Consider the following 70336-nt stretch of genomic DNA (forward strand, 5'->3'; position numbering starts at 1 on the left):
GCCAGGTGCACTGGTTTGTGTCAAGAACTGCAATGCTGCTGGGTTTCACGCTCAACAGTTTCCCTTGTGTATCAACAATGGTCCACCACCCATAGGACATCCAGCCAACTTGCAGGCCAGCCAAGTTCTTCCCCACCGATCTAGACAAACCATTTCTTTATGGACCTCGCTTTGTGCATGGGGGCATTGTCATGGTGAAACAGGAAAGGGCCTTCCCCAAACTATTGCCACAAAGTTGGAAGCACAGAATCGTCTAGAATGTCATTGTATGCTGTAGTATTAAGATTTCCCTTCACTGGAGCTAAGGGACCTAGCCCGAACCATGAAAAACAGCCCCAGACCATTATTCCTTCTCCACCAAACTTAACAGTTGGCACTATTCATTGTTGCAGGTAGCGTTCTCCAGACATCCGCCAAACTCAGATTCGTCCATCAGACTGCCAGATGGTGAAGAGTGATCCCTCCAGAGAACGCATTTCCACTGCTCCAAAGTCCAATGGCGGTGAGCTTTACACCACTGCAGCTGACGCTTGGCTTTGGGAATCTTAGACTTGTTGGTAGAGCACGGTGTTTGCAACGCCAGCATGGTGTGTGCAACGCCATGGTTGTGGGTTCAATTCCCACGGGGGGCCAGTACAAAAAATAAAAAATAAAAATGCAGGAAATGTATGCATTCACTACTGTAAGTTGCTCTGGATAAGAGCGTCTGCTAAATGACTAAAATGTAAAAAAAATGAAGCTCCCGACGAACAGTTCTTGTGCTGACGTTGCTTCCAGAGGCAGTTTGGAAGTCGGTTGAGAGTGTTGCAACTGAGGACAGACTAATTTTACGCGCTACAGCACTCGGCGGTCCCGTTCTGTGAGCTTGTGTGGCCTACCACTTTGCTAGTGAGCCATTGTTGCTCCTAGATGTTTCCACTTCACAATAACAGCACTTACAGTTGACAGGGGCAGCTCTAGCAGGGCAGAAATGTTACAAACTGACTTGTTGGAAAGGTGGCAACCTATGATGGTGCCATGTTGAAGGTCGCTGAGCTCTTCAGTAAGGCCATTCTACTGCCAATGTTTGTATATGGAGTTTGCATGGCTGCGTGCTAGATTTTATACACCTATCAGCAACGGGTGTGGCTGAAATATCAGAATCCGGAAAGTATTCAGACCCCTTGGCTTTTTCCACATGTTGTTACCTTACAGCCTTATTCTAAATTGGATTAAATAAATGTTCCTCATCAATCTGCACACAATACCCCATTATTACAAAGCGAAACCAGGTTTTTTGATTTTTTTGCAAATGTATTGAAAATAAAAAACAGAAATACCTTACTTACATAAGTATTCAGACCCTTTACTCAGTACTTTGTTGAAGCATCTTTGGCAGCAATTACAGCCTCGAGTCTTCTTGGGTATGATGCTACAAGTTTGGCACACCTGTATTTGGGGAGTTACTCCCATTCTTCTCTGCAGATTCTCTCAAGCTCTGTCAGGTTTGATGGGGAGCGTCGCTGCACAGCTAATTTCAGGTCTCTCCAGAGATGTTCGACTGGGTACAAGTCCGGGCTCTGGCTGGGCCAATCAAGTTAATTCAGAGACTTGTCCCGAAGCCACTCCTGCGTTGTCCTGTTGGAAGGTGAACCTTCGCCCCAGTCTGAGGTCCTTAGCAGGTTTTCATCAAGGAGCTCTCTGTACTTTGCTCCATTCATCTTTCCCTCGATCCTGACTAGTGTCCGAGTCCCTGCCGTGTACCCAAAAGTTTGGACACACCTACTCATTCAAGAGTTTTTATTTTTACTATTTTCTACATTGTAGAATAATAGTGAAGACATCAAAACTATGAAATAACATTTGGAATCAGGTAGTAACCCAAAAATATATACATATGGGATTCTTCAAAGTAGCCACCCTTTGCCATAACAGCTTTGCACTCTCTTGACATTCAACCAGTTTCATGAGGGATGCTTTTCCAAGTCTTGAAGGAGTTCCCACATATGCTGAGCACTTGTTGGCTGCTTTTCCTTCACTCTGCAGTCCAACTCATCCCAAACGATCTCAATTGTGTAGCACACCAGCTAGGGGAATCCATCATCACAGACAGCCCTGAAATAGGTTGTCTACTTACTACCATGTATGAATCAATAGGCAGGAGGTGTGCTTGTTCATCAGTTTTCCCAAGGCCCGGGTAATCAATCCTGGTGCATCAGAGCTGGTAGCATCCACATCCACCCACTGTCCTCAGCAAGCCCCGCTGCTCTGCATTCCACTAGCTGTGCTGGACGCCCTCACAGAGATAATGGGTGACATCAGTCATAAGGACCACTTTCCATGTATTGTAGCGTACTCTACAGTCAGACTTTCACGTGCAGGAAAGGACAAGTAAGGACACTGGCTTACAGGGAGTCTATAGAACATATTGTCTCTCTGTTTTGAAATGTATTCTGTTGTTCAGTCAAGAGAATAAAAAGCATGCACATCCTCAGTTGGGAAACTTTACAAGTGTGCTCATATTCTCAGGTTTCAAAATGGCAGCCATCTACCTGTTATGACACTCATGGGCTGAAGTTCAACAAGTTACATTAACCAAAACAAGCTTGGCATTAAAAACAAATCATATGGTTGGAATTTAGAAAAGTTTATTAATTTGACTCATTTTGGCCATGACATAATGAGAAACTACCATCATAAAAAACACCAGTATGTGGAGCCTTGTCTATGCCAAGTGGGCTTGATATAAAAACAAACACTCAAGTATGACATACATTGATCTCTGGGGGGGAAAAAGCTAAATAGCAGCAAATCACAATACAATGAGTTGTCAGAAGAGTGGTGGATCCACGTGTACATAAACATCTGTCTCTATTAATAATGAGGTCTGACTAGCCCCTTGTATGGTACCAACGTGTTAGGACTGTTTGGCAGCATGGCGTTGTTTGGAGGCTTTATAAAAAACAATGGAATTCCAAATCGACTGTGTGCCATACCACCAAGTTCAGATGCTAAATGGCTGAACGCTAATTAGTGACACTAAAACAATAGTGTTAATATTTGGTGCAACAGAAAATATTTTAGGATTTATGTCCTCTAAAAAATAAAAAGCTCATGCCATACATTGAAGTCCCAATTCGTTGAGGTTTTAATAATAAACAGTTTGCCGTCAAAAATATCAGCAGAAATGTCCAAGTTTATTTAAGGCAAGCCTAAACATTTTACAGCAAATGGGTACAAAAAAACTCCTCAAACAAGATGTCTGAAGGTGAAGCAGGGTTTTAATTTTTTTAATAATAAATATAGATTTTCTCAATTCAATAATTATACTGGGCTATCATAGAAAATGTGTGTATAGGGCACTGGTGGACCACATGGCATCCAAAATGTCCTCCCCAAACTGCGAAGGGATCGACAGAGAAGCATTAAAGACACCCTTCACTTTATCGTCAATCCTCCAGTTAACAGAATTATGTCTGGGAGGAGGAGGAGGACAGTATCAACTTATCTGACTATGGTGTGACAGACAGAAGGACAGAGCGACTGCTCTGAGTAGACTACTGCCCCTAGAGTCACCCAGTGGGAACACAGGTCTATCCAGTCTGGGTCTCCTCTATCCTGGTCTGTGAACACTGCCAGTCTGGTACATGAGGGGCAGCCATAAGAGACAGTCCCCAGTGGGCCACCCAAAACCATGCTGGAGGAGGAGTTAGCTGGGTTGCTGAAAGGGTCAGCACTGTTTGTTCATGTCCCTGTGGAAATTCCATGCTCCTCAGTCTTCCAGCCCTGGGTGTATGTGTGTGTTGGTCTCAGAGGATCTGTTCAGTGCTGGAGGCAGAGATATCCAGGAGTCTCCAGGCTGCGTAGGGGTTGAGCTCCTCTTGGTCTCGACACAGGGCCCACACGTACATCATCCTCAGCACCTTGTCCTGTGGGCCAAACAGACAAAGGTATTGGCAAGTTGAAAATTAAGTCACTTTTCAATGCTTTTGAGCAGGTGTCCAAAGTGTACAACCCTCCCTGCTAGCCTGTCCAGCTTATCCTCTCAGTGAGAGACAAGGGGGAAAAAACGTTGTGTCATCAACAATAGAACAAATAAAACGCCCAGCCTCCCTAAATCCCCTGGCAGTGCCTTGCGGTAGACTGAGGGAGTGCCAGTTTCTTGCGGCTGAGTGGATGCCCTCACATTATGCCGAGCCCCCCCCCCCCTCCAATCCAAAGACACCCTGAGGTACCCTCACTGGCCTATCAGACAGATTTACAGCTCAGGAGGCTTTCATGTGGAGTCTGGCTGACAGTCAGCCGAGCATCAATAGACTAGTCTGGCTTCCTCTCTTTCGCTCCTTCGAAAGACAAAGGGAGGAAGCCACTTTAGACTATAAGAGATGCACCCCCAGGTCTGAAACATTGCCATGTCTGATTAGCCAAGCTCAGAGACAAACAGAGCCCTGTTTGAATACTTTTACAATTGATCCTCATTTCCAGAGTAGAGATGGAGGGTGTATTCTACTCACAGGGTCTCCCTCTATGACGTCTCCTTTAGTGTTGCGGATCACCATGACCAGCTGGGCCTGGAAGGTGATGATCAGCACCGGGCCCTGCTCCATCATCTTCCCCATGGCCAGCTGAACACACACACACACACACACAATTAAAATACACTATTAGAAAAGCAAATTCCACAAACAAATATAAGGATGAGACTGTTACATGTGAGTTACAGGGTAACTCACATCAATGTTGTCTATGTCCAGGATCTTAGAGTGGAACTGCAGGCCCATAGCCTTGGCCTGTTGAATGGGGTGGGCCAGCTGGCTGTAAGTCTACACATAAGACAGAGAGGTGTGGGTTAAGAACAGCAAGGGCAGGGGGAAAAAAATGACTGAAAATCTCAACATCACTATTGCAGGTCTACATTTACATTACTTCAAAAATAATCAATTCATCTTCAGCCGGCGTCCAAATGAATAGTCAATAAAATGGTCAATAAAAAAAGTGCTTACTGCTTCGTAACACCAGTCCTTCAGAACCTCCAGCTCCCCTCGGATCATAGCCTGCAGACAGAAAGACAGAGAGGTACTGCAGAGAGAGGTCAGAGTAGGGTGATATCCACACCTCAAGAGGCACTGCAGACATAGACAAAAAAACTAAACAATAAAATGTATCATCTGGACAGCAGGGAAAGAAGTGCTCCATTGATTTTACAATTTGTCTGGATATTCATCAGATTTAAGTGAGACTGAGACTAATGTTTCATGTAATGTTCAAGATCGCAGATCATAAAGTGTATAGTGTCTCTAACTGCAGTGACATAACTGTTACATGGAAGGTTCTCTCCCCCAAGTGTCTTCAGCTCAAAACGAGAAACCCGTTTTCATACGGTATGCCTTCAACACAATCTGTACCGCCCCAATGTCAGGGAGGAGGGATCTTTACCTCCAGGACGTTGGGTATGATGTCCAATTCACACTGCTTGAGGAAGACATCTTTGTCGAATGACGGATCCACCTTCAAAATCTCTGTCAGCACCTCAGACATCTCGGTCTTGGAGAAGAGCCCACCTGACCAGACATACACACACACAACTTTAAAGCAAGAACAAAGACCGAGCCCACCAACCCCATACGTGATTGGGGTTAGGGTTGGTGGCATGGAGAAGTTAGAAGGTTACCTAGGAGGTCGGTCATTTTATCTGTGACGGCACGAGACGCTCTGACGAGGGCATTCTCGCTCTCGTCATATTTCATCTTCATTTCGAAGAACCCTGGGAAGAGAGCGCAAATGGTGAGTCATCTCATTTAATTGCAGTGCATCAACGTCAAACAAAGAGTAACAGGCTGGGGGAAGATGTTACCCCAAGGTCAGGGCATTGAGTTGTATTGTATGGATCAAACACAGGGACTGAGCTGTGTGTCGCTGTACAGTATCGCTTTGATATGTGATTGATTACTTACTGTACTTCGCTTGCACATTCTCTGATAACACACGCAGTACCAACATACCCAGATTGGATTCCATTATGCATTTACAGTGTCAGGCAAGTTGTGATGTGACAATAAGAAACTTGATACAATTTATTTCTATTGACTTTGCACAATGTCCTTACTGTAAATCATAGCTCCTTTTCACAAGTCAGGAACAGGATTTATAGTCAGTGCAGTTTCCTTAGGTAATGCTTAATTGCTTGCTCCCTGTATAAGACTACGGTAAAAACCCAAAACAGGAACAGTCGTTCTCAAGGCGCCTAGTAAAAAAAAAAATTAAAAGAAAAAGACACTGCTCCCCAGTCTCTCATACCCGACCCCTAGGAAGTCCCTGGGCTCCCATTACCTGCTGCTCGTTAGTGAGGGCCCATTAGCACCAAGGTTTTAATAGGAGCAGGACACTGTTCACCAGTCTGATACAGCAGTCAATCAGCTAGCAGAGGGATCCCCATCTACTCTAGGTTTGGATCCCTTACAATGTGCACCCTCAAGACTATGATTTTGGAGACCGGAACGTTTCTGACTGCCAACCATGACGACAGTTCCAATTTGGAAATGTTCAAGGTAAAGTCAAAAGTTAAGGACAATGGGCACTTAGTAAAGATAAACGCACCACGCCCAGCAGAGTAACAAGCACTAAGCCACTGATCGGTAGTTTACACTTAGCCCCATCTACTGGACAAACGTTTTACAGCAGTAGACATACCATTCTTTGACGTAGAAATAATGTAATATTTTAGAGTAATAACTCGGTCTTCATCATATAAATATCATCATCTTCCTACATTATGATTCGGAAAGGGTGATACTGAGACTGCAATGACTACGGCAGGCATCAGAAAGGTTAACAAACTGATAGTGAGTGAGACAGGCTGTCCTTACTGTTAAAAACCATGTTGTTATCCTTGAAGTCCTTCCACTGTGCGTACCATTTGGAGTCCTTGTGCAGCACCACCCCCATGGCCTCCCTAGAAAACAGATCACTGCTCAGTGCTCACGGCCATGCCACTACACACACACACACACACACACTTGTCTAGACTAGAACTGATTTTCACCCTTACTGTGAATCCAAATTATACTTGCAAGTGCAATTTGGGCACTGATAAATATTGTGTGATATTGAGCTTGTCGGAGAGACAAATTTTGAGTAAAAAAGATAATTCTGCTCAAATAAAAATCTAGAGCTCTACCGAAACAGAAGGAGAGTGGGAGAATGTCAGCACGTACTCATTGGCCTCGAAGACCTTGTTCTCATTTTCTGCAGCCTTAGATGAAAAGTCACTCCTCTTCCGTAGTCTTTTGGGGGCCCGGTAGGGCCCACTCTGATTAAGGTCATCAATCTCCTTCTTCACACTCTCTATACCCTGTATGTGCACATACAGCAGGCTTTAGGGAAATGCATGGGCTGTTGTGATGAGCTCCCTCAGCAATGGGTCGTTTCTGTACATTCCCTCCTGATCATTTCACTTGCTTAGTTTATGCAGTGACAACCCCAAACAAATGGAGCAAGTGACTTCTATAATGCAGTGAACATGACCGAACCGAGTATTTGACTTTGAAGTGCTGAATTGGTCCTTTTGGACCTAGGAGAACCTATCCAGTTCTCACCTGAGATATTGCCCTGAAGGCACCGGTCTTTCCCAGTTTCTCTCCACTCTTGGACACAGACTCCGCAGACGTCTTGGCTGTCTTCGCTGCTTCCTCCACACCCTCCTTGATCTTCCTCCCTATATCTGTACGACTGACCTCTTCCAGACCCTAAAAACAAAACAGACACTAACTTTTTGTCTGAGACACTCACACACAGTTTCTGTTGACATGCCGAAGGCATAGACCTACATACAGTGCATTCTGAAAGTATTCAGACCCCTTAACTTTCTCCACATTTTGCTACATTACAGCCTTATTCTAAAATGGATAAAATAGTTTCCTCCCCCTCAATCTACACACAATACCTCATAATGACAAAGCAAAACCAGGTTTTTAGAGATTTTTGCAAATGTATAAAAAACTAAAATATCATATTTACATAAGTATTCAGACCCTTTACTCAGTACTTTGAAACAACTTTGGCAGCGAAATCAGCCTTGTGTATGACGATACAAGCTTGGCACACCTGTATTTAGGTAGTTTCTCCCATTATTCTCTGCAGATCCTCTCAAGCGCTGTCAGTTTGGATGGGGAGTGTCGTTGCGAAGGTATTTTCAGGTCTTTCCAGAGATGTTCGATCGGGTTCAAGTCCGGGCTCTGGACTTAAGGACATTCAGAGACTTTTTCCGAAGACTCTTCTGCATTGTCTTGTTGGAAGATGAATCTTCACCCCAGTCTGAGGTCCTGAGCGCTCTGTACTTTACTTGGTTCATCTTTCCCTTGATCCTGACTGCCGCTGAAAAACAAACCCCACAGCATGATGCTGCCACCCCCATGGTTCATGTGACGCTTGGCATTCAGGCCAAAGAGTTCAATCTTGGTTTCATCAGACCAGATAACCTTGTTTCTCATGGTCAGAGTCTTTAAGTACCTTTTGGCAAAACTCCAAGCGGGCTGTCATGTGAGTCTTACTGACAGGCGGCCAGCTCTAGGAAGAGTCTTGGTGGTTCTAAAATTCTTCCATTTAAGAATGATGGAGGCCACTGTTTTCTTGGGGACCTTCAATGCTGCAGACATTTTTTTGGTAATCTTCCCCAGATCTGTGCCTCGACACAATCCTGTGTCGGAGCTCTACGGACAATTCCTTCAACCTCATGGCTTGGTTTTTGCTCTGACATGCACTGTCAACTGTGGGACTTTATAAAGACAGGTGTGTGCCTTTCCAAATCAATGAATTGATTTTACCACAGGTGGACACCAATTAAGTTGTAGAAACATCTCAAGGATGATCAATGGAAACAAATGCACCTGAGCTCAATTTTGAGTGTCATAGCAAAGGGCCTGAATACTTATGTAAATAAGGTATCTGTTTTTATTTTTAATACATTTGCAAACATTTCTAAAACCCTATTTTCGCTTTGTCATTCTGGGGTAAAACGAGGAAAAAATAATTTCATCAATTTTAGAATAAGGCCGTAACGTAACAAAATGTGGAAAAAGTCAAGGGGTCTGAATACTTTCCGATGGCACTATGTAATTCATGTCAATGTTTCCATTTAATTGACAACATGCAACTCTACATTTACCATGCTCAAGTTTAGTCATCAAGGCTGATGAGTAACTAAACAGCAATCCATGTACCTCTTTCACAGTCTCTGAGAAGGTCCCTAACTTCTTCTTCAGAACTTCAGACGTCTTCACAGTTTCAGACTCTATGGTTTGCTAAGGAAGTAAAATAGTGAAGTAAAGAAATCAAGCAATTATTCAATCCAACCTGCCTAACAACATCCTTTGTCCAATGTGACAATGACACAACACGTGACATGCGCTTCAAATGATTTGCTGGGCCACAAATGTCCACCTGAAGATAAAGGAATAAAGCTGGTCAATGGATGGGAGCACTTACATATTTCCTCCGAGCTTGCTTCAGAGCTTCTGATTCCTCCAACTTTTTGGCTTCCTCACGAAACTTCTTGATGTTCTCCTTCATTTCCTTGTTCTTGCTGAGCTCCTGCTTGAGGTTGTCCAAGAACCCCCCAAAGAAGCCCTTTCGGCCACCTCCCCTGTCTGATGCATATCGTACCTAGAGCAAGATATGGGCATTGCATGGGTTGGAGAAAAGGGAACACACACATACACACACACACACACACACACACACACACACACACACACACACACAAAAGTATGTGGACACCCCATTGAGATTTGTGGATTCAGCTACTTCAGCCACACCGGTTGCTGACAGGTGTATACAATCAAGCACACAGCCATGCAATCTCCAGAGATACATTGCCAGTAGAAGGTCCTTACTGAAGAGCTCAGTGACTTTCAATGTGGCACCGTCATTGGATGCCACTTCTCCAACAAGTCTGTTTGTCAAATTCCTGGCCTGGTCAACTATAAGTGCTGTTATTGTGAAGTGGAAACGTCTAGGAGCAACAACAGCTCAGACGCGAAGTGGTAGCCCACACAAGCACACAGAACAGGACTGTTGAGTACTGAAGCGGTCCATACAGAAATGGTTTGTCGAGATCGGTGTGGAAGAACTTGACTGGCCTGCACAGAGCCCTGACCTCAATCCTATCGAACACCTTTGGGATAAATTGGAACACTGACTGCAAACCAGGCCTAATCACCCAACATCAGTGCCCGACCACACTAATGCTCTTGTAGCTGAATGGAAGCAAGTCCCCGCAGCAATGTTACAACATCTAGTGGAAAGCCTTCCCAGAAGAGTGGAGGATATTATAGCAGCAAAGGGGGGACCAACTCCATATTCATGACCATGATTTTGGAATGTGATGTATGACGAGCAGGTGTACATACTTTTGGTCGTGTATTTCTGCATAGGAATCAAAGAATTTTGGTTATCTGACTACTTCTGCATTCAACAACAGTACATTGTTGGAGAAAACAAGTTGGCTAAAGCAGAAATGGGATTTACACAGCCTGCACTTTGAATGTTAAAAATAAGAACTCTGAAATATAAAACTGAAGGGAAGTAGGGTACAATTCAAATTGTCTACTAGTACGCAATTAATGATTATCACAAGCGAACAGTCACTATTACCTGTAAAGAACTTGTGAGAGACCCACATATCCTGTATACATGAGGTCTGTTGTGTAGGAGCAAATACGAAGGACTGGAGACAAGCAAACTTCTTCTGACACAGAGCTGGAGAGAGAAATACACAATTAGAAATAATCATTATAAAATTGTGTTCTGGCCACATTATGATTGGCAGAGAAGCTTTGTTACACCTACACTTTAAGTGCCCAAGAGAATTGATGTTGCCACCTCAGAGATTATGATTGCAAAAATGTTGAAGACAACATAGCCTTTATTGCTTGTGAAATTAACAGATTCCTCCTACTAGCTACAATTGTTAACTTTGGCCTATGCATTGTTTTATTTCATTTTCAAAAATTACTTTGAGGGTTAAAAAAACCTTCAGTCTTGTCACATTCAATTGTTGCACATGTAAACGATATCCATGTCATCTGTCTATGCTATTGAAATAAGTGTGCAAAAGTGTAAATGATGCATATTCGAAATGTGCATACAGAGAGCCGCAAACTACTGCTTGGTACACATTTTATACGGTTATGAATCAAGGGCCAAACACCGGCATGACACACGATTCCATTCAGAGAAGTCTTGCTGCTAAGTTAGTCTGAATCGGCGTTAAAACGTATTGCAGTGGAGAAGACGGTTCGAGTATATAGGCATTCCATCGCTATTTTCAATAATAGATTACGTTAATTATTTCTGGTTAAAAGACAATGTGGGAAAATATGTTTTAATGACAACTAACCTGATAACACTGACACAAGGAGGCCGCCATCTTGGTTGCATTGCCTGTGACCTTTCCCGCTGATGACCTTCTGACGTATATGTGGAGGAGCCTGAAGAAGGTTGGACATTTTCGCCTTAAGCGAAAAATAAATAGTTCGGCTCGGATGAAAGCACAAACTTTGTCACATAGGCAGATACATGCATCATGATTAAAAATATATTATTTTCAAAAATAGCAAAAATCCAGCCCAGGAGAGGTGTTAGCAGTAGCGACAACTGTGGCTCGGACAAGGATAGAACAATGTGTTAGTTATAAGAATCTTTGGTTTTGTATAAAAGTAACCAAACAGACGCCGACAGCAACACGTAGAAATAAGTAATGCCTGATAAGTACTGTATCACTGCCGCTTTAGGCTCTGGCCCATATGCTGAATGAGAAAGAAAATAAGCGGTTGTTAAAAAAAACTCGAAACCATACAAGATGGGTGAAAATTTGAACACTGCAGCGACAGGCTCGAGGTCAAGTTAGCTAGATATTTATCCAACATTAGCAAGCTAACTAGCAAACATTTCCGCAATACCATTGCTTTTACTTTCAGTGAAAGAACATATGGGATTCTCCCCGAACTCACAAGCTTCCCTCTTCGAGAAGGTATTGTACAAAAAGAACCGGCAGACTACATTTCGAGCATCACACGAGGGATTTCTAATCTCCTGACCCCCAAAGCATTTGAACTGACATTCATTGAGGAAAGTAGTTAGCTGCCATCACATGTTGCTATGATAAACAAATGGCTTCTCCATTCTATAGTTTACACCCACACAAGCTTAGCAACTTCTTGCTTAGCCAAATGATCGTTCTTCAGATAGCTAGCCAGTTATGATTGTTTCTGTGTTGAAGGATATGGATGCATCAGATGACATCCGCTCACCTATTGCAGAGAACTACCTCAGGCCTAGTGTGAGTCACAGCGGGGACAACAGTAAATGAGCCTGACGTGCAGGTTGAAAAGTGAGAAAGCTCTGCAGTTCCAGCCACATTTCGCCTAGAAGAGAAGCTTGGAGAAATTGTCAGACCTTCCAGCGTGAGTTGTTTCGTGTTACTGGGCTTCTAATTTATATATTCTATAGTGCTTTATGTTTATACCCAGTGACAAGTTGCGTTTGCATATTTATTTTGCACAAATAAGCGGCAGGTGACTGCACCGATCAGCTGGCACCTGTTTTTTCCTCCCTTCCGTTACTTTGTCCGATGTCCCAAAATGTTTCGACTACTTTACTAATGCCACTGGCAAAGACCTCCATGGTGACGTGCTTGATTATCACCCAGTGGCAGGGTCTTGAAATAGATACAAGTGTTTCATTTCATACATGCAGTACACATGTTGACTAGAATAGTGAAACAAACCTCTACTCCATTGGGATTCCACGCTACGATAGTACATTTGATTGGCAAGGAAGAGACGGAAAACAAAATTCCATTGATATTTATTATCAAAACACCTCAGAACAAAAGGCAATGAAGTGAAGCATTAAGTAAAATAAAGAAATACAATTTGGTCACTAAAAAAAAAAATGCACGGATGGGCAATAACTAAAATTACACATTTGCACTGTTACAGATGTCCAACAAACCAAGAAATATGCAAATATCAGGGTCAAAATGACAAGCTGTGGACGATTATGCGTTTCTATCAATTCTGACGTCGATCTCTCTTCCATTCAGCCTATAGCCATTCATGGTGCGACAGGCTCTCTCGGCAGTCTCCGGGTTGTCGAAGCGAACCACGCCACAGCCCTTGGACTTGCCATTCTCTGTCTTGATGTCAGCATATTGGACCATACCTGCAGAAGAAAGCACCTACGGGTTAAAATCATTTGGCTGAAGTTCCAATTGAATCTTGTTTTTCAATTCTGTTAAATTACATTTAAGATAATTACGTCAACATTGCAATAGACTTGACTCCCTAGAACTCAACCAGAGGGGAATGCGTCAGAAAATCTCTTGGTTGCAGATTTAACATACTAACTACAACAGCAAATGTTGCAAGAGCTGTAATATCTAGTTACCCTTAAAGTAACAATTCATATTTTTTTTTAAATTGTTGTACCACAGCTTTTAGGGACTTCTGACTCGAGTTTAAAGGACTAACACTAGGGACTACAGATCTTTTGGGTGCAAGAAAGTCCTTACGTACAGTACCAGTCAAATTGACCAACTCATTCAAGGTCTTTTTAATTTTTTACATTGTAGAATAGAAGACATCAAATCTATGAAAACATATGGAATCATGTAGTAATCCAAAAAGCATCAAACAAATCAAAATACATTTTAGATTCTTCAAAGTAGCCACCCTTTGCACATGCCTGGCATTCTCTCAACCAGCATCACCATGTGCTGCTACCGTGTTGTCGTCTTAGGTCTCTTTATGTAGTGTTGTCCTATATTTTTAATCCCCCGTCCCCGCAGGAGGCCTTTTGGTAGGCCTTCATTCTAAATAAGATTTTGTGTGTGCAAAGCTTTCATCAAGGCACAGGGTGGCTACTTTGAAGAATCTCAAATATATTTTGATTTGCTTAACACTTTGTTACTACATGATTCCATGTGTTATTTAAATAGCTGATGTCTTCACTATTATTCTACAATGTAAAAATAAAGAAAAACCCTTGAATGAGTAGGTCTGTCCAAACTTTTGACTAGTACTGTATGTGGAACTCCTTCAAGACTGTTGGAAAAGTATTCCAGGTGAAGCTGGTTGAGACAATGCAAAGCTGTCATCAAGGCAAAGGGTGGCTACAAGCATTTAGGTTTAGGGTTGTAGTTCATGGTTACTACATGATTCCATGCGTTAGTTGTCTTCACTATTATTGTACAATGTAGAAAATAGTAAAAAGGCCTCCTTAGTGGCGCAGTGGTCTAAGGCACTACATCGCAGTGCTAGCTGTGCCACTAGAGATTCTGGGTTCGAGTCCAGGATCTGTCGAAGCCGGCAGTGACCGGGAGACCCATGGGGAGGCGCATAATTGGTCGCCAGGTGTACGGCGTTTCCTCTGGCACATTGGTGCGGCTGGCTTCCGGGTTAAGTGGGCATTGTGTCAAGAACCAGTGTGGCTTGGTTGGGTTTCGGGGACGCACGGCTCTCAACCTTCGCCAGGAGTTGCAGTGATGAGACAAGTGGATACCACAAATTTAAGAGAAAAAAAATGTTAAGATTATGTTCTTACCGCATGTATTGAAGGTATCCTTCAGCACCTTCCAGGTGAAGTCATAGGGCAGCTACAAGAGAAGAGTCAAATCGATCAGTTGAAGTTTACAATGGTGACTGTCAAATACTAGTTCAATATGCTGAATATACTTTAACCACAACAAATCGGGACACTTATTTCTCGAGACACTTACATTCCGGACAAAGATCTGACAGCCCTTCCTGGCGTTGGCTCCGGCTCCTCCAAAGCCGTTTCCGCCAAAGCCCCCACGTTCCATCTCAGCAGGCCGGTCATACTGGCCTCCAACACCGGCAGCGCCCATGTGGTCCATGGCGGAGCCCATGCGGTCAAGCCCGGTGGTCGGGAAGCGGTCCATGCCAGCAGAACCCATGCGGTCAAAGTTGGTTCCCATCCTCTCCATGCCGGTGTTCATGCGGTCCGCCATGCCCATGGGGGAGGCGAAGTCCAGGCCGGCGGACATGCGGTCTAAACTGGATGGGCCTAGGCAGTCAAACCCAGCTGGGCCCAGGCGGTCCATGCTGGAGCTCATACGATCCAGGCCAGAACCAAGTCTGTCCATACTGGGACCCAGCCGGTCCAGCCCAGAGCCCATACGGTCAAAGCCAGAGCCCCCCAGCCTGTCCAGATCAGACACACGGTCCATCCTCTCCATCCCACCCAGACGGTCCATTCCACCACCCAGGCGATCCATGCCAGAGCTCATGCGGTCCATGCCCAGTGAGCTACCTGTAAGTCGAGGGAAAAAAGAAATCACAGAAAAGAAAAGACAATGACAGGTGAGGCAGAGTTTAGGTCCTGTGAGAAATCAGCTCCAGGCGTGTTTAACACATCAGCAAGAAATTTTGCAAATCCTTAAAGTACTAACCCATTCCTCTATCAAAGGACTCTCCAAAATTATTGCGAGACATGCCCATTTCATTTCGACCACACTCCCGGTCAAAAGCACCACCAATCCCATGGTCCATATCTGACAACACAAGAGATGAAACTATTAGAAGAACAGCCAAACGTGAATGTTCCACGTCAGAGTGAAATTCATTTCCTTACCATTCATACGTCCCATTCCTGATGGTCCAAAGCGCTCCATGTTGTTCATTCCTCCACCAAAGTTATCCATGCCTTGGGAAAAAAATCCGAACAAAATGTCATCTTTAACACTCAAACGTATTAGGAAAAAACGATGCAAACGATTTGATAAACTGTATTCATTCAATGCAGTACAAAACATACAAACCTCCCATTCTACCCATGCCACCACCGAAGCCCATGCCATCCATGCCTATAAACCAAACAATCAGTGAGTGACTGAATGAAGTCAAATTAAAGTTCAATGTGAAGGAGGATCACAAAGACAGCCCCTTACCCCCAGGTCCCATGTTGCCCATTCCTCCACCACCACCTCTGTTCAGTGCGGTGGCGTCAATGGGTTGGCCACCAGGCCCCAGTCCCTGCCCAATGCCACTCAGGCCACCTGAGGGAAAAGCAATGTATGACTGAGAGAAACAAATACTACCAGCCCTTCTATTGAAGATCCTATGGAAGCTAGCCTTGAAGATACTCAACATTTTGGACAGATTAGTTTCTGTTTTTCATTGACTTTGGGGGGTGGTGACACATTGTACATACGGGGTAGTGCTGGGGGTCTCTCCGGTGGTGCAAAGTCTCCTTTTGGCAAGGACTTCTCATCCTGAAATATTTAACACAAGCATTGCTTAAAATGTGTACAGTTTGTACACTTACTGAAATTAACAAATGTTAGTCTCTAGAATGTTGCTTACCAGCTTGACATGCATGACCCGATTGAACAGTAGTTGACCGTTGAACATGCTGACGGCTTGGACAGCTTCAATAGGCATGTCAAAGGTGACAGTGCCCATGCCCCTGCTATTCCCATCCTTGTCCTCCAAGATGTCAGTACGCACCACCACTCCTGCCATGCCAAACACCTCCTTCAGCTTCTTCCAGCCAACCTTGTAGTCCAGCTGGAAACAACATTGCATTGACAATGGGGATGCACGATATATCGGTGAGCATATCGGAATCTGCCGATATTAGCTAAAAATGCCAACATCGGCCCGATGTCTAGTTTAACGCCGATGTGCAAAGCCGATGTGCAAAACCGATGTCAAAGCTGACGTGCATACCTATAACGTAGGTAGATTATGTAATGGCGCCAAGAAAAATACAGCGCTACACAGAACAAATGCAGAAACATACTAAGCGCACACTTCCAACAACTAAACAAGTTCAAGTCGAGCAGTCATTTGAAAGAGTAACAACATTTCTGCGAGACAGCTCAAAGGCGAAATCAATTAACGGCAAGATAATGGAATTCATTGCCCTTGACAATCAACCGTTCTCTGTCGTAGATGTTGTTGGCTTTCGCCGACTGGTCGAACACCTCGAGCCCCGGCTGTACCAAGTAGGTGCTATTTTTCAGATGCTTCCCTACCGGAGTTACACAGTATTGTTGAAACGCACATCTCTGAGCTACTTGCTATGGGCGTCACTGCTATTAGCTTCACGACTGACATTTGGACCAGCGATGTCAGCCCCATGAGCATTATGAGTCTGACAGCACAGTGGGTTGACCAGGACTTCATACTGATGAAATCCGTATTGCATGCTCAAGAATGTGCTGGTTCTCATTCCACTGCTGCCATTTCAATGGCATTTGAGAAAATGTTTGAAAGAAACATGAACACACCCCTAGCTCCATTCGAACAACTGACTGGAGAAATAAGCTCATCAACTGCGTCTGCAGCTGACGTGATACCCTCTGTCACGGCATTGAAACGCCTGCTCAACAAAAATGCCAACAGACCGTCAGGTTAACTTGGAAAAGTACTCTACTATAGGCTGTGAACAAGCGATTCGGGAGCATTCTCTGAGACAGTGTGCACCCGAGGAAGAGAGGCCACGGACAGACAGAGCTGAAACTTCGCTGCTTGACATGCATGATGAAATCCTGGTTGAGACTGAACAAATGAACAATGAAACAGCACAACGAGTGAAAGAAATAGGTTTTGATTATGTTTTACTGGTAATGGGGACATGCGTAAATACCAACAAATTAACTTTTTGGCAGTGCGTGTGTGTTTGAACTATTTAACTTTACTAGAATGCTTAAAAGGCAGCTAAAATTTTAAATATCAGTATCTTTTTTTGGGCAAGGAAAATATAGGATATCGGTATCGGCCAAAAATGTCATATCGGTGCCTCCCTTAATTGACAAGGTTAAAATACTTGCAATGACATATACTGCAATATAACTTCAACTGATATTTTTTTAAACTATGTATATTGGCATACTGGACTACAATCCGCAACTTACGTTAGCTACGAAGACCGTGCTTCCGATCTTGCCAGCCTGCAGCCCGTGGATGATCTCATTGGGGATGTTAGAGTTGTTCATGAGGCTGGGGGGGATGTTGACCATGGGTGGGCCGCCCGGTCCTGGGCCCATGCAGTCCATGTTCATCCGCTCCATATTCATGCGATCCATCCCCATCCCCATGTTCATTCCACCATGGCCGCCTGGGGGGCCACCACCACCTCCACCACCCTGGGCCCTGTGTGAATCCCTCTGGGCAATCACACCATCTGGGTCCTGGGGAAATAGGATTAGAGAAACATTGGCAACATTACCAAACAGGAAATACAAGCCTATTGATAGATTTGTTTTATTTCTGGTGTGAAGTGTCAGTAGCTTAAAAACAATATTGCTTACCTCTTTAACCTTCAGGGGCCGACCATTCAGGTTGTGCTTGTTGACCTTCTCCACAGCCTTCTTCATCAGCTCCTCAGTCCTGAACTCAACAATCCTGTTGAGACAAACCATGATGACTATCATGAAATTAAAACTTTGAGGCATCTATTAGAATAAAGACTGAAGAAAATACTTACGCACAACCCTTTGTTGATTGAAGACCGCACAACAGCATCATTGAAGTAGAAAAACAACATTTGAGTTAGTAATCAGTCGTGGCAATGTAGAGAACAATGACTTCATGCATATTCAATAACAATGTTAAACACATTCTACTCACTTGTATGGCCTTAGCCTAGAACAGTCAGCTACTCTTTCAAAATGAGCTGGTCACCAGACAATATAACAAAATGCAGAAGTCTGGTGAATCTAAACCCTTAAAACATTGTCCACATCAAAAGCAGAAGTCCCACAGACAAAATGGACTCTTGAAGGAAATATCTGTACCACAAAAACAATTCAATGGACTCAAATCTATTGCATGTTACAACCTCTTGGGGGCTGGGCCCCACTTTAGTCCCAGATGAACAAATCTGCAGCAAAATGGACTTTCCAAACTACTGGAACCTGAATTCCCAATACGCCGCCAACCCATGAGATGACTTCATTCAGTGCCAGACTGCAACATGTTCTGTTCAGAGTCACCCACTTGACACGCTTTCATCAAAACTCCATGTCTGAAAATCCCCACAGTTAAAGGAAACTCAAGCTGACAAACACAGGTTTGTCTATTGCACTTACCCTTGATTTGCCTTCTCCATCCATTAAGTGTTCCACGTACGTTACCTCACCCACTACAAATCAGATTCCAGACGACACACACCAAGGGAGAGAAGCCGAGAGAACAATGGGGGTTTAGAGCAGACACACAAGCGGTTGGTGACCGTGAGCTCGGCCTGCTACTCCAGAGCCTCCCCCGAAGCACCTCAATAGCACAATTCTGGTACAGATCTACAAAAAGCTCTTAATGGATCTTAAAATGGCTTCTTAGCCTGTCCTTGCCGAGTCCCGAAACACAAAGACCAATAGAATGAAAAGAACAATAGTCAAATAGCTACCAGCCCTGTTATCGGATGGATTGTCATCATGGACAAACCCTTTTCTAAATATAAACTTGACAGAATGAAAGTTTGCGAAGCCTTTTGAAACCACGAGTCCACCCTTCCAAAATCCATGTTCCTTGTTAAATGTATTTAGAACCACTGACTGATACAACGGTTCTACCGCACCTTTGAATGAATACACACAAAAAACTAAAAATTGTACCAACTCAGCTATCTCCAATGTCTGAAGAACATGGAATGACATTTTTGGAAAGTTGTACATACATTGGACCTGGAGGCACAAGTGGCCAACTTTGTAACTAACAGAGGGACAACCATTGCTAATTCGAGCAAATGAGTCAGCACCATAAATGGACATGAACCAATCCTCAGCTGAAACAAGAACAGGCGTAAGAAGATGCTTCATTTTGTAGACCTGTACCCCAAGAAATCGCAAACACACATCCGTGATCGGTACAACATGGAGATCTGCGGAAACAACAAACCTAAAAAAGAGAATGCAATTTAACGCCACATTCAATTATATCCAAACACTAAATTCTGTTTCTGAAAAGCATTGGTAACCTCAGAACACCTATGCTTTATTGTGATTAAAAGCAGGTACTATTTACTACATTCGTTCTAACATCTATAGCTTTGCCAAAAACATGTAAACGTCTGTTTAGACTGTTAGATAAACAGTACACCTTTGCTTTTGTTGCAGGATTCAAATTGAAGTTGACAACTGATCCATGCTGCAAATGAAGATAATTACAGAACCATTTATCAAACATTATAAAATTCTTACATTTGACAATCTCCAAGAAAAGGATCACGCAGAACATAAGCAGCAAGAACCGCTTTAACAATTGTAGCGTAAGCACCTGAGAGCAATTCATTATGTCTCAAGGTAATAAGTACGTTTATCTATTTTTCTGCATTTGTGAGAAATGCAATTTGCTATATACCATTCAAGACCCAACACAGGAATCGATTGCCCATATACTATAAGCTCTGTACTTCATTTGAATTAGAGCCCCCTTTAGTTGGTAGATTCCCACTGTTCAATCAAGTACTCCAAAGTTGAGCACAAATTTATAATGCTATTCGCAGCACTATAAAAATGACTAGCCAAAGGCAGAAATCACAGAACTGTTCTGAAATCTGAAACATCCCGGAGAGTTAGCAGAACACAGGCCAATCCATGGAAAAAGCCACTCCCCTTTGAAGTTTTGCCGCATAGTCCGCATACCAAGAACCTCATCGCTAATAATTGCAACTTGGATCCTTTACAGGCCAGAGGCCTTCCAGTCAACATGGTGAAGTGGTTCAACACAAATGACCAGTTATGGGAGGCTTCATTAGCCTTGCTGGTCTTCATATCTACCGCGGATCCAACACTACTCTTAACTTCTTATGGATGGTGGCAGTATTGAGTCGCTTGGATGATTGACGTGCCCAGAGTAAACTGCCTCCTACTCACTCCCAGAAACTAAGATATGCATACTATTAGTAGATTTGGATAGAAAACTCTGAAGTTTCTAAAACTGTTTGAATGATGTCTGTGAGTATAACAGAACTCATATGGCAGGCAAAAACCTGAGAAAAAAATCTAACCAGGAAGTGATTTGTAGTTCTATATAATCCCTGTTCAAACTAGTGTCTGTGGGGTCATTTTGCACTTTCTAAGGCTTCCATTGGCTGTCAACAGCCTTTAGAAACTTGTTTCATGCGTCTCCTGTTACTGGGCAGAGAATAGGAGCTCAGTCTATCAGTGGACTGCCTGGGACCAGTGAGTCGTTTACTGTGCAGGTACGTTTGGCGCGCCGCTCATTATTTTTCTTCTGTAATGAATACGCTATTGTCCGGTTGGAATATTATCGACGTTTTAGGTTAAAAAGACCCTAAGGATTGATTGTAAACATCGTTTGACATGTTTCTGCGAATGGTAATGGAACTATTTGACTTTTTGTCTCTTATTTTACGCTCACGTGTTATGCCTTTGGATAGTGATCTGTACGCACGAACAAAACGGAGGTATTTGGACATAAATATGGAGTATTTCGAACAGAAATTACATTTCTTGTGGAAGTAGGAGTCCTGGTAGTGCATTCAAACCAAGATCAGCTAAGGTAAAGGAATATTTATAATACTAATTCTGAGTTTAGTTGACTCCAGAACTTTGCTGGTATCTGTATAGCTTGCTTTGATGGTTGAGCTCTGTACTCAGAATATTGACAAGTGTGCTTTCGCTGAAAATCCATTTTAAAATCTGACACATCAACGTTTATGATGAGTATTTTTGTAAATTGATGTGCTCATTCACCGGACGTTTTGGTGGGAATACATTTTCTGAACACGCGCCTATGTAAAATGGGGTTTATGGATATACATATGAACTTTATCGAACTAAACATACATGTATTTTGTAACATTGAGTCCTGGGCGTGCCATCTGATGAAGATCAAAGGTTAATAATTTTAGCTGACTTTCTTGTTTTTGTGATGCCTCTGCTTGCTTGGAAAATGGCTGTGTGGTTTTTCTTGTTTAGGTGCTGTCCTAACATAATCTAATGTTTTGCTTTCGCCGTAAAGCCTTTTTGAAATCGGACACTGTGGTTAGATTTAGGAGAATCTTATCTTTAAAATGGTGTATAATACTTGTATGTTTGAGAAATTTTTATGAGCTTTTTGTTGTTTTGAATTTGCCGCCGTGCACTTTCACTGGCTGTCATCATATCGATCCCGCTAACGGGATTCAAGCCATAAGAAGTTAACACCTTACCTTTTTCTTTCATTAGATCTTTGAGTGCCTGCCATTTCACATCGTATGGGATGTTGCTGACAAACACACGGTATCTCTTTGATGGGTTTCCATATGGCTCAAAGCGACCACCTCCACGCTTCTGGGGCCTCTCCTTCCTGGTATTGGGTTCATGCTTGGCCTTGCCGTTCATTTCCCTTTGTAAAGAAAAAACACAGCTACATAGTTAACTAATACATACATAAGAATAGATGAACTCATTAAGACTTTAGTTAGCTGGCTAGCTAAATTAGCTGCAACAAAATCAGACCGCTTTGCTAGCTGCCCGACCGATAAGCCTAGCTACCTGGAGTGGAGCCTGATATCGCACTCACAATCATGGTAGGGAGGTCGAATTAAATGGGCTGCTGCACAGTCATTATGGGGAGCTCTTTCTAGAGCGCCCGGTTAAATTGTGCATAACAGCATTTTTTACATTTCTAAATTGCTAAACTTATGAGAAAATGATTAATGAAATCTGAGTTTGCTTCATTACTATCAGACCAAATTAAGACAATTTTACCATATCTAATTAATGTATATTACGCTACTTTCCATGATGCGGACAGTATGCGTTAGTACAGTGCTCAAAAAAATAAAGGGAACACTAAAATAACATCCTAGATCTGAATGAATGAATCTTAAATACTTTCTTTACATAGTTGAATGTGCTGACAACAAAATCACAAAAATAATCAATAGAAATCCAATTTATCAACCCATGGAGGTCTGGATTTGGAGTCGCACTCAAAATTAAAGTGGAAAACCACACTACAGGCTGATCCAACTTTGATGTAATGTCCTTAAAACAAGTCCAAATGAGGCTCAGTAGTGTGTGTGGCCTCCACGTGCCTGTATGACCTCCCTACAACGCCTGGGCATGCTCCTGATGAGGTTGCGGATGGTCTCCTGAGGGATCTCCTCCCAGACCTGGACTAAAGCATCCGCCAACTCCTGGACAGTCTGTGGTGCAACGTGGCGTTGGTGGATGGAGCGAGACATGATGTCCCAGATGTGCTCAATTGGATTCAGGTCTGGGGAACGGGCGGGCCAGTCCATAGCATCAATGCCTTCCTCTTGCAGGAACTGCTGACACACTCCAGCCACATGAGGTCTAGCATTGTCTTGCATTAGGAGGAACCCAGGGCCAACCGCACCAGCATATGGTCTCACAAGGGGTCTGAGGATCTCATCTTGGTACCTAATGGCAGTCAGGCTACCTCTGGCGAGCACATGGAGGGCTGTGCGGCCCCCCAAATAAATGCCACCCCACACCATGACTGACCCACCGCCAAACCGGTCATGCTGGAGGATGTTGCAGGCAGCAGAACGTTCTCCACGGCGTCTCCAGACTCTGTCACGTCTGTCACATGTGCTCAGTGTGAACCTGCTTTCATCTGTGAAGAGCACAGGGAGCCAGTGGCGAATTTGCCAATCTTGGTGTTCTCTGGCAAATGCCAAACGTCCTGCACGGTGTTGGGCTGTAAGCACAACCCCCACCTGTGGACGTCAGGCCCTCATACCACCCTCATGGAGTCTGTTTCTGACTGTTTGAGCAGACACATGCACTTTTGTGGCCTGCTGGAGGTCATTTTGCAGGGCTCTGGCAGTGCTCCTCCTGCTCCTCCTTGCACAAAGGCGGAGGTAGTGGTCCTGCTGCTGGGTTGTTGCCCTCCTACGGCCTCCTCCACGTCTCCTGATGTACTGGCCTGTCTCCTGGTAGCCTCTCCATGCTCTGGACACTACGCTGACAGACACAGCAAACCTTCTTGCCACAGCTCGCATTGATGTGCCATCCTGGATGAGCTGCACTACCTGAGCCACTTGTGTGGGTTGTAGACTCCGTCTCATGCTACCACTAGAGTGAAAGCACCGCCAGCATTCAAAAGGTGACCAAAACATCAGCCAGGAAGCATAGGAACTGAGAAGTGGTCTGTGGTCACCACCTGCAGAACCACTCCTTTATTGGGGGTGTCTTGCTAATTGCCTATAATTTCCATCTGTTGTCTATTCCATTTGCACAACAGCATGTGACATTTATTGTCAATCAGTGTTGCTTCCTAATAAGTGGACAGTTTGATTTCACAGAAGTGTGATTGACTTGGAGTTACATTGTGTTGTTTAAGTGATCCCTTTATTTTTTTGAGCAGTGTACATTACACAAGCTGATGTTTAGACCACATCGAAATGGGGGGAATTACACATCCTTTTTACCTCAGATTGTGTTTACTATAAACTTTTATACTAACATCACCAATGACAAGATCAATTGCTTAAAAACAGATCAATATCTTTCCCCCCCCACATACGCACACACTGGGGGTCGCAATACTTAGAACGCTATCATTTCCCCCCTTCAAATGGCACGGATAATTCGGGGCGGTATCCAGATTGTCATACCAACCATGTGCCATCACGGGATATTTGGTAACACTGAGCTTCTAATACCAAAGATTACCAATGCTAACAAGTATATGTAAAAGCAATCTATCGCATTTACTTAAAATGCAGCTACAAAGACTCAAATGTATAAATAAATAAATAAACACCCTCTGGCCATTTCCAAATCCGCCGGCTTGCAGTATAAACGGTATACCGCCCAAGCCTCTAAAAGTCACTGGCCAAACACCAATACACTGATTCGACAGTCAAACTATCACATAAATATCAGCTAACCATTGTTACTGTTGATATCCTATGGCGGGTCATGATTCGTTGAAGTTAACAGTTTGTTCCCTTTTCCGTGATGGCAGCCTCCCAAAACCATCATTCCAAAATATAGACAAGACAAGTTCTCATTTAACTAACCATGTATGTTATTCCAAGTTTCCTTGTGGCCTTTGAATTAGGACTCTACGATATGGCCTAAAAAGCATATTGATTTTGTTGAATTTATGGGCGATTCATGATATACTTAAAATGAATATATGACCAACTAATAATTTAAAGTGCAATATGCAGAAAATCACACCGCCATTTACCGCTTTCTAAAATTCAAATAGTTTGTCTAATTTCAGTTTGACAAAACTAGTGTAGAGAATCATTGTACCATCGAAACCACTGTGAAATATATTCTCAATAACCAAAAATGTATTTTTGGCTGGTGAACAAAACCAAAAGATGCAAAAACAAATGTAACGGGAAGCATGGAAATAGCCCACAAAGAACAGATCTACTTGTAGAGGCATTATAGAGAATGAACACAGGTCTCAAACAATCTCTCAAGCCCACGTGCTCTTCATATTTCAAGTTTAGCCAACTTCGATCTGCTAGCTAACAAGGTACAAGAGTTGAATTGTTATGTACACACCCTTCTGTCTGTTTCCAACTGTTTGAACAGCATGCTAGTCTGTCCACTTTGTTCAGATGTTGAAATCAAGTGGCAAAGTTTATTTCTCAGAATGAGAACGAGTTGCCAATTCCTTATATAATTGTGTTATGCTTATTGCACATTTATAAAACAGACCAGACAGCTAGTAAGTCTTTGGTTAAAATGCAGCTAGAGGTACTGCAAAACTGCACGTGGCAAACTGAGCATTAATATTCCAGAATCAATGTTCATTGATACTCCTGCTCTAGTAGTGTCTGCTCTGAACAATTTGAGGAGTTTAGACATAAAAAAATGTATCGTTAGAAAGGTTAACTACTCCGCTATTACAGTAAAATAAAGTCTAAATGTATTTCGGTGTCCATATGATTTTGTGTTGTAGATATGTGGTAGTCGAGTAGTGGCCCGAGGGACACGCTTAATGTGTTGTGAAATGTATTGTAATGTTTAAAATTGTATTTAACTGCCTCAATTTTGCTGGACCCCAGGAAAAGTAGCTGCTGCCTTGATAATAAATTCAAATTACTGATTGTTGGACCAAACCTCAAATGCAAGTTTAAACCTCTTGTCAGAGATGAAGTGATCTCACATCTTTGTTGTTGTGACTGGCAGGGGCTTGGTGTGTGTGAGTAAATGGAAAGGTGCACATGGCACAGAATGGAGACAAGACAAAAAGATACGAGAACAAGGGGACATAAAAGCTAATTCTTGTGATAGGCACTTTGAATAGGCCGCACAGAGATGCAAGAGATTTAACTTCACTGAGTTTGCACTATATAGATAAAAGTTTGATCAAATCAACATTATAAATCAGCCCCTTTTCAATGCAACAAACCAAACCAAATCTAACGTTGCAAATATTGAGTCTGACTTTGTTGTAGGCAGAGCGCAAAAGGAGTAGAATTCTATCGGCGGGGATCTCTTTCAATTACCCACAAGTGAATGCGCTTTTCAGATCAGAGCGTCGCGTGTGCACATTGGTTGATATTCTTTGAGAGTTATAACCCAGTTATAGATAAGTATAGGTCAGCAATGGGTAGTTACTGCTTCCTAGAAGAGCACCAAACATGTAGGCCACATTTCTTTGAAAATTCTGGTAAAAAGCTTGTCTTAATTTAAGGGGCAGTGTAGTATTTTGAGAGGCTTGAATATGCAAATAAGCCAATAGGCAGAGGGGTAGCCTATATTGTCTAATTATCTGCATTGTCATGACTGTCCTGATCAGGTCAGGGTACAGGAGACCACCACCCTACAGATTATCTCCCAAACCCCCAACAGAGGAGGAGAGATCTAGGGGTCTGAAGATGTGGGGGTTTTATGACACCGCACGCCCATAATAAAACTTAGGCCACAGAGAAATTCCTTTGTCCTAACAATGGAGAACTGGCCTCAGAACATTAAACATGCAATAAAGGGACTTTGGAACAATGGTTTCCGTCAGCCACAATGGTGGTTATGACGAAAAGTGGAATATTAAAATGTATGTAACTTTTGTATTTGTTTTTAAAAGGTTAAGAGATGACGTTATTATGAAAACATTGTACCTTTAAGAGTTTTCCCAGTATATGCCTGATGTTTATACATTGTACGCTGTTTGGAAAATATCCAAATCAAACAGAATGTTTTGGTAAAGATGAAATGTGAAGTTAGTGTCTAAAATCGGATTTTTAGCCAAATCTAAGCCTTGCCCCTTTACTTGGTCCGCCCAGAGAATTGCCCTAAAGGCGGTTACACCCACTTCTGACCCGAGGGTATAAGACAGGAGAGTGAAGAATTAAGATAGGAGACTATTGACCCCAAGCTGCAGCTAAGGTCTAACAAAGTCGACGAACCCCAAAACGAAATACAAGGTTGAAGACAAAAATCTTTTTCTACACGAGCTACGGACGAGTAGCTGTGTCTAAGCGGGTGAATTCAAGCCGAACCACCCAGCCTCCACTCTCCATTGAATCGTGGTATCGACACCATTTGAGCCGAAGCTGTGAGCTCTGAGCTACAGAGCTGTCTGTCCTCAGAAGACCCCTTTCCGATCAAGGGTGAGGATCAGACCACTTAGCCAAGAAGGACACTGACATCGTGAGGACAACCAGAGAGTTGCGCCGGAGAACTGCGTCATTTAGAAGCCTAAACGACCCACGCGGAGCTTCCCACCTGAGACCTCCAACACGTAATTACATCATTATATTCTGACCCATAAGAGCGGCAGTTCGGGGCAAGGCTAGTTAAATAAGCATGGCTGACAAATGAACCCAAATGTATATTTCTCTCGTGTACTTCCTTTATTTCTCTCTCTTTAAAATCCCCATTTTGGGTAACAAGCGCCATAGTGTGTTGGCCCGTTATACTAAGTCCTAATCAATAGCTAGACTGTGTTTTGTGTATGTGCATTTTTATCATCATTTTAGCTTGCTAGTAAATAAATAATCAACTAAGATTGGTGTGGTAAATTCAGTGGTAAAGCCCGGGTCTGTGCAGATTCCTGGATTATACGACGTTCAGATTATGAGACTGTAGAGGAAATTGATTAATTTAGCGACTGTTGTAATCGATATTCTGATATCCTTTGAGTTAATTTGGGAAATAGAAACTCAATCAAAACAATGTTCCCATGGTGCCCCAGGTTAATGAGTTGATAATTGCTTGATTCATTGCTTAATTCATTTAATCACGTAATTATAAACCGTTAATCATTCGATGAGCAACAGTTGTCACATTAACTAATACAACGTCACGACAGCATGGTAATTACTTTTTTGTGGTTTCTGCGTGTTGTGATTCTGAATGGCCAGATCACTGCAAGAACAAGATGAAACAAGCTAGTTTCTTGTCATTGATACCATGTCTTATTTTGAGGTGACTGATTTCATGTCAATAACAATGTATTTGAGAGAAGCGCTGAAAGGGCAAATATATATATATTATTTGTAAATATTGAAGATGAAATATAGCTTACATGTTAACAACCTAAACCAACCCTGTCTGTTTTTCCCCATAGTTGCGTACGGCTCAATTATTGCTAAACAAACCCGTCTCGTGTTTGAATAACTAGCTAGTTGGCTATTACGCAAGTCCAAATACACTGAACAAAAATATAAAAAACGCAACATACAATTTTTACTGAGTTACACTTAATAAGGAAATCAGTCAATTGAAATAAATTAGGCCCTAATCTATGGATTTCATAGACCTGAATACAGATATGCATATGTTGATCACAGATACCCTCAAAAGAATGGTAGGGGCGTGATCAGAAAACCAGTCAGTATCTGGTGTGACCACCATTTACCTCAGAGTGACACATCTTCAGTTGATCAGGCTGTTGATTGTGGCCTGTGGAATGTTGTCCCTCTCTTCAATGGCTGTGCAAACTTGCTGGATATTGGCGGTAACTGGAACTCGTCACGGTATCTCTGTGCATTCAAATTGCCATCGATAAAATGCAGTTGTTTGTGTTGTCCGTAACTTATGCCTGCCCATCACAACTTTGAGATTAGCAAACTGCTCTCCCACACAACACCATACACGCTACGCTGTCTGCCATCTGCCCAGTACAGTTGATACCGGGATTCATCTGTGAAGAGCACATTTCTCCAGCAAGGCCGAACTGCAGTCAGGTCAAGACCCTGGTGAGGGTGACAAGCATGCAGATGAGCTTCCTTGAGAAGTTCTGACAGTTTGTACAGAAATTCTTCAGTTTTGCAAACCCACTGTTTCATCAGCTGTCAGGGTGGCTGGTCTCAGAAGGTGGCTGGTCTCAGAAGCAGGTGAAGAAGCCGGAGGTGAAAGTCCTGGGCTGGCGTGGTTACACGTGGTCTGCGTTTGTGAGGCCGGTTGGACATACAGCCAAACTCTAAAATGACTCGAGGTGGCTTATGGTAGAGAATGTAATATTAAATTAACTGGCAACAGCTCTGGTGGACAATTGGCAGTAAGCATCTGTGGCATTGTGTTGTGACAAAACTGCACATTTAAGAATGGCCTTTTATTGTCCCCAGCACAAGGTGCTGTTTAATCAGCTTCTTGATATGCTACACCTGTCAGGTGGATGGATTATCTTGGCAAATGAGAAGTGCTCACTAACAGGGTTACATTTGTGCACAACATTGAGAAATAAGCTTTCTGGGATATTTTATTTCAGCTCATGAAACGTTAATACCCCCCCCCCCCCCAAAAAAAAACAAATCAGTGTAGCAAGTGATGCGTACTTCACAAAAAAAATAGGGGGGGCGAGGACAAGTTGGTCAGTTAGCTAACGTTAGTTAGTTCATTTTTGTGGGGGGGGGGGCTAACTAGTTACTGTAGCTAATTTGCAAATCTCATGCCAGTGCAAGGACGCACGCACATTTGTGGCTAACGTTAGCAGAATCAATTGATTAACTAGTTAGTGGTGATTAGCCAGTTAGATAACCATTAAACTAACTGCTACTAGGCAGTTGGAGACAATGTACACGTAGCCAAACCTTAGCGATCAGGAAGGTAAGTTAACTAGTTTAGTTAGCCAACTAGCTAACAAAAGAATAAATTAATGAAACGTTACCCCTGGCCTGGTTTCTCCGTAGCAGCGGCCTCGGTCGACATCTTAGCAGCTTATCCTGTTTCCGCTGTTTTGTTGCTGAATGAATTTGCGGTCAGTAGAGTACCTCAACAAAGTTATTAAAATATTGCTTAAGTTCGGCAGTGGACCTTCACCTACGCAGTATTGAATAAATATCGTGTTTAATGTATGACTTTGGAGAGGCTGGCCGGCTGCACGCTAGTGAAATGGCGGATGAAGTCTTCTTTGGGTTTTATGGCTAACTGCACTCAAAAGGTATATTGTTGTCGCCACCAACTGGCCGGAGAAATGCATCCGTTTGGGAGAGGCTATAGACGGATTAGCTGAGAACTTCATGAAAACGATGCCCACGCAAATGACAACACTGAGAAAAACACATCTTTCAAAAATACATTTAAAAAAAATACATAAACAAAATAAAAAACAAATAACAACAGGGTCAGTTCCAGGACTACAGAATCATGGGAGATTGAGTTGCACAGTCCCGTCACTGACAGCGCGCCACTTTTAAGTCATAATATGAGTCTGAAATAAATACATCGCTAAAAAGTATTTCCATGTGCTTACACAACTTGTATTATTGTCTTTTTACATAAATTATAAAAGCTATTAGATTTTTAAACAGCTAGCTAAAAGGCCAGCTAACGTTAACCTTAGCATACAACACTGTTTGCCAGAGCGAATAAAGATCACTTCCTGTCTACAAGATGATAAAGCGATACACGTAACTGATTAAAATACAATTGTTTAGAATTATGCGGGAAGAAATACAGAAAATATTAGATTATTGATTATCGGAAAATTTACCTCGCTTTTCACTGTCAAATAGCTAGCTACGTCCAAATAAGCAGTTGTGTTTATTTATACTACAGCACAAACTCCGAGTGGATGGAGTTATGGGGTTAAGAAGGCGTGGCATTGATCGAGTTCGATGTGCCATGAATAAGCATGGTTGCGCCGAGGTAAAGATGGTTTTGTATTCACACATTCGGACATTCAACAGACAATCATCAGACATTCGCCAAATGCCATTTAATTTTTTTTTTAAATCAATAACTAATTCACCGTTTGTCACAGAATCATCAAACTATGTATGATTTATTCTATAAATGTCTAGCATACTTTTACAACCTTTGTTTCGAGGAAAAAATCAAGTTTTGATTTAATAGAAATACATAAAATCTATAACATTTAATTTAAAGCGGTAAAAATCAATAACTAATTCACCGTTTGTCACAGAAAAATCAAACTATATATGATTTATTCTATAAATGTATGGCATACTTTTACAACCTTTGTTTTGAGGAAAAATTACAGTTTTAATTTTATAGAAACACATTCGACATTCAACAGACGTTCGCCAAAAGCCATTTAAAAATGTAAAAATCAATAACTAATTCAGCCGTTTGTCACAGAATCATCAAGCTAGATATAATTTATTCTATAAATGTCTAGCATACTTTTACAACCTTTTTTGAGTAGAAATTCCAGTTTTGACTTGATATAAATACATAACATCTATAAAATGCCATTTAAAGCTATATAAATCAATATGACAGTATTATCAAACTAGGTACAATTTATTCTATAAATGTCTAGTATACTTTTACAAACTTTGCTTTGAGTAGAAATTCCAGTATTGATTTGATAGAAATACATAAAATCTCAAATATTGCATTTAAAGATGAAGAAATCTAATTCAGTGATTGTCTCAGAAGAAAGTGAAAACATGCATTTATTTGCAATAACTTTAAAGAAATGTAAATTTCAAGTGCAATTTGTTCTATATGAAGTTAGACAATGTTTACATAAAGTTGTATAATATTTACAATCTTAAATTGTATGCCAAGTCAATGTTCGCATTTTTAGTGCAACAGCTCCACATTTTAAAGTAGTTACAAGGCACAACAGTCATTTATTAATAGGTCTCTAATTTAACAGCAAAGAGGCCCCTAACAATCATTTTCTGTTTTGGCTTTGTTGAAGTTCTTCTTTGTCATCCCCAGACAAGCTGAATGGTACCATCTCTGGCACACAGAGCATTCTATCTGCAGTATTAAAAACATAAAACAGGGTTATGTTTATTTACATATAAATTACAGTTCTGGAATACCCAAATTCTGTTACATGCTTTTGCAATTAGGAACATTTTCAAATTGAATTGGATTTTTGCATAAAGTTCCCTCAGCGCTCACAACAAGCAACCTCTGACAAAAATCCCTCTACTTCTATTCGAGGTGAAAATGATGAATCAGACACCTTATCAATAGCAAAAGCTCCTGGAATCAGAAGTTTTTTTGACTCAATGGAGGAACATAGACAGAGAAATGCTGATGAATGTCTTGCTCGAGCTGTGGTTGCAACTGGTTCACCTCTGATGCTCACAGGCAATGTGTATTGGAAGAGATTTCTGAATGTTCTTCTCCCAGCATACACCCCTCCAACCAGACATGCTTTATCTACTAATTTGCTGGATGCAGAGTTCAACAGAGTTCAAGTGAAGGTCAAGCAAATCATAGAGAAAGCAGACTGTATTGCAATCATCTCTGATGGGTGGTCGAATGTTCGTTGGCAAGGAATAATTAACTACATCATCTCCACCCCTCAACCAGTATTCTACAAGAGCACAGACACCGGGGACAACAGACACACCAGTCTCTACATTGCAGATGAGCTGAAGGCAGTCATCAATGACCTTGGACCACAGAAGGTATTTGCACTGGTAACAGACAATGCTGCGAATATGAAGGCTGCGTGGTCTAAAGTGGAGGAGTCCTACTCTCACAGCACACCCACTGGCTGTGCTGCTCATGCATTGAATCTGCTCCTCAAGGACATCATGGCACTGAAAACAATGGACACACTCTACAAGAGAGCCAAGGAAATGGTTAGGTATGTGAAGGGTCATCAAGTTTTAGCAGCAATCTACCTCACCAAGCAAAGTGAGAAGAATAAGAGCAACACATTGAAGTTGCCCAGTGGTGTTGTCATCATGTTTGACAGTCTCCTGTCTGCCGATATGGACAGCCCCATCAAGAGGATCTTCCTGGATGATGTATTTTGGGAGAGAGTGGTAAGCAACCTGAAACTCCTGAAACCTATAGCAGTAGCCATTGCACAGATTGACGGAGACAATGCCATCCTGTCTGATGTTCAGACTCTGTACTGCCTTGCCCACTTCACTGTTGCTCCAAGCAGAGGAAACTGCAGTTCTAAAATACATCGAAAAGCGTGAAGACTTCTGCCTGAAGCCCACACATGCCGCAGCATACATGTTGGACCCCAAGTATGCTGGCAAGAGTATCCTGTCTGGTGCAGAGATAAACAAGGCCTATGGTGTCATCACTACCATGTCTCTCCACTATGGCCTGGATGAGGGCAAGGTTCTTGGCAGTCTGGCGAAGTACACTTCCAAGCAAGGGCTTTGGGATGGAGATGCAATATGGCAGTCGTTCCAAACATATCTCATCAGACACCTGGTGGAAGAGACTTTGTGGATCTGAGGCCGTTCCGCTGTTGCCTCCATCATCCTCCAAATCCCACCAACATCAGCCGCCTCAGAGCGCAACTGGTCCTTGTTTGGGAACACACACCAAAGCACGCAACAGGCTAACCAATACAAGAGTTGAAAAATTGGTGGCCATCCAGGAAAATTTGAGGCTTTTTGAGCCTGACAACGAGCCATCCTCAACCAGGTTGAAAAGTGACAGTAAAGATGAGGCCTCAGAGTCTGATGTTCAAGAATTAGACATTGAGGAGGTCCAGGGAGAAGACATGGCAGCCTTAGAGGAAGACAACCAAAGCTTTAGTTTCTAGACTATCATTTTACAGATGTATGTTGAAAACGTTTTTGTGAGATGCGATGGATCATTGGGGATCATTCAATATTCCCTTTCTTTTGTTGTTCTGTGAAATCATCCCATGTGAAGAGTCAACTCATTCAATTAAAGTTCAATTCGTAACTAAATCAGTTGTTTTTCTATTGGAAGGATTTAGTAATATGCAATTTGTCTACTTATGATAAGGTAAAATATTTATGTTTCTGTCTCCATATGATATGGTAAATATATTCAAAGCAAAAAACATATTTATATAAGGTCCCACAGTTGACAATGCATGTCAGAGCAAAAACCAAGCCATGAGGTCGAAGGAATTGTCCGTAGAGCTCCGAGACAGGATTGTGTCGAGGCACAGATCTGGGGAAGGGTACCAAAACATTTCTGCAGCATTAAAGGTCCCCAAGAACACAGTGGCCCCCATAATTCTTTTTTTACCCCTTTTTTTTCTCCCCAATTTCATGGTATCCAATTGGTAGTTACAGTCTTGTCTCATCGCTGCATCTCCCGTACGGACTCGGGAGAGGTGAAGGTCGAGAGCCGTGTCCTCCGAAACACAACTCTACCAAGCCACACTACTTCTTGACACAATGCCCACTTAACCTGGAAGCCAGCCGCACCAATGTGTCGGAAGAAACACCGTACACCTGGGGATCGTGTCAGCGTGCACTGCGCTTGGCCAAACCCTCCCCTAACCCAGACGGCACTGGGACAATTCTGCGCCGCCCCATGGGTCTCCCGGTTGCGGCCGGCTGCAACAGAGCCTGGACTTGAACCCAGAATCTCTAGTGGCACAGCTAACACTGCGATGCAGTGCCTTAGACCACGGCGCCACTCGGGAGGCTGGCCTCCATCATTCTTAAATGGAAGTTTGGAACCACCCAGACTCTTCCTAGAGTTGGCCGCCCGGCCAAATTGAGCAATTGGGGGAGAAGGGCCTTGGTCAGGGAGGTGACCGAGAATCCGATGGTCACTCTGACAGAGCTTCAGAGTTCCTCTGTGGAGATGGAACAACTTCCAGAAGGTCAACCATCTCTACAGCACTCCACCAATCAGGCCTTTATGGTAGAGTGGCCAGATGGAAGCCACTTCTCAGTAAAAGGCACATGACAGCCCGCTTGGAGTTTGCAAAAAGCCATCCAGAGGACTCTCAGACCATACGAAAAGATTCTCTGGTCTGATGAAACCAAGATTGAACTCTTTGCCCTGAATGCCAAGCGCCACGTCTTGGAGGAAACCAGGCACCATCCCTACGGTGAAGCATGGTGGTGGCAGCATCATGCTGTGGGGATGTTTTTCAGTGGCAGGGACTGGGGGAGACCAGTCAGGATTGAGGGAAAGATGAATGGAGCAATGTTGACAACCTGCTCAGGACCTCAGACAGGACAACGACTCTAAGCACACAGCCAAGACAACGCAGGAGGGGCTTGGGGACAAGTCTCAATGTCCTTGAGTGACCCAGCCAGAGCCCGGACTTGAACCCGATTGTACATCTCGGGAGAGACCTGAAAATAGCTGTGCAGCGACGGTCTCCATCCGACCTGACAGAGGTTGAGAGGATCTGCAGAGAAAAATGGGAGAAACTCCCCAAATACAAGTGTTCCAAGCTTGTAGCGTCATACCCAAGAAGACTCAAGGCTGTAATCGCTGCCAAAAGTGCTTCAAACAACGTACTGAGGTCTGAATACTTATGTAAATGTGATATTTCAGTTTTTTATTTTAAATACATTTGCAAAAAAATTCTAAAAACCAGTTTTTGCTTTGTCATTATGGGGTATTGTGTGTAGATTGATGAGGGGGAAAAAACTATTTAATACATTTTAGAATAAGGCTGCAACGTAACAAAATGTGGAAAAAGTCAAGGAGTCTGAACACTTTCCGAATGCACTGTATGCTTAGTTTAATACACTGAAAACAAACTTAAAGATACCAAAAACATTTTAGTCCAATCAATGTTGCTAAATCTCCTACTAGGCTATAGACAATCTGATGCTGTCTGGAAAGAAAGAGAATGACATGTTCCCGGCCTAGCATTTGATTGATTGATGCTAGCAAGCATTTGGTAAAAAATTTACTAAATAATTAACCAATCAGCATTGAGCTGAGCTCAACTGTGGTTTCTCCTGGCGCAGCAAAACACCCCCCAAGGTAGGCCGGTTTGGATTTTGCTTCACACTAATCAAATCACATCCTAAGCTAAACGTCATTATTGTCAGACAAATGTGACTGTTTCTGGTCTGCTTGTGTTAATGTACTGCAGTAGCTAGCTTGCTAAAGCAGCCCTTTCCTAAGCCATGGAGGGAGATGTGGATTTGGACTTGTGGTTTGGACTGAATTCTCTGTAAAGGCCAATGATTGTGAAAGCGATTCTGATCTAACCATAAATTCCTATATTGTGCCACATGCCTGAGACGATTGAAGTCACGTGCACAAGTACAGTGAAATGTCTTTCATGCTTGCTCTTTCCCAACAATGCAGTAATCAATATCAGTAGCAGTGGTGGAAAACGTACCCAATTGTCATAGTTGAGTAAAAGTAAAGATACCTTAATAGAAAATGAGTCAAAGTAAAAGTCATCCAGTAAAATACTACTTGAGTAAAAGTCTAAAAGTATTTGGTTTTAAATCTACCTAAGTATCAAAAGTAAATGTAATTGTTAAAGTCTACTTAAGTATCAAAAGTAAAAGTAGAAATCAAATTCCTTAAATTAAGCAAACCAGACGGCACCATTTTCTTGTTTTTTTAATTTACGGAGAGCCAAGGGAACACTCAGACATCACTTACAAAGGAAGCATTTGTGTTTCATGAGTCCGTCAGATTGGAGGCAGTAGGGATGACCAGGGACGGTCTCTTGAGTGTGTGAATTGGACAATTTTCCTGCCCTGCTAAGCATTCAAAACGTAAGAAGTACTTTTGGGTGTCAGGGAAAATGGATGTCATAAAAAGTACATTATTTTCTTTAGGAATGCAGTGAAGTAAAAGCAAAAGTTGTCAAAAATATAAATAGTAAAGTATAGATACCCAGACACTACTTAAGAAGTACTTGAAAGTATTTTTACTTAATTACTTTATAACTTTGATCAGTAGTACTATAATAATAAGTCAAGTAGAACAAAAACACACAATAAATAGAAATAAGAAGAACACGAGAAAGTAAGTAAGCTATATACAGGGTCAGTTCCAGGGTTAGTTTCAATACCATATTTCCGATGTGCAGGATGCTGGAGTTAGAGGGTTAGATATGTGTAGGATTAAGGTGACTGGGCATCTGGATATACTGACTCATGTGTGTAGAGTCAGTATGAATGTGTGTGCGTGTTATGAAATGGACATGTTTAACTATACTTGTGGGGACCAGAAGTCCCCACAAGAATAGTAAACATACAAATTATTTGACTAACTGGGGACATTTTATTAGACCCCACAAGGTCAAATGCTATCTCTAGTGGGTTTAGGGTTAAGGTTAGAATTAGTGTTAGGGTTAGAATTAAGTTTAGGTTTAGGAGCTAGGGTTAGATTTATAGTTAGAAGCTAGAGTTAGGTTTAGGGTTAAGTTTAGGTTTTGGGTTAGGGTTTAGGGAAAATAGGATTTTGAATTGGGTTAGGGTTAGGTCCTGTACCCTACCTGCCCTAAGCTCTCTCCTGGCCCCTTACACTAAGTCTGAATTTTTCCTGTTAGGTGACCTAAACTGGGACATGCTTAAACCACCTGACCAAGTCCTAAAGCAATGGGACTCCCTAAATCTTTCTCAGATTATCCCCAATCCCACAAGGTATGACTCCAAACACCCAGAAAAGGCTACTCTCCTCGATGTTATCCAAATCAAATCAAATTTTATCATCCTCACAAATAATCCTGATAGGTATCAGTCTGGTCTTTTCTGTAATGACCTTAGTAATCACTGTTTTACAGCCTGTGTTCGTAATGGCTGCTCAGTGAAACGACCTGTCCTGATTAGTCATAGACGCTTGCTAAAAAACTTGAATGAGCAAGCCTTACTTCATGAACTGGCCTCTGTAAAATGGTATAGAATCAGCTTGATCCCTCTGTCGAAGACGCTTGGACGTTCTTTTTGATATTTTCAGTGATATTGTTAACAAATACGCCCCCATAAAGAAAATGAGAATTAAAAACAGGTTCATCCCCTGGTTCAACCATGACCTTGCAGAGTTAATCCACCTCAAGATTTGAGGTTTGATGAAAGGCTCGGCACACACATACTCAGGCTGACTAGCTCTCGTTCAGGCAAATGAGAAAAAAGTGCACTCAGACTATCCGGAAGGCCAAAGTTAGTTACTTTAAGGAGCAGTTCTCTCTCTCTCTCTCTCTCTCTGTGGGTCTAACCCCAAGAAGTTCTTAAACGGTTAAAGACCTGGAGAATAAACCCTCCTCCTCACAGCTGCCCATGTCCTTTAATGTTGACAATGTGGTTGTTACTGACAAGAAGCACATGGCTGAGCTCTTTAATCACCACTTCATTAAGTCAGGATTCCTATTTGACTCAGCCATGCCTCCTTGCCCATCCAACATTTCCTCATCTCCCACCCCTTCTAATGCGACTATCCCTGATGCTTCTCCCTCTTTTTCCTCTGCCCCGCTACAAAGTTTCTCCCTGCAGGCAGTCACTGAGTCCGAGATGCTAAAGGAGCTCCTTAAATTTGACCCCCAAAAAACATCTGGGTCAGATGGTTTAGACCCTTTCTTCTTTAAGGTTGCTGCCCCTATCATCGCAAAGCCTATCTCCAACCTTTTTAACCTGTCTCTCCTTTCTGGGGAGGTTCCAATTGCTTGGAAGGCAGCCACAGTTCGTCCTTTATTTAAAGGGGGAGATCAAGCTGATCCTAACTGTTATAGGCCTATTTCTATTTTGCCTTGTTTATCAAAAGTGTTGGAAAAACTTGTCAATAATCAACTGACTGACTTTCTTTATGTCTATAGTATTCTCTCGGGTATGCAATCTGGTTTCCGCTCAGATTATGGATGTGTCACTGCAACCTTAAAGGTCCTCAATGATGTCACCATTGCCCTTGATGCTAAGCAATATTGTGGTGCTATTTTTATTGACCTGGCCAAAGCTTTTGATACGGTAGACCATTCCATTCTTGTGGGTCGCCTAAGGAGTATTGGTGTCTCAGAGGGGTCTTTGGCCTGGTTTGCTAACTACCTCTCTCAAAGAGTGCAGTGTATAAAGTCAGAAAATCTGCTGTCTCAGCCACTGCCTGTCACCAAGGGATTACCCCAGCCTCGATCCTAGGCCCCACGCTCTTCTCAATTTACATCAACAGCATAGCTCAGGCAGTAGGAAGCTCTCTCATCCATTTATATGCAGATGATACAGTCTTATGCTCAGCTGGCCCCTCCCCGGATTTTGTGTTAAATGCGCTACAACAAAGCTTTCTTAGTGTCCAAAAAGCTTTCTCTACCCTTAACCTTGTTCTGAACACCTCCAAAACAAAGGTCATGTGGTTTGGTAAGAAGGCCCCTCTTTTTGATAAACAAGGCAAAACCTTCTTGGGCTGTGCCGTGGCGGAGATCTTTGTGGGCTTTACTCGGCCTTGTCCCGGGATGGTATGTTGGTGGTTGGAGATATCCCTCCAGTGGTGTGGAGGCTGTGCTTTGGCAAAGTGGGTGGGGTTATATCCTACCTGTTTGGCCCTGTCTGGGGGTTTCATTGGATGGGGCCACAGTGTCTCCTGACCCCTCCTGTCTCAGCCTCTAGTATTTATGCTGCAGTAGTTTATGTGTCGGGGGGCTAGGGTCAGTCTGTCACATCTGGAGTATTTCTCTTGTCTTTTCCGGTGTCCTGTGTGAATTTAAATATGCTCTCTCTAATTCTCTCTTTCTCTTTCTTTCTTTCTTTCTCTCTCTCGGAGGACCTGAGCCCTAGGACCATGCCTCAGGACTACCTGGCTTGATGACTCCTTGCTGTCCCCAGTTCACCTGGCCGTGCTGCTGCTCCAGTTCCAACTGTTCTGCCTGCAGCTATGGAACCCTGACCTGTTCACTGGACGTGCTACCTGTCCCAGACCTGTTGTCCCAGACCTGCTGGAACCCTGACCTATTCACCGGACGTGCTACCTGTCCCAGACCTGCTGTTTTCAACTCTCTAGAGACAGCAGGAGCGGTAGAGATACTCTCAAAGATCGGCTATGAAAAAGCCAACTGACACTTACTCTTGTGTTACTGACTTGTTGCACCCTCGACAACTACTATGATTATTATTATTTGACAATGCTGGTCATTTATGAACATTTGAACATCTAGGCCATGTGCTGTTATAATCTCCACCCGGCACAGCCAGAAGAGGACTGGCCACCCCTCATAGCCTGGTTCCTCTCTAGGTTTCTTCCTAGGTTTTAGCCTTTCTAGGGAGTTTTTCCTAGCCACCGTGCTTCTACACCTGCATTGCTTGCTGTTTGGGGTTTTAGGCTGGGTTTCTGTACAGCACTTTGAGATATCAGCTGATGTAAGAAGGGCTATATAAATAAATGTGATCTTCCCACAGGTGTGATTACTACCTCTGAGGGTTTAGAGCTTGAGGTAGTCACCACATACAAGTACTTGGGAGTATGGCTAGACGGTGCACTGTCCTTCTCTCAGCACATATCAAAGCTGCAGGTTAAAGTTTAATCTAGACTTGGTGTAGTCTATCGTAATCACTCCTCTTTCACCCCAGCTGCCAAATTAACCCTGATTCAGATGACTATCCTACCCGTGCTAGACTACGGAGACGTAATTTATAGATCGGTAGGTAAGGGTGCTCTCGAGCGGCTAGATGTTCTTTACCATTCGGCCATCAGATTTGCCACCAATGCTCCTTATAGGACACATCACTGCACTCTACACTCCTCTGTAAACTGGTTATCTCTGAATACCCGTCGCAGGACCCACTGGTTGATGCTTATTTATAAAACCCTCTTAGGCCTCACTCCCCCCTATCTGTGATATCTACTGCAGCCCTCATTCTCTACATATAACACCCGTTCTGCCAGTCACATTCTGTTAAAGGTCCCCAAAGCGCACACATCCCTGGGTCGCTCCTCTTTTCAGTTTTCTGCAGCTAGCGACTGGAACGAGCTGCAACAAAAACTCAAACTGGACAGTTTTATCTCAATCTCTTCATTCAAAGACTCAATCATGGACAGTCTTACTGTCAGTTGTGCCTGCTTTGTATGATGTATTGTTGTCTCTACTTTTTTGACCTTTGTGCTGTTGTCTTTGCCCAATAATGTTTGTAACATGTTTTTGTGCTGCTACCATCTGTTTCTACCATGTTGTTGTCATGTTTTTTTTCCACCATGTTGTTGTCATGTTGTTTTCTACCATGTTGTTGTCATGTTGTTTTTCTACCATGTTGTTTTTCTACCATGTTGTTGTCATGTTGTGTTGCTACCATGTTATTGTCATGTTGTTTTTCTACCATGTTGTTGTCATGTTGTTTTGCTACCATGCTGTGTTATGTTGTTTTTCTACCATGTTGTTGTCATGTTGTGTTTCTACCATGTTGTTGTCATGTTGTTTCTACCATGTTGTTGTCATGTTGTGTTGCTACCATGTCGTTGTCATGTTGTTTTTCTACCATGTTGTTGTCATGTTGTTTTCTACCATGTTGTTGTCATGTTGTTTTCTACCATGTTGTTGTCATGTTGTGTTGCTACCATGTTGTTGTCATGTTGTTTTCTACCATGTTGTTGTCATGTTGTTTTGCTACCATGTTGTTGTCATGTTGTTTTTCTACCATGTTGTTGTCATGTTGTTTTCTACCATGTTGTTGTCATGTTGTGTTGCTACCATGTTGTTGTCATGTTGTTTTCTAGCATGTTGTTGTCATGTTGTTTTTCTACCATGTTGTTGTCATGTTGTTTTCTACCATGTTGTTGTCATGTTGTGTTGCTACCATGTTGTTGTCATGTTGTTTTTCTACCATGCTGTGTTATGTTGTTTTGCTACCATGTTGTGTTATGTGTTGCTGCCTTGTTATGTTATCTTAGGTCTCTCTTTATGTAGTGTTGTGTCTCTCTTGTTGTGATGTGTGTTTTGTCCTATATTTATATTGTATTTATTTAATTTTGTTTAATCCCAGGCCCTGTCCTGCAGGTATCCTTTTGCCTTTTGGTAGGCCGTCATTGTAAATAACAATTTGTTCTTAACTGACTTGCCTAGTTAAATAAAATAAAAATAGGGTTATGGGGAATTAGTGTCCCCACAAGGTTAGTTATACAAGAGTGTGTGTGTGAGTAAGTGCATAGAGTGAGTGTGCATAGAAGGGTCAATGCAAATAGTCATTGTAGCCATTTTGTTAGCTATTTAGCAGTCTTATGGCTTTGGCATAGAAACTGTTCAGACGGCTGTTGGTGTCAGACTTGCCGTTCGGAAGCAGAGAGAACAATCGATGGCTTGAGTGGTTGAAATCTTTAACAATTTTCTGGGCCTTTCTTTCACAGTGCATGATGTAGAGGTCCTGGATGGCAGGGAGCTCGGCCTCAGTTATGTACTAGGCTGTCCGCACCACCCTCAGACCCGTACAGTTGCCATAACAAGCAGTGATGCAGCCAGTCAAGATGCTCTCAATGGTGCAGCTGTAGAACTTCTTGAGGATCTGAGTAGACCCTTGATAAAGTATAATTTGACAGGAGTGGTCGTCAGATGAAAAAAGAAGCCAGCATTCTTTAACCACCAACTGTAGATATTATCACTGATATAGCCTAGCTATGTAGGCCTATTACTACTGTAATGGAATGCCATGAACATTGTAGTAGAGTTTACATTGGCGCCAGTGAACTCCTCCCCTTCTGCAGAGCCAGGAAGATCCCCTCTTCCTGCGGTCGGTTGGAGACTGTGACAGCCAAGGCATTGTTTCGCGCATTGGGTTACAGGGGAAAAAAGGGACGGAGAAAACACTACAACCAACAGCTGAAACGCTAGACCAGGAATATATCGCAATTAAATTGGAATCAGACGATTTTAAAGACATGGGTAACCGAGATGATGAATACGATTTCTTGTTCAAAGGTAAACTAACTCATCCATGTCTACCCATCTAGCTGTAGCTAGCTGCTTTTTGTGGTAGCTACAACAAATAGAATTGGTCTGATTTTGTTAATTACGTTAGAGGAAGCGCCCACAATGTATTTTATTATAACAGATTGTTTTAGAATGTAGATAGATTTAGCAAGCCTCCATCTGATCTGGTGGCATGCTAATTCTTAGTTTTGTCGCATTGTGTTGACAAATGCACAGTTCTAACTTGTCTAACGACAGAGGATTTCTCAGGTCTCGTTCCTTTATAACACCATCATCATACTCAAAAGGTGCTGGCCAGCAACATGCAGATTTCTTCAAATACAAATCATAGCTAGGATTCTTTTCACAAGTGTACCAAAGGTCAAACCTGAAATGGGTGATTCATTAAGTCATTGTCATTTTTTTATTTGTTGTATATGTAACTTATAGGTAATACCCATAAAGAATACGCCTAATAGAAATAATGTTATATTTGTTCATCCCATAAACAGTTTGCTTAGATTATAATGTGACTGACAGTATGCGATGTAGCTGAACATGACTATCCCTGATAATAGACTGCCCATTTAATTGTATCAGATAGGAATGGGATAATGAGCAGGAAGGAAGTCCCCGGCACAAGAAACCACATTTGTCAAAATCTTACAGATACCCATTTATTACCCTACTGATGAGTTCCTGTTAGATGTTTCAATCCCACAGAAGCACACCACACCCGTTACCAATCTAGTGTAGTATACAGCAATATTCAACATGAGACATTCCAAATGACACTTAAAACATGATGATACAAAATGTGATCAAAGGGACAGAGTGAGAACAGAGGATTTCCAAGTGATTCAGAGGGTGAATCACTGGAGAAGACAGGAAAGGAAGAGAGGCCCTCTGAAAGTGTCAACTCAGGTTTCCCAGTAGGAACAGGTTCTCAGCTTCCTGCAGCATGACTTCAGAAGGACAAAGTTCACAACGTTTTCCTCCACTAAAAAGACAGAGCAGCACTTTCTACTCATTTAACCACTTTATTTCTGTTAAGAATGCTTTTCTGTTGTTTTTCGTCATCTTGGCAAGGCCATGCAAACAGCAGTATTCAATCAATGAACATATTGTCTTTCCAAAGCATTCAAAGAAGTCAGACATGCACAGATCCATTTGATTACGACCATTTTCCTAAGTAATCCACTTGGCCTACTTGGTTTTGGTAATTGGTTTACTGTATATGATCTGTTATGTGGTCTAACATTTTCCACTGTACTGAACATACAGCAGCAGCCTGTCATTGCAATGCTAAATGTGTGTTTTGTTGCCAGTGGTGCTGATCGGAGACTCTGGTGTGGGGAAGAGTAACCTGCTGTCCCGTTTCACACGGAATGAGTTCAACCTGGAGAGCAAAAGCACCATCGGTGTGGAATTCGCCACCCGCAGCATCCAGGTGGACGGCAAAATGATAAAGGCCCAGATCTGGGATACAGCTGGACAGGAGCGCTACAGAGCCATCACCTCAGCGTGAGTGGAAGAGGGAGCTCACTGTTCAATAATGTTAAGGATGCTTGTCTTGGAACTAGCATATTTTGATAGCACTGAAACCATTGTGTGAAATCTTTCTCTATCTTAGTCTCACAACCTATGACCTCGTATCCTCCCTGCTCTGTCCCAATCAGGTACTACCGGGGGGCGGTGGGGGCTCTCCTAGTGTACGACATTGCCAAGCATCTAACCTATGAAAATGTGGAGCGCTGGCTGAAGGAGCTGAGGGATCATGCTGATAACAACATCGTCATCATGCTGGTGGGCAACAAGAGTGACCTGCGCCACCTCAGGGCAGTGCCCACAGACGAGGCTCGCGCCTTCGCAGGTAAACAACAAAAACAGTGGAGTAGATGACAGCTCACTCCGTGGACAAAGATGGTTAAGAAGACACCCCTGTTTGTCTCAATGCAATCTTTTCTCTTTTTCTCCCTCAGAAAAGAATACGCTATCATTTATTGAGACCTCAGCTTTGGACTCCACTAATGTAGAAGAGGCGTTCAAGAACATCCTCACAGGTAAGAAGAGGGAGCCACGACATACCTCACATTACTGGAAACAAACTAGTCTATAAGGTATGTATTATTGGCACATTGTATTTTCAGTTACTGTCTCTTTTTTTTCCTCCAGAAATCTACCGAATCGTATCACAGAAGCAGATAGCTGACAGATCAGCACATGACGAGTCTCCAGGCAACAATGTAGTGGACATCAGTGTCCCCCCCACCACCGATGGGCAGAAAAACAAACTACCGTGCTGCCAAAGCCTGTGACCCTCAGCACTCCTCTGACCCCCTTTCCCCAACCCCCCTCCACTTCCACCATCACACTGTCTCATCCTGTACCGCCCATTCTGTCTTTGTTACCATATGTGGCGACGCCCTACTCGACTCTCCCTCCCTGTATACAAAACTTACTTTTTATTACTTGTGAACTCACATATGCTCTTCTGCCATGAAGTGAAACTTAAAAAAGCCTTCCTGTCACTTTTTCAGTTATTCATGGATTCAACATTGAGGTTCCTGCAGTGTAGCAACGGGACTGTGAAATGGGATGAGCTGGATTTGAAGTGCTGTAGTGTTTTGGACTCTGAGATTTGAACAATGACCACTAGATGGTGCTGTGTATATAGCCACTCACAGTTTCTCTTGAATAAGGCAGTATTATTACATTGGTATATGCATTTAGTTAGTTATCATGCCAGAAATTACCTTCATTGTGTATTTATTCAAATGTTTGTCTCACCTTTTCATTGTTTTATTTTCAATAAGCACTGTAAGACTTTACAATAAACTCAATGACAAAGTAATACGTAAGTCATTCATTTATCTTTAACATATGCAACCCTTATCAGTGAGCTGTACAGTATTGGAATTCAAAATGTTCAACTTTAGATGTATGCAGGTAGACTATGGGAGCTGTCTTGTCCTGTGTGTCCGTCTGTCCTTATGGAGGCTTGCTGTTGTAGAGGCAGGAGTCTACAGGAGGTTGTTTACGTTTCCTCCAGGCCCAGTCCTGTTCCTCTGATCTAGGACAGCGCCGCACCCCATTAGAGCTAGCCTAGTGTCAAGCATGATGCTACAGCAGCATATGAAAGATATTAGAGCTGTGTGTTATTGTAAGCCCCTTAAAGGCCTATCTGCTAGGCATTGCATGGGAGGGAGATCCAGGAACTAACTGTTCACAGGGATTCAATTCAACATTTCATCAGTTGTTGACCTCTGTGTAAGCCAGTAGTGGAAAACAGAATTGAATTATCGAATGACATGACCCTCTCATCTTTGGCGGTCTATTTTAGGAGGATGGATTAGAAAAGAGCCTTCGACTGAGATGAGTTTTATATACTGAACAAAAATATAAATACAACGTGCAACAATTTCAATAATTTTACTATGTCACAGTTCATAAGGAAATCAGTCAATTGAACTAAATTCATTAGACCCTAATCTATGGTTTTCACATGACTGGGCATGAGCGCAGCCATGGATCGGCCTGGGTGTGCATAGGCCCAAGCCAAGCCAATCAGAATTTGTTTTCCCCACAAAAGGGCTTTATTACAGACAGAAATACTCCTGTTTCATCAGCTGTCTGGGTGGCTGGTCTCAGACGATCCCGCAGGTGAAGATGCCGGATGTGGATGTCCTTGGCTGACCGTGGTCTGCGGTTGTAAGGCCGGTTGGACATACTGCCAAATTCTCTAAAATTACGTTGGAGGCGGCTTATGGTAGAGAAATTAACGTTCAATTCTGACAACAGCTCTGGTGGACATTCCTGCAGTCAGCATGCCAATTGCATGCTCCCTCAACACTTGAGACATCTGTGTTGTGACAAAGCTGCACATTTTAGTGGCCTTTTATTGTTCCCAGCACAAGTTGCACCTGTGTAATGATTATGCTGTTTAATCAGCTTCTTGATATGCCACACCTGTCCGATGGATCAATTATCTTGGCAAAGGAGAAATGCTTTTTGTGCATATGGAACATTTCAGGGATTTTGTATTTCAGTTCATGAAACATGGGACCAACATTTTACATTCATTTACAAAGTGAATTTCTGTTCAGTATAAGTTGAGAATGTAACCAGTAAGTGAACATGGGACATTTTGTTGATATGTTGACCCTCTTGTTGAACTGAGAGTGACTGGAAACCAGAGCACTGGATACCAAACAAATTCTACATTTTCCATGTGAACAAAAAGTGCAAAACCCCTATCAAGAGTAATGTGACCTAAGATAGTTCATGCAAATATTGTGTGGACTTTGGAAAAGTTCATGTGATCAAGGAAGATGACAGTTGAACCAACATTTTGCAAACAATTCTATTTTGGACTGAATGTGTTAACTGATGCAGATAACCGTAAAGTCTGAAATAACATCAAATAAGAGCCCTGCGTAGTACATGCAAGTGTCCACATCATTAAGAAGACAAAAGGAGTCGTTGATGTTTATCCATTCTGTAGCTTCATTTTTACATTTGCTTTGCACACTTTTCTTGGCTGATTGCAAGCACCAACATATTTTGGTGAAGACATCTTTCTTTTTTACATTGCACAACATAAATGTTTTGAAATACTATAGTGTAAGATTGATACAAATCCTGTGCTTCATGAATAATTGAAACAAATCACAAATGATACACATGAATATATTAAAAACTGTGGTAAAACGAACACGAGATTAAAACATTAACAAAAACAAGTCTACAAAGCTGGTATGTTGCTCCTTTTACATACGAGCATGACAATGCCCTGGACCCTTGGTTTCATCTTCAAATCAAAAACGAAATCAGAGGAGCAATATCCGAACATCAGAAACTGGGAAAATTGTACAATATCAGTAACACTTTTAAATCCCTTTCAAAGTCTGTATTAGGAGATTATATAAACAACCACACTGTATTCATTTCCATTATAGTTTTGTGAAAGTGCCGTTTGATATACTGGTATAAAACACAAGAATCGATGCTTCTTTGGAGAGAAGGAACTGTTTGAGTTAGCGGTTTTAACACTGGAGTTTAATGTCTCTGAGCATATTGTAGGCAACTCAAGACTCGCATAGAAAAATCCAACATCCTATCGTGACCTTCTCAGCCTGCACAAGTGAGCGAACTGCTATGATCCTTCATATGCACTTACTTCTACATGATACTTCTGCTTTCATTACATATTGTTAAGGTTATAGGTAAGAATTGCATTGTAAAGTGATCAAATTGCACACTTGCTGTAACTACACCCTACATTGCAAAGTCTCCATAGCTCCCAACACGTCAGCTGGAGGGGAACTCACCGATCCGAGACGGCATGTGACACGGGCAGTGGCCCGTCGCTGACGACGTAGATAAGAACTCTCTCCACCCTGAAAGATCCTCAACATGGTTCCACCCCACCACACACACACACACACACACACACACACACACACACACACACACAGGAAAATAACCTCATACTAAGCTCCAGTATTACTATCGCACAACGTTATCTACCCTTTAACACCAGATGAGGATTCCTTCAGAGTGACAATCGCCACTTTACAACAACAAAAACATTTCTATCCATTTTCAGAATGGGTCTCCCAACAGGACACTACACTGAACTGAACTGGGCTGACTAGTGTCCATCTATGCTGAGGATGACTTCCTACTTTGTTTACTGTAGATCACCATTTTTCCCCCAAGTTTAATCTGATTTCAGAATGCCACTCCCACAACCAGGTTTCTTGCAGCTGCATAAATAAACCTTCCAGTGCATAGCTGTTCCACCGCAAAGCCCTTCAGGTGATCAACCCTCAGGTCCCGGAGGAGTTGAACTTGCCCCTACAGATGAGCAGTAGATAGGAGCATGATTGCTATGAAGGGGTTAAAACAAATTAGACTATCATAGAAAAAAAATAAAAAAGACTGACAAATCTAGGCCTAGGTTTTTGGCTTCTGTGCACCATGACGTGAGCTTCCCATAGTGAGGAGGATATTTGCATTAATCCTTCTCTCTTTAGGCCTGTTAACAGCTTTTAAGATTCAGGGTCAATACTTGTATGGTCAACCAAGGACACTATGATTAACAATACATATACAAATATGTCGAAATGAAGCTTCGCTAAGACAGAGGATGTCTGAAAGGACCATACAGCGTACAGGGAAGAAATCAAATGCACAAAACCCACACAAAGACCTATGCTGTTTTTGCACATCTCTCTCATCCAGAGGTCACCTCATACGTTTTAAAAGTTGTGGCAGATGGATAAGAACAAAACTCATAACAGTCTAGAACCAGACACTGGGTTCGACTGTCAAGGTACAGTCTGTAGGTACGTCTGAGCGTAGGCGTCCGAGTCTGGTCGACTGCATATCGGAGGGAATACAACTTCTACAAAACCTGAAGTAACATCAACCAACCAATCTATGCTCTTGCTGGATGCGATTACTAGCTATTGTTACGTGACGACACCAAAAGAAAACACACCAATACCAAAAAACACACTAACTAAAAGCTTTTCATTGGAATCTCATCATAGGAGAGCAATGTACTATTGATTTCCTGTAACCTGTAACCAGTTTCCCCTCAACCACAACAAGTGTGAACTTCATGTTTGTGGAATACACATGTCCATAAAGGTTTTTCTTCATCAGTGGCATCTAGACCTACTGTACATAGATCAGCTCACTCTGTAGGAATAGTTTTTTCTATTAAGTGCTGACAGTATGAGACCTCTGTACTCCCAGGGAGGAAACCTTGATCAACATACAAACTAGCAACACTAAATCAACGGAAGCTCGACCAATCGATCTTTCAATCCCCCAAAGTAAAAAAAAAAAACTAAACAATATTCCCCCCCACCCCAACAAAATTAAAACATAAACAGTGCATCGCATGCAAAACTGTGCGTGTTGGGAGCAGTCTCCTCACATACTGCGAGAGCACCCGCGTCCACAGTGTTTTATTGCACAATTCCTGCTCACCCCAAGGGGAAAACAGATGGGAGTTAAATTGAAGGGAGTCAACTGAATTGCGTATAAAAATGGCATGAGCATATATAATCCCCCAGTGGAATAGCCTGTGGCTGGTGAACCGGAGTCAAAACTTCTCACTTCTGCACTCAGTGGTTAGGGAATCAACTGCTGGGTGAATCGCCTTAGATCAGCATCAACGATCCATGCCTCACTTTTATAGTCGGTTGTGGAGAACTGAAAATAAAGAGAGTAAATGTTCACTTAAACGCTAGGGTTTGGTTTTAAGGCTTCAGCAGCCATCTCCACTGAGCATCAGTCCAATCCTTTGTCGTCTCCTTGCAGGGCCCAGTGGAGTACCATCCAATCAACTGCCCATTTCCAAACCTTCACAAAACACTCTACTGCACGGTACTCAATGGCCTCTAACATACTGCTTTCTTTACCTGATCAATATAAAAACGCCAGTAGAGGCTATAACACGACTAAATAAAAACGAAAGGTGTTAAATGAAGAGCTGATGATGATACACGTAGGTAAAAAAGGATTTAAACAGAAAAATTAAAAAAATCTGCATCCACAAGTGCTTGGGCTCTGGTTGGAGACTTGTTTTTTTTTGCCACAAACCTCCAGCACACGAAGAAGAACCCTAACATCAATTTTCCCACCTTTGACCTCATACTATGGTCTCGTCAGCTGTCTTTTTCAGCAGCTTTGTGGAGAGCAAGGAATGCTGGCTAGAATGCCCACCCTTCGCGTCTGGAAGGAGCAGGCGCACTTTCTGATTGGTTCGTCTCCACTCAGAGTAGAGCTGACAGTGGTAGCGGAATGAAACCTGCAGGGGAGAAGGGCGTTGAGGAGGAGAGAAGGGCGTTGAGGAGGAGAGAAGGGCGTTGAGGAGGAGAGAAGGGGGTTGAGGAGGAGAGAAGGGGGTTGAGGAGGAGAGAAGGGGGTTGAGGAGGAGAGAAGGGGGTTGAGGAGGAGAGAAGGAGGTTGAGGAGGAGAGAAGGGGGTTGAGGAGGAGAGAAGGGGGTTGAGGAGGAGAGAAGGGGGTTGAGGAGGAGAGAAGGGGGTTGAGGAGGAGAGAAGGGGGTTGAGGAGGAGAGAAGGGGGTTGAGGAGGAGAGAAGGGGGTTGAGGAGGAGAGAATATTGATGCTCCTCCAAGGCTAAAAACAAACAAACTGGCACTCTAAAGGTTTGAGAACTGCTGTCCAAGCACATTCAGGAGTTGAAACACATTACAACTGGTAAATACAAAACAGACTCGATCAAAGTCCATTTCTGTCTTTTAAAGCAAAGTCTTTTTAGTAGCAACAGGCATGACAAAAGACTCATAAAAACAAATCAATTACACATCAAATTTGGACGGTCTTGTTGTCCCACTAAGTATTTAAAGTGTGATTAGTCAAAGACAGGCTGCTAGTTTCCCAACTATGATATAGCATGCTGAGACGCTGATCTAAGGTCAGTTCTAGCCGGTCCTAGATGTGGACCTACTTACCAGAGTCCAGAGGACGTAAATGGTGAAGAGGGCGATGGTGAGGGCGATGAGGCCCACGGCCTCCAGTCTGCTGTTGAAGTGCAGGTGGTCCTGAGCTCCCCTCAGACACAGCCAGCCAGAGATGGCTGCCAGGGGCGTGATGAACAGGAAGCACAGCATGTCACAGAACAACGTGCGCTTCTCATTCCGAGGGCCCGGGTCCCGCATCCACTGTGAAGACAGAAGAGAGGGGAGAGAAGAGAAAGAAATAAAGTGCACTGAGCATGCACTACAGGCCCAACAGGGTCACTGGAGGACTCACACTGCTTTTTCTTCTTCTTCTGGGTTTGGTTTATTGAGATTCGCATTAGTAGATGAATGACTTCCTGGGTTCAAACATCATTCATTACACGAACACATGATGATGATACATTACAATAAATAACTAAAACAAAATCCCTAATCCCTCCCTAACTAGATTTCCGTTGACATATTCAGGATTTACTACACAACTAAGTCAAACTAAGCCAACATTGCTTCATGTTTTTGACCCATGAGCAAGGCCCAAAATTCTATATCAACACAGAAGTATTGCAACTCAATGTTTGCATTGAGTAATCTACAAAAGCAGAAAGAGACAAAGAAGAGTGAATCATGCTCATGTGTTTTGACACAGCATAAGCAGAACCACACACACACCGCAGGCAGAGGAATGCTGACAAAGGCAAAAGCAAGCAGCAGCAGCAGTCTCTCACACACACACACACACACACACACACACACACACACACACACACACACACACACACACACACACACACACACACACAAAAGACATTGACCTTTGTTACCTCTGTGAGGGACCTGGGCTTGCGCTCAATTGTGAACTCTGTGTGGCACAGCTCACAGTAACTGGTGTTGGAGGAAGAGAGCCACTTCTCTAGGCAGCTCTTGTGCACCGTGCCCAGAGTCCCTGTGCAGTCGCAGGGGGACAGGAGGCCCTCGCCGTTGGCCCCCTCGTGGCAGATCCGGCAGATTGGCCCATCGCTGGAGGAAACAGAAAGGTCCTGAACAGGATACTTAGACTGGGTTTACTTACTACAGCCTGCCAAATATTACTTAGGCTAACATAACATTTCAGTCTTAACAGCTAAGCAAATTCTCATAAATTCTGAGGCTAACTGTGAGACATCTTTCCGGACACATACTCCCAAACACTCACGATGTTCCAGATATGACTAGGATAACTACTATAACAGCCTGTTATAAAAGCCCTAAACATCTCATAAATGCTCTGCTCTGAAAGTGAGTTTTCAGCCACAGTACCTCTGTGTGCTCACGGGTTTGATGACAGTGGAGAGCAGCCGTCCATCTTTGGCTGTGACCTGGGTGACATACTGTGATCTGCAGTTATCCGACTCCTCCACGCTTTTGGACAGGGCAGCGTTGCCAGTGCAGTCACACAGAGAGCCCGGGAGGTGGCAACACTCCCCCGTCGTCATGGTTACGCCGTCCAGGGGGTCAGGGGTCAAGGGAATGATGAGGAACAGACTCAGCTCTGAGCAGTTAGGCCTAACAGCTGGAGAGTGATGCGAAGAAGTTGGGACCTCATTCACTTCATACAATACACTTCTACTACTAGTTACGTCACAGAGCTTATTATGAGACAAATAGTGAGGTTTAAAACATATCATTTTCTTTGACCAACATTATTAGAACACTGAGCTGAATGAGGCCTAAATTATGACAACATGAAAAAGGCTCTTAAAATGTTTCAACAACACTGAGAATTTGTATTGTAGTAAATATTAGGAAATAAAATAATGATATTGTCTGAACTGTAGGCCTATTTGCCCCAAAATCCAGTTGAGCCAATTTGGCAAAACACAACACAGCTACTTCTAAAATTCTATCTCTGTATGAGCAGCAGGGCACAAGGGAGTGACCGCCGATCCCGGCCAAGCTGTCTCCTAGATATCCTCACCCAGATAATTGGCTACTCAGACACTGGATTCATATATCTGTCTGTATGGGATGTCAGCATCTTACAGTTTCTAGGAAATATACTGACATGACCAAATTATATATTTTGAAAAATAACCATTTAAATGAAAACCTTTGATCAAAGCATTCTTATTTGACCCTCAAAATACAATACAGACACCATTATCTATCCAGATATGTTTTTATTTAACTAGGTGAGTCAGTTAAGAACAAATTCTTATTTTACAATGACGGCCTAACCCGGCCAAACCCTCCCCTAACCTGGACGACGCTGGGCCAATTGTGCGCCACCCTATGAGACACCCGATCGTGATACAGCCCGGGATCGAACAAGGGTCTGTAGTGATGCTTCTAGCACAGAAATGCAGTGTCTTAGATCGCTGCGCCACTCCGGAGCCCTCAGATAGCAGAATATCAGGGGGTGGCTAGACATTCCCTGGTCTCTCCAAAATGACAGAGTATCATCAAGTCTACCAATCATTATGTTTTGTAACGTTAGATATCAGGAAAACCTATCATCTTGATTTGATGGTGATTAATCAATGTGGTTACTACAAACAAACATAGAACGCTAGCTAGCTACATCATGCTTGAAGTGTCGAATCCCGACGAGAACACACACACACACACACACACACACACACACACACACACTCAAATACAGCCACAAAACCCCGACCGAAGGACACAGCTGGATAATTTGGTCAGCCAGCTGTGTTTAGCTCTAGCTACAGTAGCTAGTGCAGGAAAGAATAGCAACCATACTGATTGCTACATGACAATGGACTATGGTTTAATTGTGTTAACAGTATCGTTCATTTATTAAGCTAATGCCTTCTGCTAGGGAAACGGTCTAGTGAGCCAGCTAACTTTATTTTAGCTAACTATAGTAGCTATTTGTTAGCCGCTAACTTAGCTACTGTAACGTTACTAGTTAGCCAGCCGACAGAGACCGTAGAAGAAAATACTCACCGGGTTCCTTCTTTTTTCATTTTAACAGCTGATATGTGGGTTTGTCAATGTATAAAATAGTCCTCTATAGAAACCATCAATGTTGAGAATTGCTTTATTTCCTTTCTGATATCTCGCTAGCTATGCCAGTTCTCGTCTAGCTATCAGACAACAGTAGCACAGAGTTTCTAAACCCAGAGGCGCAACATCGCGAGACTACCGGGAACGCTTGCGAAAAACACACCAAGCAGACACATGCTGGGGTTTGGGATTGGAAAAGTCAAAGAGCTTGTTCGACATTGCAAGCGACTGCCGACTGACTGATCTACAAATCACTTTGCATCAAAAATAACTACTCATTAATTTTGTAGATCAGCCAGTCACAATTTACCCACAATGCATCATGGATTTGATGCTCTCGAACAAGGACAACATGTCTATGTGATCTGGGATCAGTGAGAGAAGTGAAAATATATTGCTCAAAAAAATAAAGGGAACACTAAAATAACACATCCTAGATCTGAATGAATGAAATAATCTTATTAAATACTTTTTTCTTTACATAGTTGAATGTGCTGACAACAAAATCACACAAAAATAATCAATGGAAATCCAATTTATCAACCCATGGAGGTCTGGATTTGGAGTCACACTCAAAATTAAAGTGGAAAACCACACTACAGGCTGATCCAACTTTGATGTAATGTCCTTAAAACAAGTCAAAATGAGGCTCAGTAGTGTGTGTGGCCTCCACGTGCCTGTATGACCTCCCTACAACGCCTGGACATGCTCCTGATGAGGTGGCGGATGGTCTCCTGAGGGATGTCCTCCCAGACCTGGACTAAAGCATCCGCCAACTCCTGCACAGTCTGTGGTGCAACGTGGCGTTGGTGGATGGAGCGAGACATGATGTCACAGATGTGCTCAATTGGATTCAGGTCTGGGGAACGGGCGGGCCAGTCCATAGCATCAATGCCTTCCTCTTACAGGAACTGCTGACACACTCCAGCCACATGAGGTCTAGCATTGTCTTGCATTAGGAGGAACCCAGGGCCAACCACACCAGCATATGGTCTCACAAGGGGTCTGAGGATCTCATCTCGGTACCTAATGGCAGTCAGGCTACCTCTGGCGTGCACATGGAGGGCTGTGCGGCCCCCCCAAAGAAATGCCACCCCACACCATGACTGACCCACCGCCAAACCGGTCATGCTGGAGGATGTTGCAGGCAGCAGAACGTTCTCCACGGCGTCTCCAGACTCTGTCACGTCTGTCACATGTGCTCAGCGTGAACCTGCTTTCATCTGTGAAGAGCACAGGGCGCCAGTGGCGAATTTGCCAATCTTGGTGTTCTCTGGCAAATGCCAAACGTCCTGCACGGTGTTGGGCTGTAAGCACAACCCCCACCTGTGGACGTCAGGCCCTCATACCACCCTCATGGAGTCTGTTTCTGACCGTTTGAGCAAACACATGCACATTTGTGGCCTGCTGGAGGTCATTTTGCAGGGCTCTGGCAGTGCTCCTCCTTGCACAAAGGCGGAGGTAGCGGTCCTGCTGCTGGGTTGTTGCCCTCCTACGGCCTCCTCCACGTCTCCTGATGTACTGGCCTGTCTCCTGGTAGCGCCTCCATGCTCTGGACACTACGCTGACAGACACAGCAAACCTTCTTGCCACAGCTCGCATTGATGTGCCATCCTGGATGAGCTGCACTACCTGAGCCACTTGTGTGGGTTGTAGACTCCGTGTCATGCTACCACTAGAGTGAAAGCACCGCCAGCATTCAAAAGTGACCCAAACATCAGCCAGGAAGCATAGGAACTGAGAAGTGGTCTGTGGTCCCCACCTGCAGAACCACTCCTTTATTGGGGGTGTCTTGCTAATTGCCTATAATTTCCACCTGTTGTCTATTCCATTTGCACAACAGCATGTGAAATTTATTGTCAATCGGTGTTGCTTCCTAAGTGGACAGTTTGATTTCACAGAAGTGTGATTGACTTGGAGATACATTGTGTTGTTTAAGTGTTCCCTTTATTTTTTTGAGCAGTGTATATTCCTTAGTTCATTTTCTAGAAATCTAAAGGCACAACCTAGATTCGAGGCAATTTCTTAAGATGTTGAACATGTTATTACTCCAATCTCGTGAATCTGACACGTTTTCATTTTCGTCAAACACAACTTTATATTGAAGGAGTGCCTTTGATTTGACGGCATGCACATGCGCAGTTCGGCGCGAGACGACGGTCAGACCCGATGACGTGTATCTGCGCATGAGCTTAGATAGCCAAAGCCGCCATGACATCGCCCTCAAGTGTGATCCGGGATTTCTATTGGAGAAGCAGTTTATGCCTAACTTCATTATTGGTCAGTGATCTTCATACTGTACGGTCTTTGACAGAGCCTCCTCCACATACGGACGGCGTTTCCGATCAGCATAGCTAGTCATCTTTCTCGCCAACTGGATGTGCACGTTCTTTTTTTGTAAATTGTTTGGCATTCTTCTCCCGATTGATAGGATATAAAAAAAATTAACATGGAAACCTGATATAAATTCAATATCTCACCCATTTGAATGTGAAATAAAACAGATTAAGTTATAGGTATTTTTCCATATGGAAGAAAAGCACCTTTATTTTATATAATGTAAACAAACACCAGAAGCAAGCATACATTTTGTTTGTCAATGTATTTATCTACGTTTAATTGTTCACAAATTAAGCGATTTATATTTACATAGTGGATTGCACCTAGAATAAATGAAATAACCTCATTTTCTTAATCTGATTTTTTTTCTAAAATAAAATAAACTATTCAGAAAGACTGAAATTAATGACTGTAAAGGGAATCAGGCATAAAATAAAAGAACAATTCTGATAATATATCAAAGTAGTTGCAATTCACTTAATATCTAATGAACACACTTCTGGTGAGCATGTACAGTATTTTGAAGTTACGTGTTGTAACTTATTCAACTAAGTCTACCACAACATTTCAGTGCACTCTAAATTTTTCTGCATTCAATTCTTCAAAATGTGTAAATAAGTCTCAAATTGCACTTTAAAGTTGCAATTGGGATATTGGTCCTACTGATAGCAGTTATGTGAACATGTATTTCTGTATCACACATTCAACGTTATAACTAACTACACCACTAGAAGTTCTGCAGGATATGTTTCAGCATTATAAGACTTGAGAGGAAAACTTGATGTTCAAAGAAAATGTCTGTCAACAAGTGACATTCATTTGGTTTATTTCCATTTCAATGCTCCCTGATGAAAAGGCAAATGAACACGTGTTTATTGATTTAAAAGTTGGACCTGTGACAGAAAATTACATACAGGCAATTCTACTAGAAAGGAGAGACATAAGGCATTATAGCCAACCATACAAAAGCAACCTTCCTTTCTTAAAAATTCCACTGTCAACTACATTTTAGAGGCTTAATGGTTTGAGTAGAGTGAAGCAATGAAAACATCCTCCACCCTAGATATTGAGTGTTACTGTATATCATCCCCCCCTCAAACCAAGCAAGTTAAGTGTTGTCATTTAAAAGATGTTAGTCCTTCGGAATTAGTTGTTGATTTTACATAGCGAGTTCCATTGAAATGATTGGCAGGACACAAGATGCATATTTACGTTTGCTTTCAACTGTAGTCAGACTACTGGATCAATTCATAGTATGATCTAATTACAGAGAGAACACAGTGGCTGCGTCTAACAATAGTGAAACAAAGTGCATGATACAATTGGAAAAAGTCAAATTTTGACAAAAGTGCCTCTCTGCAAGTTTACTGTTTAGATTAGATTATTTTAGATTGAAAATGATCACAGCCACACTTTGGCATCTCTTTGAACCATAGGCGTAACAAAAAACCCACTTAATATCAGCCCAAGTCGGTCACTACCTCGGGTCTCTGTTCTTGCACCTTTCATGCCACACTCAGGACAGGGACTGAGGACAGCAGCAAGGCAACCAGAAGCACAGGACAAACTGATCTCTCACCATTCCTTCTACAGGATTGGGTCACACGATCAGAGCCTGAATTCAAAATAGATAAAAATCCTATCACTTGGTAAAAGACATGCGCTTTGAGGTTAGAAGAGGATAGCATACAGACAAAAAAGGGAGAAAGGACTTATCTAGAAAGTCTGATTTCCCTAAGAGACTTCTAAAACACATGGAGGAATAGAGACCGCAGAAGTTCAACAACCAGGACAAAAGAAAGATGAGTGAGGGGTGGGGGTAGGAAGGTGGTATTGCAGGTCACAGGCTTTGGCAGCACGGTAGTTTGTTTTTCTGCCCATCGGTGGTGGGGGGGACACTGATGTCCACTACATTGTTGCCTGGAGACTCGTCATGTGCTGATCTGTCAGCTATCTGCTTCTGTGATACGATTCGGTGGATTTCTGTGGAGAAAATATAAATCAGTTACTCATTATTAAATATGCCATTCCATTCATGTGTAAGAAATCAAACAATTTGACTTGAAACTAACTAATGTAAATAGCCTTGTATAGTGGCCCCTGCCCATTACCTGTGAGGATGTTCTTGAACGCCTCTTCTACATTAGTGGAGTCCAAAGCTGAGGTCTCAATAAATGATAGCGTATTCTTTTCTGAGGGAGAAAAAGAGAAAAGATTGCATTGAGACAAACAGGGGTGTCTTCTTAACCATCTTTGTCCACGGAGTGAGCTGTCATCTACTCCAGTGTTTTTGTTGTTTACCTGCGAAGGCGCAAGCCTCGTCTGTGGGCACTGCCCTGAGGTGGCGCAGGTCACTCTTGTTGCCCACCAGCATGATGACGATGTTGTTATCAGCATGATCCCTCAGCTCCTTCAGCCAGCGCTCCACATTTTCATAGGTTAGATGCTTGGCAATGTCGTACACTAGGAGAGCCCCCACCGCCCCCCGGTAGTACCTGATTGGGACAGAGCAGGGAGGATACGAGGTCATAGGTTGTGAGACTAAGATAGAGAAAGATTTCACACAATGGTTTCAGTGCTATCAAAATATGCTAGTTCCAAGACAAGCATCCATAACATTATTGAACAGTGAGCTCCCTCTTCCACTCACGCTGAGGTGATGGCTCTGTAGCGCTCCTGTCCAGCTGTATCCCAGATCTGGGCCTTTATCATTTTGCCGTCCACCTGGATGCTGCGGGTGGCGAATTCCACACCGATGGTGCTTTTGCTCTCCAGGTTGAACTCATTCCGTGTGAAACGGGACAGCAGGTTACTCTTCCCCACACCAGAGTCTCCGATCAGCACCACTGGCAAAAAAATAAATATCGGAACTGCAATGACAGGCTACTATGTCAGTGGAAACGATTGGGGTTGAGAGATGACTAGTACAGAGCTATTTGTTCAACAATGACTAAATTGAAGCCCATACCTACTGAGCATGTTTTTCCACGTAGCTAGTCATTTAACCACTATCATGATAGATACCAGTCATGATGACTGGTGCAGCCACTTAGAGGGGTCGAAATTTACAGAATGATTACCTGTGAGGAAAATGGGAGAGGGTTTCTAAAACTGTTTGAATGATGTCTGTGAGTATAACAGAACTCATATGGCAGGCAAAAACCTGAGAAAAATCCAACCAGGAAGTGGGAAATCTGAGGTTTGTAGTTTTTCAACTAATTGCCTATCCAATATACAGTGTAAATTTGGTCAGATTGCACTTCCTAAGGCTTCCACTAGATGTCAACAGTCTTTAAAACGTTGTTTCAGGCTTCTATTGTGAAAGGGGAGCGAATAAGAGCTGTTTGAACCAGTGGTCTGGCTGAAAGCCTTTAGTTTAGTCATGCGGCGGCCGTGCGCACGAGCTCTGTTCCCCTTCATTTCTAAAGACAAAGGAATTGTCCGGTTGGAATATTATTGAAGATTTATGATAAAAACATTCTAAAGATTGATTATATACATCGTTTGACATGTTTCTACAAACTGTAATGGAACTTTGACTTTTCGTCTGGACTTAGTGCCCGCGCCTAGTGCATTTGGAATAGTGAACTAAAAGCGTGAACAAAAAGGAGGTATTTGGACATAAAGATTAACTTTATCGAACAAAACAAACATTTACTGTGGAACTGGGATTCCTGGGAGTGCATTCCGATGAAGATCAAAGGTAAGTGAATATTTATAACGCTATTTCTGACTTTTACTGACTCCGCAACATGGCAGGTATCTGTATGGCTTGTTTTGGTGGCTGAACGCTGTACTCAGATTATTGCATGGTGTGCTTTTACCGTAAAGCTTTTTTGAAATCTGACACAGTGGTTGCATTAAGGAGAAGTTCATCTTTAAATTACAATATTTCTGAATGTTTTGGAATTAGTTGCTTATTAGGATTATATATCAACTCAGCAAAAAAAGAAACGTCCCTTTTTCAGGACCCGGTCTTTCAAAGATAATTCGTAAAAACCCAAATAACCCAAATAACTTCACAGATCTTCATTGTAAAGGGTTTAAACACTGTTTCCCATGCTTCTTCAATGAACCATAAACATTTAATGAACATGTACCTGTGGAACGGTCATTAAGTTTGCTGAAAATAAACAGCTGACAGTGAGAGGACGTTTCTTTTTTTGGTGGTAGATATACAGTTTAATTTGGAAGTTTACATATAATTAGGTTGGAGTAATTTAAACTCGTTTTTCAACCATACTATTTCTGATCGTCTTAACTCACCATCACGGTGGGGAGCTTCTCAAAGTAATTTTTTCTTCTCCTCAAACAGCAAGTAAACAAAGTCTGTTTTTTCATCCATTGATAATGACAATTTTAAAAATCTTTCCAGCGCTCTCCCTTTCAATAACTACTCAGCATGAAAGGAGAAAAAAAAAGAAAAAAAAAAGTGTCATGCTCTGATCTGGTGGAAACATCATAAAATAGTTACTTCTTATCCCTTGCGCAAATAGCCTACAGTTGTGTCTGTACAGAGCTCACTGGCCTGGGAAACTGAGGACCCAGAATATTTTATATAATGTTGCAAGTTTGCTAGCTTAAGCCTCAGGCTGACCAAATTAATGGTTTAAAAAATGTTTCAAAATTCCTTGCAGACAGGCCATGCATAGCCAATGTGATTCATAGAAAATATCCTAATAAAAATAAATATTCTATCTGTGGGCTGCAATCTTTTTATTTGTTGGTTTTATGTAGGTTATTTTGACATATTGGCAATGGCAATAGAAGTTACTTTTAGATGTGTATCATTTTCATTTAGCTAGTTTTGATTAACCACATGACATTGATTTTGAAATATGAAGATGTTATTATAAAATGAAATTAAACTGTTCCACGAAAATGGGCATATGAAAATCATAACTGGCACGCCGTAGAAATGTTTCGATAACTTGGCACCCCAAATGGAAAAGGTTGCCGACCGCTGGTGTAGCCTATTACTGGCAACTTCAGGAGCTTAAAGGCAGAAACTGTGAAGGACAGCGGAATTGGGCAGGAGGAGAGTTTTTTTTTTTAAACTTCTGGTTAGGCTATATTAGTCTCTGGCTCCCTATTCAGTAATTTTCATTTTTAATATCGCAGTGCTTAAAAGCATCAGAGAAGCTCAGTAGCCTACATATAGTTGATTTTATTCAAAACACAGGGTGTGTCTATATGGAAAAATACACTTAAAAATTGACCAATCGATTAGTCGAAAGAATAGATGACTGAACAGAGCAAAGTTACATTTCTAAAATAGCTGCTGGGATGGTGTAAATACAACTAGGCTGCATTACACAATGCAAGGATATTCCAACACAGAGCCTCAGGTTGCTCTGCTCTTGCTGCTTGTGAGCAGCCTAACCAATGGCTGTGCTGTGTAGACCTACAGTGGCAGTTCCGGAGAAGCAAAGGCTTATTCCGAAAATAATTTTCTTATTAGATCTAGTCCAAAAAAAAAAAATGCACTCTTACATGCGGACTAGTCTATGGCCTATGTTCTGTTCAGTTTGAGGAGAGCGTGAAGATACGGAGGATTGGAGGTCAACTTTGATAGCTATTATAATTGATTTTATTAAAAACAATGTTTCTAGCCCATGATGTATTTATCAGTTCTTACAGCCTTATTCAAAAATGTAATTGTTTTTTCCACCTCAATCTACAAACTGAAAAATAAACATTTGCATAACTATTTAGACCCTTTACTGTACTTTGTTGAAGCACCTTTGGCAGCGATTACAGCCTAGAGAGTCTTCTTGAGTATGACCATGAGAGCTTGGCACACCTGTATTTGGTGAGTTTCTCCCATTCTTCTCTGTAGATCCTCTCAAGCTCTGTCAGGTTGGATAAGGAGCGTAGCTGTACAGCTATTTTCAAGTCTCTCCAGAGATGTTCGATTGGGTTCCAGTCCAGGCTCTGGCTGGGCCATTCAAGGACATTCAGAGACTTGTCCTGAAGCCACGCCTGCGTTGTCTTGGCTGTGTGCTTAGGGTCATTGTCCTGTTGGAAGGTGAACCTTTGCCAGTCTGAGGTCCTGAGCGCTCTGGAGCAGGTTTTCATCAAGGATCTCTGTACTTTGCTCAATTCATCTTTCCCTCGATCCCAACTAGTCTCCCAGTCCCTGCCGCTGAAAAACATCCCCACGCATGATGCTGCCACCACGCTTCACGGTAGGGATGATGCCAGGTTTCCTCCAGACGTAACACTTGGCATTCAGGCCAAGTTGGTTTCATCAGATCAGAGAATCTTGTTTCTCATGGTCTGAGAGTCCTTTAGGTGCCTTTTGGCAAACTCCAAGTGGTCTGTCATGTGCCTTTTATTTAAGAGTGGCTTCCGTCTGGCCACTCTACCATAAAGGCCTGATTGGTGGAGTGCTTCAGAGATGGTTGTACTTCTGGAAGCTTTAACTTGTTATGGATAGGGGGCAGTATTTTCACGGCCGGATAAAAAAACGTACCCGATTTAATCTGATTATTCCTCCTGCCCAGAAACTAGAATATGCATATAATTATTAGCTTTGGATAGAAAACACTCCCAAGTTTCTAAAACTGTTTGAATGGTGTCTGTGAGTATAACAGAACTCATTTGGCAGGCCAAAACCTGAGAAGATTCCAAACAGGAAGCGCCCTCTCTGACTATTTCTTGGCCTTCTTGATCATCTCTATCCAAAACAGGGGATCTCTGCTGTAACGTGACATTTTCTAACGCTCCCATAGGCTCTCAGAAGGCGTCAGAACGTTGAATGATGACTTTGCAGGCCATGGCTGAAAAACAGTAGCGCATTTGGATAGTGGTCGATCTGAGAACAATGAGACTGGGGGCACGTGCACGAGACGACTCCATGTTTTTATTTGTTCGTTTTTGAACGAAAACAGGGTTTCCCGGTCGGAATATTATCGCTTTTAAACGAGAAAAATTGCATAAAAATTGATTTTAAACAGCGTTTGACATGCTTCGAAGTACGGTAATGGAATATTTTGAATTTTTTTGTCACGAAACGCGCCGGGCGCGTCACCCTTCTTTACCCTTTGGATAGTGTCTTGAACGCACGAACAAAACGCCGCTATTTGGATGTAACTACGGATTATTTGGAACCAAACCAACATTTGTTATTGAAGTAGAAGTCCTGGGAGTGCATTCTGACGAAGAACAGCAAAGGTAATCCAATTTTTCTTATAGTAAATCTGAGTTTGGTGAGTACCAAACTTGGTGGGTGTCAAAATAGCTAGCCATGATGGCCGGGCTATCTACTCAGAATAGCTTTCACCGAAAAGCTATTTTAAAATCGGACACCGTGATTGCATAAAGGAGTTCTGTATCTATAATTCTTAAAATAATTATGTTTTTTTGTGAACGTTTATCGTGAGTAATTTAGTAAATTCACCGGAAGTGTTCGGTGGGAATGCTAGTTCTGAATGTCACATGCTAATGTAAAAAGCTGGTTTTTGATATAAATATGAACTTGATTGAACAAAACATGCATGTATTGTATAACATAATGTCCTAGGAGTGTCATCTGATGAAGATCATCAAAAGGTTAGTGCTGCATTTAGCTGTGGTTTTGTTTTTTGTGACATTATATGCTAGCTTGAAAAATGGGTGTCTGATTATTTCTGGCTGGGTACTCTGCTGACATAATCTAATGTTTTGCTTTCGCTGTAAAGCCTTTTTGAAATCGGATAGTGTGGTTAGATAAAGGAGAGTCTTGTCTTTAAAATGGTGTAAAATAGTCATATGTTTGAAAAATGGACGTTTTTGGATTTTTGAGGAATTTGTAATTCGCGCCACGCCTATCATTGGATATTGGAGCAGGTGTTCCGCTAGCGGAACGTCTAGATGTAATTAAGAATGATGGAGGCCACTGTGTTCTAGGGGACCTTCAATGCTGCAGACATTTTTTGGTACCCTTCCCCAGATCTTTGCCTCGACACAATCCTGTCTCAGAGCTTTCCAAATCATGTCCAATCAATTGAAGTTACCACAGGGGGAATTGAGTCTCTTAGCAAAGGGTCTGAATACTTATGTAAATATGGTATTTATTTTATTTTTTAATAAATTAGCAAAAAAAATGTTTTTAAATGTTTTTGCTTTGTCATTAAGGGATATTGTTTGTAGATGGATAAAAAAATGTTTATATCGCAGCCTTGAAGTATGGGACCTGTTAATGATGAGTCGCGACGTGTCATAGTAAATGTATAATTATTTCATGAATTACTGGAATTGATTTGGTCAAGTGCAACTGTACTCTCGGTTCAGTGCACTCTATGCTTAGCAGCGGTCTCCAGGGTTGCCAGGTCAAGCAAAAATTTCTAACCAATGACCACTCAAAACCTGCCCAAAAGGCCTGAAACTAGCCACATTTATAAAACAAACCCTTTTTCGATAACATTATCGAGCAAATTAACCGACACGGGATAGGTGTCCCTAAACCGGGACGATTGTTGCTAACGTGCGCTAATGTGACTAGATTGTATACAACAGCCAACTTTCTGGGACATAGACATGTCTTATCTGGGCAGAAAGCTTAAATTATTGTTAATCTAACGGCAGTGTCCAATTAACAGCAGCTATTACAGTGAATAAAATACCATGCTATTGTTTGAGGAGAGTGCACAACAAAAAACGTTTCATGGCAACTGGTTTGATATATTCACCTCTGAAGGTAAATACATGTTCTTACATTCAGTAATCTTGTTCTGATTTGTCCTCCAGAGGGTCCCAGAGATAAAAATGTAGCATAGTTTTGTTTGATAAAATCTATTTTTATGTTAACTTTTTAGTGATAGGGGGCACTATTCGGAAATTCAGATGAATGACGTGCCCAAAGTAAACTGCCTGTTACTCAGGCCCAGAAGCTAGAACATGCATATAATTGGTAGATTTGGATAGAAAAGTCTAAAGTTTCCAAAACTGTTAAAATAATGTCTGTGAGTATAACAGAACTGATATGGCAGGCAAAAATCTGAGGAAAATCCATCCAGGAAGTGGGATTTCTTTGATGTGGGCGGTTTTCAATTGAATGCCTATTGAGTATCTAATGGGTTAGGACCCAGATTGCAGTTCCTATGGCTTCCACTAGATGTCAACAGTCTTCAGACTGTGTTTCAGGCTTGTTTTCTGAAAAATGAAGAACAATAAGACCTTTCAGTCAGGGGACTGTAGAATCATGCAGTGCTGGTTTGCGCGAGTGACCGTATATGCGCCCTTCGTTGTTTTTCCTTCCTATTGAATACGCTATTGTCCGGTTGAAATATTATCGATTATTTAGACAATTGGACAACCTGAGGATTAATTATAAACATCGTTTGACATGTTTCGACGAACTTTACCGGTACTATTAGGATGTATTCGTCTGCATGTTTTGACCGCCTTTGAGCCAGTGGATTACTGAACAAAACGCTCCAACAAAACTGAGTTTTTGGGATATAAAGAGGGACTTTATCGAACAAAACGAACACTTATTGTGTAGCTGGGAATCTTGTGACTTCAACCAGATGAAGATCTTCAAAGGTAAGTGATTAATTTGATTGATGGTTGGAAAATGTTTGTATGCTTTTGTAAGCGGGGCGCTGTCCTCAGATAATCGCATGGTATGTTGAATCTGACAATTAATCTTGATGGTTGTACAGCCGTCTCAAATAAAACTGAAGGACTTCGGCGTTACTCTGGACCCTGATCTCTCTTTTGACGAACATATCAAGACTGTTTCAAGGACAGCTTTTTTCCATTTACGTAACATTGCAAAAATCAAAACATTTCTGTCCAAAAATTATGCAGAAAAATGTATCCATGCTTTTGTTACTTCTAGGTTAGACTACTGCAATGCTCTACTTTCCGGCTACCCAGATAAAGCACTAAATAAACTTCAGTTAGTGCTAAATATGTCTGCTAGAATCCTGACTAAAACCCCCCAAAAAGTATCATATTACTCCAGTGCTAGCCTCCCTACACTGGCTTCCTGTTAAGGCAAGGGCTGATTAACCTACAAAGCATTACATGGGCTTGCTCCTACCTATCTTTCCGATTTGTTCCTGCCGTACATACCTACAAGTATGCTACGGTCACAAGACGCAGGCCTCCTAATTGTCCCTAGAATTTCTAAGCAAACAGCTGGAGGCAGGGCTTTCTCCAATAGAGCTCCATTTTTATGGAATGGTCTGCCTACCCATGTGAGACGCAGACTCGGTCTCAACCTTTATGTCTTTACTGAAGACTCATCTCTTCAGTAGGTCCTAGGATTGAGTGTAGTCTGGCCCAGGAGTTATATCCTGCCTGTTTGGCCCGGTCGGGGGTATCATCGGATGGGGCCACAGTGTCTCCTGACCCCTCCTGTCTTAGCCTCCATTTATGCTGCAGTAGTTTGTGTCGGGGGGCTAGGGTCAGTCTGTTATATCTGGAGTATTTCTCCTGTCTTATCTGGTGTCCTGTGTGAATTTAAGTATGCTCGCTCTCTCTCTCTCTCGGAGGACCTGAGCCCTAGGACCATCCCTCAGGACTACCTGGCATGATGACTCCTTGTTGTCCCCAGTCCTTCTGGCCGTGCTGCTGCTCCAGTTCCAACTGTTCTGCCTGCGGCTATGGAACCCTGACCTGTTCACTGTGATTACTATTATTTGACCATGCTGGTCCTTTGTGAACATTTGAACATCTTGGCGGCCATGTTCTGTTATAATCTCCACCCGGCACAGCCAGAAGAGGACTGGCCACCCCTCATAGCCTGGTTCCTCTCTAGGTTTCGGCCTTTCTAGGGAGTTTTTCCTTGCCACCGTGCTTCTACACCTGCATTGCTTGCTATTTGGGGTTTTAGGCTGGGTTTCTGTACAGCACTTTGATATATCAGCTGATGTAAGTATATATAAATATATAAATGCATTTGAAATTTGATTTATGCTTTTGTCGTAAAGCCTTTTTGAAATCTGACAAAGTGGCTGGATTAACAAGAAGTTAATCTTTAAGCCAATGTATAATACTTGTATTTTTAATGAATGTTTATTATGACTATTTCTGTAATTTGAATTTGGCGCTCTGCAATTTCACCGGATGTTGTCGAGCGGCACGCCTGCGCCAGAGAGGTTAATGTAGGAACTGGGGGTCTACAGTTTGACGCCACTGCTGACACTGGCTCCACACCCACACTGCCATCTAGATGTGTGAATGTTAGTGTATAAACTAATGATCCATCATGTATGGCATTCCTGGGAGTGTGTAAAACATTTTTTTTTTTATTACCATAGCATTTTTATATGTTCTATAGGCAAACTCCTGGCAGACTTGATACAAAATATTGTGCAGAAATGTTATTCTTCACTGGATCAGTCTGAAACTTTGCACACACTGCTGCCATCTGGTGGTTAAAATCTAAAATTACTCTTGCATTTGAAAGAGAATTCATTTTTTTCAACAGATCATCTTTTACCAGATCTAAATGGGTTATTTTCTCCTACATTCCTTTCACATTTCCACAAACTCCAAAGTGTTCCCTTTCAAATGGTATGAAGAATATCTCTGCTTCAGGTCCTGCGCTACAAGCACTTAGATTAGGCTGTGTCATTTTAGGGGTAAACTGGGAAGGGAAAAAAGGGTATGATCCTTAAAGAATATCGACGTAACTTGTCAAGACAGAAGCAAAATTTGATTTATCAAAATAACAATTATTGCGAACTATGACATGACATAATAAGCAAAAAAAAAATAAAAAAAAATAAGAGAGTTAGGGACAAATTCTTATTTACAATGACGGCCTACCCCGGTTAAACCCTAACGACGCAGGGCCAATTGTGCGCCGCCCTTTGTGATACAGCCTGGAATCGAACCAGGGTCTGTAGTGACGCCTCTAGCACTGAGATGCAGTGCCTTAGACCGCTGCGCCACTCGGGAGCCCATGGCGGCCGTGGTGCAAGTATACCCAAAACCCGCAACCAATACATTTTTCACCCACGACAAAGTTTTCCAAGTAACCCAATATCAGGAAAACCGCAGACATCGCAACCCTGGGTTTCTTTGCTCAGTTTAGCAGCTGCACGAGTGGGTGGAAGATGCCAGTGTGCTTCGCGGTTTACCAGATCTTTTTTCGGCAGTTTTCTGGAAGATCAGTCCGCGACCCAGACGCTGCAGCACTGTCGTTCAGCAGCAGACGATGCGCTGTCAGCCACTGACTTGTCATTCCCATTCACCGTCACTCACCGCTGTCATCAAATGGACTCAAGCTAGCCACAAGTTCTGACTAAGTTCAATTGTCATGAAACGCAAATACAGTGATGAGTTTCTCTCTTGGTTTAATACAAACTTTGAGAAATAACGAGAAGCGCACACCTTTTGCGTGGGAAGTGCTTAGTAATGGGTCTCAAAATGAACAAATTAAAAACGACACATCCTGACCAAACATTGACAGCATGACGGTAAACCCAGGGAGTTATATCAGATCAGGGCAGAATGCCTCAGGAAACAGTGCTCTGACAATGGAAGAGTAAGTCAGCAAGCAAGGCATTGTTGTCATTTTGTAACAGGTGATAAGCTGAAATAAAGGAGTACTGTCTCTCATAGTAGTTGATGTGAGTTTCTCTTTCAAACAATCCCCTTGTACAGAGCTAATAGCTAGCTAACATTAACCAAAGCAAGCTAGGTAGCTACTAAGTAACAGTACAGATGAACAATGATCAGGCCTACTGTACATCGTACTGTAGAAATTGTTGAAAACAAGTCTAAGTTGGAACTGTTGCTGTTAATTAGGGCTAGGGGGCAGTATTGAGAATTTTGAAAAAAAATATGTGCCCATTTTTAACTGCCTCCTACACCAACTCAGAAGCTAGAATATGCATATTATTGTTCAGGTTTGGATAGAAAACACTCTGAATTTTCTAAAACTGTTTGAATGGTGTCTGTAAGTATAACAGAACTCATATGGCAGTCAAAACCCTGAGACAAATTCTGACAGGAAGTGGATACCTGATGTGTTGAATTACCTTTAAGCCTATGCCATTGAAACACACAGGGGCTTATTAATCTTTGAGCACTTCCTATGGCTTCCACTAGATGTCACCAGTCTTTACAAAGTGTTTTGAGTCTTATACTGTGAGATCTGACCGAACAAGAGACATGGAACGGTGGTGGCCGATTAGACTCTGGCGCGCGAGTTCATGTTGGGTACTCTCGTTCCAATACATTTTAAAAGAGAACGCAATCGTCCGCCTTGAATATTATTCATGTTCTGGTTAAAAAATGCACTAATGATTTATGCTATACAACGTTTGACATGTTTGAACGAACGTAAATATTTTTTCCCCCCTCGTTCATGACGTGAAGTCCGGTGGGCATAGATCATGTGCTAACAACACGGAGCTTTTTGGACATAAATGATGAGCTTTTTCGAACAAAACTACATTCGTTATGGACCTGGGATTCCTGGAAGTGACATCTGATGAAGAGAATCAAAAGGTAATGGATTATTTACATAGTATTTTCGATTTTAGATCTCTCCAACATGGCGGTTAGTCTGTATCGCAAAGCGTATTTTTCTGGGTGCAGTGCTCAGATTGCAAAGTGTGATTTCCC

General features: G+C 42.4%; 5 protein-coding genes across 12 annotated transcripts in view; 1 reads left to right on the top strand and 4 right to left on the bottom strand.

Annotated features, from left to right (window-relative positions):
* Positions 1 to 2610: 2610 nt before the first annotated feature.
* timm44 (translocase of inner mitochondrial membrane 44 homolog (yeast)) lies at positions 2611 to 12251 on the bottom strand. Of its 2 annotated transcripts, XM_029706815.1 has the most exons (14): positions 11988 to 12251; positions 11375 to 11489; positions 10630 to 10734; positions 9463 to 9639; positions 9198 to 9278; positions 7575 to 7724; positions 7194 to 7330; positions 6846 to 6931; positions 5651 to 5743; positions 5416 to 5540; positions 4983 to 5033; positions 4713 to 4802; positions 4494 to 4604; positions 2611 to 3908 (listed from the first exon to the last, which is right to left on the bottom strand). In XM_029706815.1, the coding sequence occupies exons 2-14, from the start codon at positions 11402 to 11404 to the stop codon at positions 3789 to 3791; spliced, it is 1356 nt and encodes a 451-aa protein (XP_029562675.1). In that variant the 5' UTR covers positions 11405 to 11489; positions 11988 to 12251; the 3' UTR covers positions 2611 to 3788. The 2 variants fall into 2 exon arrangements, with proteins under 2 accessions (XP_029562675.1, XP_029562674.1); XM_029706814.1 differs by having other exon boundaries at positions 11375 to 12251.
* Positions 12252 to 12827: 576 nt separating this feature from the next.
* LOC115158186 (heterogeneous nuclear ribonucleoprotein M) lies at positions 12828 to 30974 on the bottom strand. Of its 3 annotated transcripts, none has more exons than XM_029706817.1 (15): positions 30888 to 30974; positions 22180 to 22355; positions 19094 to 19146; positions 18490 to 18497; positions 18314 to 18407; positions 17918 to 18193; positions 16362 to 16565; positions 16210 to 16270; positions 15947 to 16054; positions 15818 to 15862; positions 15631 to 15702; positions 15449 to 15550; positions 14756 to 15309; positions 14581 to 14632; positions 12828 to 13200 (listed from the first exon to the last, which is right to left on the bottom strand). In XM_029706817.1, the coding sequence occupies exons 2-15, from the start codon at positions 22349 to 22351 to the stop codon at positions 13037 to 13039; spliced, it is 1965 nt and encodes a 654-aa protein (XP_029562677.1). In that variant the 5' UTR covers positions 22352 to 22355; positions 30888 to 30974; the 3' UTR covers positions 12828 to 13036. The 3 variants fall into 3 exon arrangements, with proteins under 3 accessions (XP_029562677.1, XP_029562676.1, XP_029562678.1); XM_029706816.1 differs by lacking the exon at positions 30888 to 30974 and adding an exon at positions 30063 to 30326; XM_029706818.1 differs by lacking the exons at positions 19094 to 19146; positions 30888 to 30974 and having other exon boundaries at positions 22180 to 22296.
* An 11743-nt stretch (positions 30975 to 42717) lies between these two features.
* LOC115158187 (ras-related protein Rab-11B-like) lies at positions 42718 to 45774 on the top strand. The gene is made up of 5 exons (XM_029706819.1): positions 42718 to 42929; positions 44249 to 44444; positions 44600 to 44793; positions 44903 to 44983; positions 45096 to 45774. Exons 1-5 carry the CDS (start codon positions 42890 to 42892, stop codon positions 45236 to 45238), a joined length of 654 nt encoding a protein of 217 aa, XP_029562679.1. The 5' UTR covers positions 42718 to 42889; the 3' UTR covers positions 45239 to 45774.
* A 1628-nt stretch (positions 45775 to 47402) lies between these two features.
* Positions 47403 to 54628, bottom strand: LOC115158188 (E3 ubiquitin-protein ligase MARCH2). 5 transcript variants are annotated; one of them, XM_029706824.1, is made up of 6 exons: positions 54368 to 54627; positions 52718 to 52970; positions 52243 to 52438; positions 51413 to 51631; positions 50661 to 50745; positions 47403 to 50147 (listed from the first exon to the last, which is right to left on the bottom strand). In XM_029706824.1, exons 2-6 carry the CDS (start codon positions 52891 to 52893, stop codon positions 50128 to 50130), a joined length of 696 nt encoding a protein of 231 aa, XP_029562684.1. In that variant the 5' UTR covers positions 52894 to 52970; positions 54368 to 54627; the 3' UTR covers positions 47403 to 50127. The 5 variants fall into 5 exon arrangements, with proteins under 5 accessions (XP_029562684.1, XP_029562682.1, XP_029562685.1 ...); XM_029706822.1 differs by having other exon boundaries at positions 50579 to 50745; positions 54368 to 54626; XM_029706825.1 differs by lacking the exon at positions 50661 to 50745 and having other exon boundaries at positions 54368 to 54628.
* A 2917-nt stretch (positions 54629 to 57545) lies between these two features.
* Positions 57546 to 70336, bottom strand: part of LOC115158190 (ras-related protein Rab-11B) — a 19839-nt gene continuing 7048 nt past the window's right edge. The window contains exons 2-5 of the mRNA XM_029706828.1: positions 59418 to 59613; positions 59069 to 59262; positions 58879 to 58959; positions 57546 to 58750 (exon numbers count right to left, since the gene is read on the bottom strand). Coding sequence (XP_029562688.1) covers positions 58608 to 58750; positions 58879 to 58959; positions 59069 to 59262; positions 59418 to 59613 — 614 coding nt within the window. The 3' untranslated portion in view covers positions 57546 to 58607. The remainder of the gene's footprint in view (positions 58751 to 58878; positions 58960 to 59068; positions 59263 to 59417; positions 59614 to 70336) is intronic.

This window comes from Salmo trutta, chromosome 22 (assembly GCF_901001165.1).
Source record: "Salmo trutta chromosome 22, fSalTru1.1, whole genome shotgun sequence".
Taxonomy (NCBI): domain Eukaryota; kingdom Metazoa; phylum Chordata; class Actinopteri; order Salmoniformes; family Salmonidae; genus Salmo; species Salmo trutta.

What these genes read in the sequence shown, in the direction of transcription:
- timm44 (XM_029706815.1), bottom strand. Translation starts at nt 11,404, where the DNA reads ATGGCGGCCTCCTTGTGTCAGTGTTATCAG. An exon ending in TAACAACATGGTTTTTAACA is followed by an intron (nt 5,744 to 6,845) that starts GTAAGGACAGCC and finishes CTCTCTTCCCAG; the next exon opens with GGTTCTTCGAAATGAAGATG. An exon ending in TGGACATAGACAACATTGAT is followed by an intron (nt 4,605 to 4,712) that starts GTGAGTTACCCT and finishes GTGTGTGTTCAG; the next exon opens with CTGGCCATGGGGAAGATGAT.
- LOC115158186 (XM_029706816.1), bottom strand. Translation starts at nt 30,103, where the DNA reads ATGTCGACCGAGGCCGCTGCTACGGAGAAACCAGGCCAGGG. An exon ending in AGATCTAATGAAAGAAAAAG is followed by an intron (nt 19,147 to 22,179) that starts GTAAGGTGTTAA and finishes TCTGATTTGTAG; the next exon opens with TGGGTGAGGTAACGTACGTG. An exon ending in GCACGGTCTTCGTAGCTAAC is followed by an intron (nt 16,566 to 17,917) that starts GTAAGTTGCGGA and finishes TGTTGTTTCCAG; the next exon opens with CTGGACTACAAGGTTGGCTG.
- LOC115158187 (XM_029706819.1), top strand. Translation starts at nt 42,890, where the DNA reads ATGGGTAACCGAGATGATGAATACGATTTCTTGTTCAAAG. An exon ending in CGAGGCTCGCGCCTTCGCAG is followed by an intron (nt 44,794 to 44,902) that starts GTAAACAACAAA and finishes TTTCTCCCTCAG; the next exon opens with AAAAGAATACGCTATCATTT. An exon ending in GTTCAAGAACATCCTCACAG is followed by an intron (nt 44,984 to 45,095) that starts GTAAGAAGAGGG and finishes TTTTTCCTCCAG; the next exon opens with AAATCTACCGAATCGTATCA.
- LOC115158188 (XM_029706822.1), bottom strand. Translation starts at nt 52,893, where the DNA reads ATGACGACGGGGGAGTGTTGCCACCTCCCGGGCTCTCTGTGTGACTGC. An exon ending in AGCCCAGGTCCCTCACAGAG is followed by an intron (nt 51,632 to 52,242) that starts GTAACAAAGGTC and finishes CCCTCTCTTCTG; the next exon opens with TCTTCACAGTGGATGCGGGA. An exon ending in TTTACGTCCTCTGGACTCTG is followed by an intron (nt 50,746 to 51,412) that starts GTAAGTAGGTCC and finishes TCTCCCCTGCAG; the next exon opens with GTTTCATTCCGCTACCACTG.